Genomic DNA, 61,290 nt, shown 5'->3' on the forward strand with positions numbered 1-61,290 from the left:
AGGCCATCTCTGCCCTTCTAGTCCGTGTCGAACGTTTATCCATCTTATCGTTTAGGGTTCGTTCAATACCCTTTTTATTCAATAGTCTCCAAGCATACATGTCCTCATAAACCCATCCATTGTACATTAATGACAACACACACACACACACACACACACACACACACACACACACACACACACACTCTCACACACACACACACACACACACACACACACACACACACTCTCACACACACACACACACACTCTGCAAAACTCTCCCATTAGCTCACATATACACATGTCCCACACCCTAACACTTAATCACAACACAGGATCCTGATTGCAAAATACCTTACAACAAAACATGTACTCAAATACATGGAGACATGGGGGTTCACAGTCAAATGCTGGCAGTCTGGTTGCTGAAAATCGTTTAAACTAGTTGATATCTTGGCTGAAACATGCGCCAATATCTAAAATGGATTTTGCAGATCTAGGTTTAATTTTCAGGTATGGCTGATGGGTTTCTAGACTATCGCTTGTTAACTGTATGTACAGATTTTTTTCCCCCGCAGGGAGAGCATGAAGCTATGAAATCTTCGGAAGTTTAACTACGGTCACTATAGTAACCAGAAGTAGGCTCAGTAGCCATTGTCCATGTCTCTACAAGCACAGGGTTACATTGTTTTACAAAGATATACAGGAAGGACTATGTTCGGGCTAATTCAATGCAACGTATGTTATGTCGTGTGGAGAATATATCATGCACTGCTGAGACACTAATGTGTATTTTAAACATGCTATGAACGTGTGGCCCCGCATAATAGGTTCCATAGTAAATTGCATCTTAAATGTTCAATGGTTCAATTATCTCATTTTGTATGGATCAGTGGCTTTGAAAAATATGTATCTGTATTTGTGTGTATTTGCGTATCTGTGCATGTATAATACGTGTGTTACTGCAGGTGGGGTGGAGGGAAAATGACAGGAGGGAAGGCAACAGGTGACTGAGAAAACTTTCCGAGCAGTGTGTGTGAGTGTGTATGTGCGCTCGCGCAAATATGCAAAGGAAACAGGAGATCCCTATTTGTGAATAATTGCATCAGCAGTTAGTGGGAAAGCTGTGAACATGTGTTAAACAGCAGGTGAAGATTCGGCAGGATTAAGACAATTCTGATCATTGGTGCTGCATTGATGTGTACTCCTCTCGGTACAGATGACTGGCAAATCCCTTTACAAACCTGGACAGAATTGTGGTCAATCCTTCCTTTGCCATCAAGATATATAGTCACACCTTCGGGGTCATGGTACCAGACCTCAAAACCACCAACGTGTCCTGTTCTCTATACGGGTAGACACAATATTGGTTACTATCCATGTTACGTATGACCCAGCACAAGGACCCATAGCTGATGTAAAAGGCCACACAATAACGTTAGTGCAGAAATGGACGTTATTTGATGGGAAACACAGTAAACAATAAATTGGGATTGGTTTACCTCCTCAGCATATATTTCAAGTGTTTAATGTCATTCCAGTACACGGGTGCAAAGGAGAAAAGTACAATTGTTATTCCGGATCCGATGCAGAACAAAAAAAGACACAGTAAGATTTTTAAAAAACATAATAAAAATGAAAACATAAATGCATAAATAGTTTATTTTGTGATATTATTGGCCTTTCTCAAACATATTTCTGTACATATTGTATATGTCCTTGATGATGGAAAGACTGACATTGTGTCAGTCAAAATAATGTGTTCAGTCTAGAGTCAGTGTGCCTACTACATCATACATGTTAATTTATAACTACACTGCAAGTTCATCAACCTTATTCCATTTACTGTACACATAAAAATGCATTCAAAAATATCACTTTGTCTTGTATTCACCTTTTTATCTTTGTTCACATTTTACATTGCAACTCATTCTGTTGACTGGAATTTTTCCCGATCATTAGCCTCTCCTTGCTAGGAGTTGCACTATACACTATCCGTTTGTAAACCGAACTACCTGATCTTTAGGACTATCACTTCAGTTCCCATCCCCCTACCAGATTTGTTAAAACTATACCAAGAACTCCAGTCAACCTGCCTACCAGGATATTGGACCAGCTACAGTTAAATATAAACCAACCCTTTTGCACAGGTCTACTTTCCAAGAAGAAATTCCAAGGAGCCCTGCCCCTGCACCAGTTGTGCAGCCACACCAAATTATCTTATTTTTATTCTTAATGGGCCATTCCACAGGCAGCAATCCAGAAATTACAATTCTGTTTCTCTGCTACCTGTACGACTTCTGTACATCTGTTGTCAGAAATTAGACTGTCAGACATGTAGACTGTGTTTGAATGCCACACATTTAGTTTCCCTTCTAAAAGATAATTAGAAGACCAATGTTTACATGTAGATACACCAGTAAGCAATGTAGTATTATTTTTGTAAGAGGCATTAGTGGCTAATCCCTGATTTTGAATAGTGAAGTGGTTGAGAAATATGCTTATATACATGATTTGAGGACTGGATAAGACACACACACACACACACACACACACACACACACACACACACACAGAGTTTGTTTTGCCCCTTTTTGTTTAGTAACTGGTCTATATCAAAAGCTACATTTGAGGTAAAGCTGGTAAATATTGTTGACAGGAAATACGAGACCAGAAGAAAGGTATTGATTGATTAAAAAACATAAGAAAATCTGCGGAGGCAGAAATCCAAAGCAACCCATTGAAAATGCCAGAGGAATTCGAAAGGCAAGGCAATATGGAAAAGAGTATAAATAGTTGATGTTTTGGGCTGAGACCCTTCATCAGGGCTGGGAAGGAAAAGGGAAGGAATCAAATTATGAAAGGGGGGAATGGGAGGAAGAAGTACAAGACATCAGGAAACTAGGAGAAGAGAAGGAGTGAAGTAAACAGTTGGGAAGTTGATTCACCTCCTAACCCCTTATAGTTTCACCTATGAGCTGCATCCTTCCTCCTTTCTTTCCAGGCCTGATGAAGGGTTTTGACCTAAAACATTGATTGTTTATTTTGTCCCATAGATGTTGTCTGGCTTGCTGTGTCTCTCCAGAATTTTGTGTGTTTGATTTATGTTTGACAACTTATTCCAATCTTTCCCTTCAATGAGGTCATCTTTCACAAATCCAATGTAAAAAAAATAGAAGTAGAGCAAAAAAGAACTTACTTTCCAAGTACAGATCAGGGAAACCTCATCATAAGTATATGGTAATTTTTTTAGAAGGTGCCAGTTTTCTACTTTTCTACCAGTTAATGTTTATATAAATTATGATGCAAAACATAGGACCAAAATATTCTGGCAATGGAAAATAGTTGTTTGCTGATTACTTATTGAGATATAGTACAGAGAATGCCCCTCTGGCTCTCTGAGCTGCACCACCCAGCATCCCCTGATTTAACCCCAGCCTAATTACAGGACAATTTATAATGACCGATCAACTTACCAAAAGTATGTCTTTGAACTGCAGGAGGATACTAGAACACCCAGAGGAAATTTGTGGTTAACGAGAGAATATACAAAGTCATTACAGTGGGAATTGAACCCCGTTTGCTGGCTACCATACCACCCAGAATATTGTCAATTAGATTTTGGGTAATGAAAATGGCTGCTGTTATCAACATATCAAACCCAGGGACACGGATTCATTGGTTGCAATATTTATTGCTTTCTATTGCAAAATGTGACACAAATGATTCCCATGAACAAAAAAAAATCTCTCCTAAAAGTGATGAACATTGGTAGAGGTTTGAAGTTTTGAAAGGGACTATTCCAATTCTTTTTTGAACTCAAAGGCATCAGGAAAACGAGCAGAACACTTTTTCCATTAAATGTAGGGTTTCTCACTTGTTTTTTGTATTATCTTAGTGGTCTGTTAACTTTCAGCAGTTTTCACATGCAATGTGCATTTGATTGAGAAATAATCTGAGGAAACATGGTGGAAATCACCTGAGCTATTAACTGACCTGATGTGCTACCTGAATTGCTCAGTATTATCAGTATTTTCTCTTTTTATTTAGGAGAACATAATATTCATTCACATTCACAAGAATGAGGTTCCGGAGAACATTCCCAGGAATGAAAGAATTAACATTATGGAAAGCATTTGGTGGCTCTGGATCTGTGCTTGCTCAAGTTCAGAAGAATGATGGAGGAGCTAATTGAAACTTACCAAATATCATAGCCTAGGTAGAGTGGACGTTGAAAAATGTTTCTTTTTAGTGGGAGAAACCAGTACCAGAGGGCACATGCTCAGAATATAGGGATATCCATTTATAATGGAGATGAGGAGGAAGTTCTTTAGTCAGAAGGTGGTGAATCTTGAATTCATTGCCACAGATGACTGAGGATGGCTCAATGTGAACTCGAAATTTCAGAATCCAGGTGTGGAGAAAAGACAATGTAGAGATGGCTACCAGATTGCCACATACGGCTTTGGAGGTCTAGTCACTGAGGATTCTTTAAGTATAGGTTGTTAGATACTTGATTAGCAAAAGCATCAATGAACTCTTTGAATACAGATTTATACATGAACTGTATCAGCCTTAACTCAACTGAAATTACTTTCTTATTTCTCTAGAGTCCACTACCTATAAAATGCACAGAACTACTCGGATCAAAATTACAGAGCTGAATCCACATCTGATGTGTGCCCTGTGCGGGGGATATTTTATAGATGCCACAACAATCATAGAATGTCTACACTCATGTGAGTTTATTTTATATAAGGTTAAATCTAAGTAATACCAACTTCTCTGTCAGTTGGCCTAGCAGATGTTCGCTTCGTATTTTTTAAAATTTCTGAATCATATTTACAGCAGTTAAATTTCTTTTTTAAATTATAAAAATTCATAATTTTTACAAAGTTCCTGCTATCTTAAATAATGCATTAAATTACTGGAGGACCTCATCAGTCAGGTCATCTCAGAAACTTCATTAGGAGCTGAAATGTTGATTATGTATTCTTCTTTGTAGATACTACTTGACTGTGGAAGTCTTATTCTTCTACTTTGTCCTCTTCATCCACTTCTTATTTTCCTACTTTTTCTTTGTCTTGTAATTCTTTTTCTTCTTCATCTTCTTCTTCTTGTTCAACATGTTTTTGTTCTTGTTCTAATTGTTGTTCTTCTTTTTCTTTGTTTTCTTCTTCTTCTTCTTTTCCGTCTTAATGCTTCACCTCTACTGGGATATGGATTGCAGACAGCAGATCACCAGGGTCCTTTGTCCGGGGTTGAAGGTTTCAGTGCATGACTTAATACATCTTTCATGTGAAAATCTTTCCTTTCCCAGGGAGAGGTCTTTGGATCTTTTGTTGATGTTTCTGTAGTTCTAATTTTTATTAGTGTAATAGGGTTGATAGACCTATGACCAGTCCTCCTTTCATAGCCATGCTTTGAATTGTCAATGTCAGAGTTGTGTTTTGAGTTCCTCCAGCATTTTGTGTACTCTGGATTTCTTGTATCCGTAGAACCTCTTGTGTTTTTCATGCTCGCACAATTTGATTTTTTTTTATCTCACACAGCTAATAGACTCAAATTTGCCCACATATTCAGGTAAAGTTAATAAGTCTAAAATTACTCTCCTGCTCTGGGAAGTATGTTGCAGTATACCAGTTGAGTTTTGGTGGAGGCACATTGCCTTCACCTGCCTTCTTTAAAATCATTAGACAGCTTTGTTCATCTCTACACATACCAAAAGAAAATGGGGGAGATCTTAAATAGGATTTTTTTCATCTGTATTTACTAAGGAAACTGGCATGCAGTCAATGGAAATAAGGCAAACAATTAATGAGGTCATTGGACCTATACAGATTGAAGAGGAGGAGGTGCTTGCTATCTTGAGGCAAATCGAAGTAGATAAATACCCAGGACCTGACAGGGTATTCCCTCAGACCTTGAAGGAGACTAGTGTTGAAATTGCAGGGGTCCTGGCTGATATATTTTAAATGACAGTATCTAGGGGTGACGTGCTGGAGGATTGGAGGATAGCTTATGTTGTTCCGTTGTTTAAAAAAGGCTCTAGAAGTAATCCGGGAAATTATAGGCTGGTAAGGTTGACGTTGGTAGTAGGTAAATTATTGGAAGGAGTACTAAGAGATAGGATCTACGTATTTGGATAGTCAGGGACTTATTAGGGAGAGTCAAAACAGCTTTGTGCATGGTAGGTCATGTTTAACAAATCTATTAGAGTTTTTCAAGGAGTTTACGAGGAAAGTGGATGAAGGGAAGGCAGTGGATGTTGTATACATGGACTTCAGTAAGGCCCTTGACAAGGTCCCGCATGGGAGATTAGTTAGGAAGATTCAGTCACTAGGTATACATGGAGAGATAGTAAATTGGATTAGACATTGGCTCAATGGGAGAAGACAGAGAGTGGTAGTGGAGGATTGCTTCTCTGAGTGAAGGCCTGTGACTAATGGTGGGCCATAGGGATCAGAGCTTGGTCCATTGTTATTTGTCATCTATATCAATGATTTGGATGATAATGTGGTAAACTGGATCAGCAAATTTGCTGATGATACAAAGATTGGAGGTGTAGTGGACAGTGAGAAAGGTATTCATAAGCTTGCAGAGGGATCTGGACCAGCTGGAAAAATGGGCTGAAAAATGGCAGATGGAGTTTAATACAGACAAGAGTGAGGTATTGCACTTTGGACGGAAAAACCAAGGTAGAACATACAAGGTAAATGATAGGGCACTGAGGAGTGCAGTAGAACAGAGGGATCTACAAAATTCCCTAAAAGTAGGGTCACAGGTAGATAGGGTCGTAAAGAGTAGTTTTGGTCACCGGATTACAGGAAGGATATTAATAAGGTTGAAAGAGTGCAGAGAAGGTTTACAAGGATGTGGCTGGGACTCGAGAAACTGAGTTACAGAGAAAGGTTGAATAGGTTGGAACTTTATTCCCTGGAGTGTAGAAGAATGAGGGGTGATTTGATAGAGGTGTATAAGATTATGATGAGTATAGATAGAATGAATGCAAGCAGACTTTTTCCACTGAGGCCAAGAGAGAAAAAAACCAGAGGACATGGGTTAAGGGTGAAGGGGGGAAAATTTAAAGGGAACGTTGGGGGGGGGGGAACTTCTTCACACAGAGAGTGGTGGGAGTATGGAATGAGCTGCCAGATGAAGTGATAAATGCTTTTAACATTTAAGAAACACTTGGACAAGTACATGGATGAGAGGGGTATGGTAGGATATGGGCCAGGTGCAGGTCAGTGGGACTAGGCAGAAAAATGCTTCAGTACAGCCAAAAGGCCTGTTTGTGTGCTGTAACATTCTATGGTTCTGTATATCAGTATGCTAAAACCCTTGCAAACTTTCCCTTCTCCAACAAGGTGACAAACAATGTCTGTCAGTTTCTATCCATCTAAACAAAATGTAAAGCTGTTACTATAATTTTTTTTACCATCACTAATTAATCAAAGACATTCTTAGTCGCATATATTCATTTGAACTATTGAATTTTTACAATATCATCAAGACTAGATGTCATCGCACTTGTGTATTTTAAATTTAAACTGCAATTGGGATTTCCCAGATTTTAAAATTTCTCGGTATGCACAAGTACAGGTGCAATGAAGAACTTGCATCCTGCATGTATGATTATGATACTGATATAAACAGAAGAGATTCTGTAGATGCTGGAAATCCAGAGTAACACGCCCAAAATGCTAGAGGAAATCAGGTAAGGCAGCATCAATGAAAAGGAATAATGACTCAACTTTTCCGCCTGAGGCCCTTCAATAGGATCCATATTTTATCCCCTTCTATAGAAGCTGCCTGACCTGCTCAGTTCCAACAACGTTTTGTACATGTTACTTATGATACTGAAAAGAGTAATGCATGTTTAAGTATGTGATGGTTATAAAATTGCATTCTGAACGTAGTGTTGCCAGGTCATACCATTCCACTGTTCATTTGAACATTTATTTTTATCTTGTTATCCTATTTGTTATTTAAAATATGCCTGTAATCAAGGCCATTTTCATTATTGGAAGCAAACTCCCAGTAATCAATGGGAAATGATTTATAGATAAAATTAAAGTAAACAAGCCACAAAACTGTCTCATACTTGACAATGTGGATTCCAAGGACTTATTACTGAATTAAATTGATTGAATACTTCAAAAATACACGAGTACAGAATCATTGCGACAAGTTACATTATAAGAGAAACTCAGCTAATCTTATAATTTAGATGACTTTTGAAAATCGTTCAATCTAACTTGGGCAGTTAGTTGAAGACTTATTTGGGTTATTATTTCAGGTCCAGTTAGGTAAATCAATATCCATCATTTAATGGTGTGTGATTCAAAATCAATAACTTTATTTTCTCAATATATTATTCTTATATATATGAAATTAAATTTTGATAGATTTATTGCTGTGAGACAATATTCCAGATAATTAATATACAAGCAATTTCTCAATTATGTACTTCTGATCGATGTTAAATATCTAGTATTTCCTACTATCATTCTATTCCCTGGATATGAGTTGGGTATATTAATGTGTAAACAATTCAATTACAAATTAAATTACAGGTTTGAAATAACTTGCAAATGCCAAGTTTCCTGCATAAAGATAATGAACAATGTTAAAATTACACCACTACAAATCATTTCATGCTTCATTCTCTAGATAAAGCAACCTTGCTTTTGAATCCCTTCAGACAATCTTTATACAGGTAGTCCCTGAGCTATGAACGTCCAACTTAAAAACAACTCATACTTATGAACCAAGGAAGGAGAATGCCGTCTGCCATTTTAAGTTGAATCGGGACGCCTTCCACCATTTTAAGTCGTTGCCGTTGAAGCTGTGTTGTGTGTGTAACTTTGTATTTGGCTTAAATTTTTCTTAGCAATATTCACCCTGAAATCTCCCTCCACTTTTCCGTTCAGCTGGTGGCACAGTGAGATTAGCACGAGGCTTGAGAACAAAGGTTCCCAAGTTCGATCCAGCGACAGACCACTCCCGAGTGCACCAAGTTGATGTTGAGCTTGCAACTTGACCTCATTAAAAAAACACTTGTCACCTCCAGTTTAAATTCCCACATGGAATATTCAGGAGGATCAAATACCCAAACCCAGCACAGCCCACAATTGTCCCATTTAACCTGTCTCAGTGCAGTGGTCCTTAGGACCCAGCAGACCTCGGGACCTGCCACCCACAGTGTTTCTGTTCCATTGACGGGAAGTGATCGCGATTGAAAATAAAGTGGAAATAATAAAGCATTTGGAAAGAGGTGAAACGTCATCGGTCATTGGAAAATCATTAGGCTACAGTCAGTCAACGATCAGAACACTTTTAAAGGATAAAATGAGAATAATGGAGAATGTGAAAGGCCCTGCCCCAATGAAAGCTACAATTATTACTAAGCAACGCAGTAGTTTACTTTTTGAAATATATACATTTCTTAAGTATTTTATATGTATAGAATGTATACTAAGACAAATGTTTGACTAACTGACACTAAATAATACTGGATGTACTTATTCATGGACTTTATGAAGACTTGCTTCAAGATTCATATTCTTTCAAACCCAAATATTTCTCACCTTGCAATATTTGCAAAAGTATTGACATTCTCCATTCATTTGTATTTAGGTTCTAAGTGATCTGCATTTCATGATTTTTACAGGATCACATGATTTACAGTGTGTTGCAAAATAATATATTTTTTGGAAGTTGAAGTGAATTTGAACTATGTGATAGCAAAATCTGGCTTTTCTGTCTGTCAGATGTAGACTACCCTATCAACCTGCGCAGTGACCTTGAGGGATGTATGGATTTGAACCGCAAGGTCCCTTTGTTCATCCACACTCTTAAGTAACTGACCATTAATCCTGTACTCAGTCTTCTGGTTTGTCCTTCCAAAATGCATCACCTCACACTTGTCCGAATTGAACTCCATCTGCCATTTTTCTGTCCAACTCTACAGCCTGTCTATATCCTCTTGTAACCTTCGACAACCTACAGCTCCATCCACAACTCCTCCAATCTTCGTATCATCCACAAACTTACTCACCCATCCTTCCGCCTCTACATCCAGGTGATTTATAAAAATCACAAATAGCAGGGGTCCCAGGACAGATCCCTACGGCACTCCACTAGTCACCGACCTCCATGCAGAATACTTTCCTTCCACAACTACCCTCTGCTTTCTTCCTTTAAGTCAATTTTTTATCCAAACAGCCAAGGTTCCACTTATCCCATGCCTCATGACTTTCTGGATGAGTCTCTCATGAGGGACCTTGTCAAATGCCTTGCTAAAGTCCATGTGGACCACATCCACTGCCCTACCCTCATCAATTTCTTTTGTTACCTCTTCAAAAAACTCAATCAGGCTCGTGAGGCATGATCTTCCCTTCACAAAGCAAGGTTGACTATCCATGCGCAGACTGTACTTCTCCAAATGCTCGTAGATCCTATCAGTAAGAATCCTTTCCAGTAGTTTGCATACCACCGACGTAAGACTCACCAGTCTATAGTTCCCAGGTTTCTCCCTATTACCTTTTTTAAACAAGGGAACTACATTTGCCATTCTCCAGTCCTCCGGCACTTCCCCTGCAACCAAAGAGGATTCAAAGATCATAGCTAATGCTCCGGCGATCTCTTCTCTTAATTCCCACAACAACCTGGGGTGTATCATATCTGGCCTTGGGGATTTATCAATCTTAATGTTTTTAAGAAGATCCAGCACTTCTTCTTCCTTAATCTCCATATTGTCCAGCACACAGGCCCGCTCTTCTTCGACCTCATCCTGATCAAGATCCTTTTCACTTGTGAATACTGAAGCAAAGTATTCATTTAGGACCTCCCCAACCTCTTCCACTTCCAGGCACATGTTGCCCTCTTTATCCTTTAGCAGTCCCACCTTCATTCTCGTCATCCTCCTATTCTTCACATACGCATAGAACACCTTGGGGTTCTCCTTAATCCTACATGCCAAGGCCTTCTCATGCCCCCTTCGAGCTCTCCTAAGTCCTTTCTTTAGCTCCTTCCTGGCTACCCTATATTTCCCATAAGCCCCTCCTACTTCCTGCTTCTTATATCTAAGATATGCTTCCGTTTTCCTCTTGACGAGTTGCCTCACTTGTTTCGTCAGCCACTGTTCCCTTTTCCTACCATTTTTTCCTTGCCTCAGTGGGATAAACCTATCCTGAACCCAGCTCAAGTGGTCCCTAAACTTCTCCCACATTACTTCTGTGCTTTCCCCTTTGAACATCTGTTTCCAATTTACTGTTGCTAGTTCCTGCCTCATCCCTTCAAAGTTAGCACTTCACCAGTTAAGCACTTTACCATTTCATCTGATTTTATCCTTTTCCATAGCTATGCTGAAGCTAAGGGAGTTGCGGTCACTCTCACCAAAATGCTCCCACCAAGAGGTCTGTCACCTGACCAGGTTCATTACCCAGAACTAGATCCAGTATAGCTTCTCCTATTGTCAGCTGGTCCACATACTGTGTCAGGAATCCTTCTTGAACACACCTGACAAATTCAGCCCCATCCATCCCCCTTGCAGTCAGGAGGTGCCAGTCAATATGAGGGAAGTTGAAATCACCCATAACTACTACCCTGTATTTCCTGCACCATTCTAAAATCTGCCTGTTTATCTGCTCCTCAGTGTCCCGAGGGCTATGTAGGGGCCTATAGACTACTCCCAGCACAGTGATTGATCCCTTCCTATTTCTGACTTCCACCCACACCGACTCAGTGGACACTCCCTCTGCAGCATCCTCCCTTTCTATAGCCATGCCACTCTGACCAGTCAATCCCTGACCAGCAATGCCACTCCCCCCTTTTCTACCTCCCATCCTATTCCGTTTAAAACACCTTAACCCCGAGACCTGCATCATCCAATCCTGCCCTTCCTCCAACTTTCAGTAACGGCCACAACATCGTAGTTGCACGTAGTTGCTCTAAGTTCATCCTCCTTGTTCCTAATACTCCTAGCATTGAAATAGGCACATTTCAACCCCTTTAACTGGCTACAATTATGTTCTGTCCCCTGCCTGTCCTTCCTCATCAACTCGGAACTCTTAGCATCATGCCCTTGTCCTCCTACCTTAATCCTTGCACTCACATTCTGATTCCCACCCCCCTGCCAAACTAGTTTAAACACTCCCCAACAGCTCTATCAAACCTACCCACCAGAATATTGGTCCCATTGGGATTCAAGTGCAAACCCTCCTTTTTGTACAGGTCACACCTGCCCCAAAAGAAGTCCCAATGATACAGAAATCTGAATCCCTGCCCCCGTTCCAATCCCTCAGCCACGTATTTATCCTCCACCTCATTCTATTCCTATTTTCGCTGTCACATGGCACAGGCAGTAATCCCAAGGTTACTACTGTTGTGGTCCTGCTTTTCAACTTCTTTCCTCACTCCCTGTAGTCTTCTTTCAGGATCTCTTCCCTTTTCCTACCTATATCATTGGTACCAATATGTACCATGACCTCTGGCTGTTCACCCTCCCACCGCAGGATATCTTGGACATGATCAGAAACATCCTGGACCCTGGCACCTGGGAGGCAAACTACCATCCGGGTTTCTTTCCTGCGTCCACAGAATCACCTGTCAGACCCCCTGACTATAGAGTCCCCTATCACTACTGCCTTCCTCTTCCTTTCCCTACCCTTCTGAGCCACAGGGTCAGACTCTGTGCCAGAGGCACAGCCATTGCCGCTTCCCCTGGGTAGGCTGTTCCCCCCCCCCCCCAAAAGTACTCAAACAGGAGTACTTATTGTCAAGGGGTACAGCCACAGGGGTACTCTCTAGTACCTGACTCTTGCCCTTACCTCTCCTGACTTTGACCCATTTCTCTGTCCCCCTTGTCCCCGGAGTGACCACCTGTCGGTAACTCCTCTCTATCACCTCCTCACTCTCCCTGACCAGACGAAGGTCATCGAGCTGCATCTCCAGTTCCCTAACATGGTCCTTTAGGAGTTGCATCTCGATGTACCGGGTGCATCTGTGGCCATCCGGGATGCCAGGAGACTCCAGGACCTCCCACGTCTGACACCCACCACAGAAAACTGGCCTCACACAAATACTACCTCCTTTACCTCCTTTCAATCAACAACTGCCTCACCGCGTCCCGTTACCGCCAAAGCCCGTGGAGCCAAAGCCCTTTCACTCTGCTGCCTCTCACTCCGTTGCCCGCTGGATATGGCTGCCTTCTTTTTAAACTGTTCGCACTCAACTGGCTGATGTTACGTGCCTGCGCAGTCTGGCTTCTCTCTTCCCCCGAGAACTCAGAATGTCTTCCCGCCGGAAATCCTTAGGTGCTCTCCAGCTGCCTTCTCGTTCCGAATCCTGGATTACTCAGGATATTCCCTCTTCTCATTGTTACCATCAGGGAGGTACCAACTGAAGACACACTCAAATGTTTTAGGAACAACTTCTTTCCCTCTGCCATCAGATTTCTGAATGAACAGTGAATCCATGAATACTACCTCAGTATTATTCTTTTTTTGCTCAATTTCTGTACTATGTTTTAAATTTATGTACTGTGCAAAAGTCTTTAGCACCCTAGATTTAATATGGTTTCAGATGGTATGGCCTCCATAGACCCCTGATCTCTGGCATTACCTGAACAGAAAGAAGTAACCGAGGCAACCAAAGTTTGCAGAATAACTGTGGCAACCTACCAGAAGATTTTCTCATAAAACTGAACAATAATGTACATAGAAAAATTGATGAAAAGGGTGATCATGAAATACTGATTTCATTTAGTTGTTTTTACTGTTTACTGTTCTTTATAGTATTACTTTTAAAATATTTAGAAATTTTTTATTTCATTATTTAGGAAGTATCTTCACTGCACAGTATTTTTGACATTGCCTATGACTTTTGCACTATACTGTATGTATACTTCTTATTTTTATAGTTAAATTATTTATTTTACTGTATCGCTGCCACAAATCAACAAATTTCATGACATTTTCTAGTGATATTAAACCTGTTTCTGATTCTGATACATTTTCTATGGTAATGTTTAAAAAGCTGCATATCTTTTTTTTTGCCTAAATCCTTGCAGTTTGATCATGTTTGTAAAAATGCATATCTAACATGTATCTCTACTGTTTGTCTAAACCATTGCAGTTTGTAAAACTTGTATCGTTCGCTACTTGGAGACCAACAAATATTGCCCTATCTGTGATGTGCAGGTGCACAAAACTAGACCCCTCCTTAGCATTCGGTAAGTTCTGGTCCAAGGTGATGTGTGGATGCAGTGAAATGGATTGGCTTGTTGTCAATTTTTTTCTTATCAAAACATTTCCATCCAGGTCATTTTAAATAAGGAAAAAAAAAGTTGCGTTTTTTAATAAAGAGCAAATTAAAAATTTATTACTGAAATCGTTGGGAGTCCAACTTTGACTTTTAATATTAATGCCAACAGATGGGAGGTCACATTTTGACCTACAGTTTTTAAGGAGTCATCGTAGATGTGAGATCTAACAATGGAAGATATTCAGAACTGGGATGCATAGTAGCATGGCGGTTAGCCCCAAATACGGAGTTCAGAGTTCAACTCCGACATTGTCTGTAAGAAGATTGTATGTCCTTCCCATGACTACGTGAGTTTCCTCTAGGTGCTCTGGTCTCCTTCCACAGTCCAAAGACATGTCAATTAGAAAGTTAATTGTGAATTGTCCTGTTGTTAGGCTAAGATTAAATCAGTGTGTCTGGTTCTTTGGGCCAGAAAGGCCTGTTCCATGCCTTACTGAAAGAAAAATAAATTTCTTCCATACCCCTCTTTAATAGTTTATAATTTTCAAATTGTATTTAATTTCATGCAGTTTCAAAACTGGGTTAGTAGGCAATGGACCAACATTGTGTACCTTTACAGTTTGTATGCCAGATGTTGATGCACCTTAGAACTTGGATCTTCTCCTTACAACAACTTGTTCCTTCTTTCTTCCCCACAGGGCTGACAAAACATTACAAGATATCGTCTATAAATTAGTTCCAGGACTTTTCAAAGGTAGGAGAAGTCTGGTCAGTAGTTGCCGTTTACTTTACATATTAAACAGGCCATTAAAAACATTTTAGACTTGAACCTTTTGCGTTTATTTTGCTTATTTTGTAGATGAGATGAAGAGGCGGAGGGACTTCTATGCAGCCCATCCCTCAGCAGATGGTAAATGTTCATATGGAAATAGATGATTAATGGTTAATACTTCACTCAAAATTTGCCTACCCATTTCTTTGTATTTTTTTCCAAAATGTCGAGGTACTTATGCTATTTAGTTGCTGTGCTTGTAGTTTGAATTATTTAATGTAAAAAGAAACATATTTTGACAAAGTACTTAATCCAGCAAATATCAAGCACTCAAATAAACTACACCAACAAAAAAGAATAGTGTTCACAAAAACTCGAGAGGTAAAGCATTATCTGTGGAGGCACAAGTTATAAATTGATGTTTCCAGTTGAAAGCCTGCATGGGATTAAACTAAAAGTTAGTAAATTGGTTTCTTACTGTCACTATCAACTGCGAAAAACTTTTGTGTGCCACTTCATTATCTCAAGGTAGTACAAGCAAAATCAATAACAAAATGACACCAAAGAAGCATAGCGGTTAGCTTGAGGTGTCAAAGAGTTGGAGTTCAATTCTGGCATCCTCAGAAAGAAAGTTGTCTGTTCTTCCTCTGTGTGCTTGGGTTTCCTCGAACTGTCCAAAGACTTGCCATGTAGTAGGTTAATCGGTCATTGTAAGTTGTCCTGTAACCCCAATGGGCTTAAGTCGGTGAGTTGCTGGAGGTCAAGAAGGACCTGTTCCACCCTCTATCTCTAAATGATAAAATAAATTAATAATGAAGAACGAGGTGTTACAGTTACAGTTACTCTATTTAGGTCTTTCGACATTCAAAAGGTTTCAATGAGAGTCCCTGTCATTCTTCTAAATTCCAATGACTACAGCCAGAGAAAATTCAAACACTCCTCCTGGTATCATTCTTTTCTGAGCCCTGTCCAGTTTCTGCACATCCTTTTTAAGATAAGAGGTCCAAACTGCTTGCAATCCTATGTGAAACCTCACCAAAGCTTTAGTGTTAAATCCCTTCACTGTATTCTGTCCGCTACTTCTTTGCTCATTCTAATCTGTCTAACTCCTGCTGTCTGCTTCCTTAACTGTACCTAAGTTTGTATTGTTTATAAACTTGGTCACAAAACAATCAATTTCAACATCCAAATCATTTATGTATACTGTAAAAAGAAGCAGACCCATCACTGACCCTTGCAGAACACTAGTAATGACCAGCAGTTAACCAGAAAAAGTTCCCTTTATTCCCATACTATTTCCTGCCAATCAGCCAGTCCTCTATCCATACTGATATCTTTCATATAATACCATGGTCTTGTTAAGCAGCCTCGTTATGTGGCAACTTGTCAAAGGCCTCTGAAAATTCAAGGAAACAATATCCACTAATTCTCCTGGCCATTATTTCCTCAAAAAATTCCAACAGATTTCTGATTTGTCAGGCAAGATTTTCTCCTAGGGAAACCATGCTGACATTGGCCTTTTTGATACTGCATCTCCAAGTACCTTGAAGCCATATCCTTAATAATGGACTTCAAATTCTTTCTGGCCACTGAAGTAAGGCTAACTGTTCTATAATTTTCTTTTTCTGCCTCCTTCCATTCTTGAATAATGGAGTGACATTTGCAATTTTCCAATCCTGAGGAACTGTTCCAGAATCTAGTGATTCTTGTAAATTCAGTACTTATGGTTCCATATTCTATTCCGCTATCTCTTTCAGGTGAGTTGTAGTTCATCTGGTCCAAGCGACTTATCTACATTCAAAGCTTTCAGTTTCCCATAGATCTCCCTAGAAACACTGCTTCTCTCTCCATAGGTGATCTTTCCAGCATTTTCTGTTTTAATTATATTGAGTTCTTAATTGCTTTTAAGATTCTTTGTCTAGTGCTTCTTTAAACTCAAGTTTAAAAGTGAGGTCAGCTGATGGAAATGTGGGCATTTATATTTTTCAAGCATTAATTCAAGTATGTAACTGAGAACAATGATTTCTTCTTCTTCCCAAACAGTCGTAAATGGTTCAAATGAAGACCGTGGAGAAGTAACAGAAGAAGACAAAAGAATTATCGCAGATGATGAAATCATTAGTTTGTCCTTAGAATTTTATGACTGCAACAAGTAAGTTTATATGTGCTTCCTGACTAAACATTATTCTATTAAGCAGAATCTGCTTCTTTTCTGTCTTTGGGAATAAAATGTTCAATGTAAACTTATTATCAAAGTACATATATGTCAACATAACTGTGAGATTCATTTTCTTGTGGGCAAATTTAATAAATCCATATAGAATAGTGGGATCAATGAAAGACTGAACCAACTTGGGCATTCAATCAGTGTGCAAAAGACAACAAACTGTGGAAACACAATAGGAAAATAATAGTAAATAAATAAACTATAAATATTAGGAACGTGAGATGAAGAGTCCTTGAAAGTGATTTCATAGGTTGTGGGAAAATCTTAATGTTTGGGCAAAAGAAGTTAAGTGAAGTTATCCACTTCAGTTCAAGAACCTGATGGTTGAGGGGTAATAACTGTTTCTGAACCAGCTGGAGTGTGTCCTGAGATTCCTGTACTTCTTCCTGATGAGCAGTGAGAAGAGAGCATGGGTGTTGGGGATCCCTGATAATGGATACTGCTTTGTATCATAATTTACATGAACATAAATATACAATATTAGGGATATTATTCTGTAAAATAATAACAAAATCCATAGGAAGTTGGATATTATCGCACACTAAAATATGGAAGGTGGGAGTATGTAAAAAAGTTCCAGTTTATTGTCATTCAAATATACTAACAAAATCAGCTAAATGAAACATCTGGGGCCCAGATGCATATTTATGTAGACAGTACAATGTGACTGGCACTACTATAAACAAATAAGCAGTCATATAAATATAGGAAACAGCAACAATAAAAGATGAAAATTGACCAGTGCAGGATGAAAGTGTGTTGGTGAGTTGTGGAGTAGGCGCTAATTTAAACCTTGGCTGAGGCTGTGTGTGTGTCCTTGAGTAAGGTACTTAACCACACATTGCTCTGTGACGACACCTGTGCCAAGCTGTATGGGTCCTAGTGCCCTTCCCTTGGACGACATCGATGGCGTGGAGAGGAGAGACTTGCAGCTTGGGCAACTGCCAGTCTTCCATAAGAAAACCCTGCCCAGGCTTGTGCAAATCCTTGGTCTATCGAGACTAACGGAGGCCTACCCACAGTTTCCTTCCATCTACCCAAGTAGTAGACTGTAATCCATTTGTACAAATAATTAGTCTGTTGATTGTAGTTTTCTTTGTTGGAGGGAAAAAGGACAGATGGCCAAAAACATTGACTGTTTACCCCTCTCCACAGATGCTGCTTGGCCTGCATGTTGTGTGTTACTCTGGATTTCCAGCATCAGCAGAATCTCTTGAGTTAAGGACAGATGGAGGTGGACAGCTGTATGTTATTGTGTGAATCTGCTTCCTGACATTTCTATAGTCCTGAGTTCAATCATGAATGTTGGGGTATCAGTGTGGAGTTTGCATGTTCTCCCTGTGACTATGTATGTTTCCTTTGAGTCCTGATGAAGGCACTTGGTCCAAAGTGTCGACCTGACCTGTTGCTTTCTTCCAGAATTGAATTTCTATGGTTTTCCAGCATCTGCAGAGTCTTTTATGTTTATTCCTCTGGGTGTTCTAATTTCTCCATTTTTCTAAGATGTGTGGATTGGTAGGTTATTTGCTTCTAGTGAACTTGGGGAGGTTTTAGATGTGATTGTCTGAGAGAGAATTAGATAGTCAAACAGGTGGGGGAATGGGATTGCTCTGAGAGGACAGATCTGAAATGGCATGAGAGGAATAGTGAAAGCCATGCCTTCCTTTTAGACAACACACACAAAATGCTGATGGAACACAGTAGGCCAGGCAGTATCTATAGGAAGAAGCGCTGTCGACATTTCAGGCTGAGACCCTTTGTCAGGACTAATTGAGAAAAGAGATGGTAAGAGATTTGAAAGTAGGAGGGAGAGGGGGAAATTGGAAATGATAGGAGAAGACCTGAGGGGGTGGGGTGAAGCTGAGAGCTGGAAAGGTGATTGGTGAAAGTGATACAGAGCTGGAGAAGGGAAAGGATCATGGGATGGATGGTCTAGGGAGAAAGAGAGGGGGAGATGAGCACCAGAGGGAGATGGAGAACAGGCAAGGAGTAATTGTAAGAGGGAAAGAGAGAAAAAAAATATAATAAAAATAAACAAACAAACAAATAAATAAATAAATAAATAGGGATGAGGTAAGAAGGGGAGGAGGGGCATTAATGGAAGTTAGAGAAGTCAGTGTTCATGACATCAGGTTGGAGGCTACCCAGCCGGTATACAAGGTGTTGTTCCTCCAACCTGAGTGTGGCTTCATCTCCATAGCAGAGGAGGCCATGGACAGACATATCAGAATGGGATTGGGATGTGGAATTAAAATGTGTGGCCACTGGGAGATCCTGCTTTCTCTGCTGGACTGAGCATAGGTGTTCAGCGAAACGGACTCCCAGTCTATGTCAGGTCTCACCAATAAATAAAAGTCCACTCCGGGAGCAACGGACACAGTATACCACACCAGCCGACTCACAGGTGAAGTGTCGCGTCACCTGTCTGGGGCCCTGAATGGTGGTAAGGGAGGAAGTGTAAGGGCAGGTGTAGCACTTGTTCCGTTTACAAGGATAAGTGCCAGGAGGGAGGTCTGTGGGAAGGGATGGGGGGGGACGAGTGGACAAGGGAGTCGTGTAGGGAGCGATCCCTGTGAAAAGCAGAAAGAGGTGGGGAGGGAAAAATGAGCTAGTAGTGGGATCCCGTAACTTCCGCCTGGGAAGTTACAGAGAATTATATGTTGGACCTGGAGACTGGTGGGGTGGTAGGTGAGGGCAAGGGGAACCCTATCCCGAGTGGGGTGGTGGGCAGATGGGGTGAGGGCAGATGTGCGGGAAATGGGAGAGATGCGTTTGAGAGCAGAGTTGATGGTGTCCGCCAGAAAAAGCAGGATCTCCCAGTGGCCACACATTTTAATTCCACTTCCCATTCCCATTCTGTTATGTCTATCCATGGCCTCCTCTACTGTCAAGATGAAGCCAAACCTCATATTCTGTCTAGGTAGCCCCCTCCTGTCTTCTAACATTTTGGGTCTTCCTCTCCCCATCCCACTTCCAAATCTCTTACTATTTCTTCTCTCCATTGGTCCTGACAAAGGGTCTCGGCCGGAAACGTCGACTGTACTTCTCCCTGTAGACGCTGCCTGGCCTGCTGTGTTCCACCAGCATTTTGTGTGTGTTGTTTGAATTTCCAGCATCTGCAGATTTCCTCATGGCTGGTTTACACATAGATAAAGTTCAAAATAACTTCATAATCAAAGTATGTATAGGACACCATATGCTTTTCTTACAAGCAAACATAGTTTTTCAAAAAAAAAACAGTTAAATTAATGAAGAACCGCACAACAGACAAGGAAGACAATCTGTGAAGCAAAACAAATAATAGTAATTTTTAAAAAACAATTAAATCAATAATACTGAGAATATGAGTTGTAGAGTCCTTGCAAGTGAGTGTGTAGGTTGTGGAATCAGTTTATTATTGAGTTGAGTGAAGTTTTCCACTCTGGTTCAAGACGCTGATGGTTGAATAGTAATTACTGTTCTTGTGTCCTTCCAGTTGTAAGCGAGCATGGTATGGATGGTGGTGGTCTTCTACTTCCTTGTGGCAGCACTCACTTCTAGATGTGCTCAGTGGTGGGGAGAGCTTTTCCTGTGATGATATGGATTATATAGTATTTGCATTTTCCTTTTGTTCTTACATTAATGCAACAATTCTGTTTCTTCTCACTTGCTGTATCTTGCATTAGGTGTAATGTTTGTATAAGAACACTGTGGTTATATCACATGTAAGAACATGATTGGAGAAAGTTCTGAGCATGCACAGAAAGATCTGGAAGCATGTGTGGTTGTTGCTGTTAAATAAAAGTTCAATTCTTCCAGAATATGATTCTTCATTAGAAACCCACAGAACGTATTAATGTAAAGAACACAACATGGTGTCACAAGTCAGTCTGGAAGAATAATACGTTACCTAACACAGGAGAATCAAAGATAATCAAAAAGAGTTTGAACCGTTTAGGTGTTTTCTAAAAGTTTTGCAAGTGGAAGGACTGCAACTTTCACTGACACTTGAATTGTCTGGGAATGTAGCTGAGAACTGGAGAAAATCTAAATTTTAGAAAACCAGAAAAAAAGAAGGCTGCGCTTCTACTCTATGTAATAGGTGACAATGCAGATGGGGTATATTATCATTTTACTTTTGAAAATGGAGATGATTTAAACCTAAAATTGATAATGGACAATTTTGAAACATTTTGTATACTGAAGCATAATGTGACATATGAGTGGTACAGATTTTTTACATGCAAGCAGAGAGTTGGTGATACTATTTATCAATATGTTACTGAATTGAGACACCACAGTAAAACATGTGGGTTTGGAAACTGACAGACTCTGTCACTGAAGACAGAATTGTTTCTGGCATTCTGGATAATGGTCTGAGAGAAAGAGTGTTAAGAGAACAAGACATAGATTTGGAAAAAGCTTTTATGCTCTGCAAAGCTTCAGAAACTGTGATGTCATAGGCTAAAGAGGTTTTTATTGAGAACTACAACTAGACGCTATGAGAAAGTACAAACATATTAGAAAAAAATAATTAAACAACAATGAAACTGACAGAGAGCGAGACATCATCTGAGAGAATAAAGCTATGTGAGCCCTGTGGGTGGAACCATCAGCCAAAACAGTGTCCAGCATATGGAATAATATGCAATGACTGCAGTAAGAGTTACCATTTTTCACGCTGTTGCAGAAGTAGAAAGAAAATAAAATGAGTAAATGCAGTGCTTGAAAATGAACGTGGGGAGTTTTACATAGATGTGTTTTGTGAAAATAAACAAAGTAAGAATGACTGGACTATTTCATTGCAAGTGAACCAAAACAACATTCTGTTTAAACTGGATACTGGAGCACAAGTAAATGTTCTTGCAGAATCTGAGTTTAATGCATTAAAGCCAAAAGCAAAGTTGCATCAGACAAATATAAAAGTGACTGGGTATTCAGGTGCAGACATTCCAGTTAAAGGAACATGTGTGGCAAAAGTATCATACAAAAAATAGTGTGCACACACTTTCATTTGTGGTGGTGCCAAGTAATGTACAGTCAATACTGGGTTTATCTGCCTGTGAGAGACTGAATTTGGTGAAAAGAGAGTTAGTCTTGGATAGTGACACAGAGTCAGAATACAGTGACTTGATGAAAAAGTATGAGGACTTGTTCAAAGGGCTTGGTTGTCTTCCAGGAGAGCACACAATTAAAATTGACAACACAGTGCCACCCATAGTACATCCATGTAGAAAAGTGCCTTTTGCATTACGTCATCATCTGAAAACAGAGCTTGGCAAAATGGAATGGCTAGGAGTCTTAAAAAAAATTGATGAACCAACTGAATGGGTCAGTTCACTTGTCATTGTTGATAAGAAAAAGTCTGAGGATTTGCTTAGAGACTTGAATTGAACCATTAAAAGAGAGCATTTCAAATTGCCTGCTCATCAAGAAATTATGTCAGTTTGCTAATGCAAAGTACTTTAGTAAATTAGATGCATCCTCTGGATTCTGGCAACTTAAACTAGATGAACCAAGTTCAAAGTTGTGAACCTTTAACACTCCTTTTGCCAGATATTGTTTTCTTCGGCTTCCGTCTGGAATTACATCAGCTTCTGAAGTGTACCATAAAACCATTCACATGCCATAAATTGAAGGAGTGGATACATCCGTGGACAACATTATTGTTTGGGGATCATCTAAACAAGAGCATGACGCCAGACTCAGACAAGTCTTAGAGGCAACACACAAGGAAACCTGAAGTTGAATAAAGACAAATGTCAACTAGGAGTGACTGAACTTTGTAGTGGTATCATCAGCAATGGGGGTGTATGTCCTGATCCATTGAAGGTTTCTGCTGTTGAGAACATGCCAAGTCCACAATGTAAAAAGATTCATAGTCAATTTCCCCCAAGCCATCAGACTCCTCAATACCCAGAGCCTGGACTGATACTTTACTGCCCTATTGTCTTGTTTGTTATTTATTGTAATGCCTGCACTGTTTTGTGCACTTTATGCAGTCCTGGGTAGGTCTGTAGTCTAGTGTAGTTGTTTTTGTTTCTCTCTCTCTCTCTCTTGTTTTTTACGTAGTTCAGTCTAGTTTTTGTACCTTGTCATGTAACACCACGGTCCTGAAAAACGTTGTCTCATTTTTACTATGCACTGTACATAGCAGTTATGGTTGAAATGACAATAAAAGTGACTTGACTTGAACTACGTGGTGAAATTTATACCCAATCTTTCAGAACAGCTTACTCCATTGAGGCAGCTAACAGAAAAGAAAAACGAATGGAACTGGAATCATGAACAGGAGAAGGTACGGCAAATTCTCAAGAAAGGTGCTCACCAAAGAACCTGTGTTGATATTCAATGATGCTGAGACACCATCAAAATCTCAGGTGATGCATCTCAAGCAGGCTTAGGGGCAGTATTACTCAAAAACATGATCAGGAGTGGCTACCAGTGGCATATGCATCCCGTTCATTATCCGATCCAGAAACAAAATATGCTCAAATTGAAAACTAATTGCTCAGTGTTATGTTTGCTTGTGAGAGATTTCATCAGTTTGTGTCAGGGCAATCTGTTGATGTTGAAACTAATCATAAGCCTCTAATCGCATTGTTTCACAAACCTTTAAGCAACAGTCCTTTGCGAATTCAGTGAATGATGATCAAATTGCAAAGATATGCATTGAATTTGTCATACACATCTGGAAAATTCATGTACACAGCTGACACACTTTCCAGAGCTCTGGATCCAACAACAAAAGACAGTCACTGGGATGCTGTTGATGTTCGGGCATTTGTTGATATGATCATAGAGACTGTACCTATGCTCCCAAAAAATTGGAACTGCTGTGTCTTGAGACACAATTCTCAGTCAGATAATCCAAGTGGTGATGGATGGATAGCCAGGTAATAGGCATGACTGTACCTCAGAAGGACAAGAATATTGGAACCACAGATCAGAAATTTCTATTGTGGATGGGATATTGTACAAAGATAGCAGAATTGTGACTCCTAAAAGTCTCCGAAAAGAAATGCTTGGGAAAATTCATGAAGGCCACCTAGGTATTGAACAATGTAAGAGAAGGGCATGGGAAGTGATGTTTTGGTCCAGGATGAATCATGAAATTGCAGAATTGGTGTCTCCTTGTCAGATATTCCTTAAATACCGTCCTAGCAACCCTAAGGAGCCATTGCATCCACATCCCAGTCCTCAGAGTCCTTATCAGAAGGTAGGTATTGATCTTCTTGTCGCTGACAACAAAGATTATCCATTAACAATGGATTATTGCTCGTATCCTTAAGTGTGTTGTCTGGGCAGAACAGCAGCAGAGAATATAATTACATGCATGAAATCAGTTTTTTCCAGACATGGTGTACCTGATGAAGTTTTCACGGACAATGGGCCACAATTCAATGGTGAACACGAGACATTTTGCTCGGGAATGGGACTTTGGGGCTTTGTTCATACAACAGAGAGTCCATTTTCCCCCCCAGTCCAATGGATTGGTTGAGAAGTCGGTAGGAATTATCAAGAAACTGATGCACAAAGCAAAAGACAGAGGAGGTGATTTTTATAAAGCTTTGTCAGCCTATCACAGTACTCCACTGGAATGTGGGTTTTCACCTGCTCAGCTCTTGATGGGATGCCGTTTGAGATCCAATCTGCCAATAGGTGAGAGCAGAGAGAAGTGAACAAGTGAAAAGGTGGAAAGATGAACACAAAGCAAAGCAGAAAACATACTTTGACAGGTGTTCTCATCCGTTACCTGAACGGCACCAAGGAGATGAAGTGAGAATACAGGACAAAATGAACACATGGACACAGAAAGCGACAGTACTTGAAGAAGCACAACCCAGATCAGACATGGTCCAAACAGAAGAAGCAGTGTGGAGAAGAAATTGCAAAGACCTCAAGAAAGAGCCAACTTCAGAGTTTCAGTTAACTGATGCAGACCAGACAAAACATGGAAATAATAATGAAACACAAGAACTGTGTGAACCACTTAGAAGGTTTACATGTGTTCATAAACCCTCAGAGAGACTGATAGAGACATATTATGCATTTGCTATGGTCAAAGTTGCTAATTGTTTTTCTCTTTAAGGAAAGGAAAATGAGATAGCATGTGTAAGTACGTGATTGGAGAGAGTTCTGAGAATGCGCAGAAATGATAGGTTTGGAAGAATGGCGCTGTAGGACACGTGGTTATTGCTGTAAATAAAAGTTCAATTCTTCCAGAATATGGTTCTTTATTAGAAACTCACAGTACATATTAATATAAAGAACATAACAAACACATTTCTTCATAAGATATTGTGGCATCTTTTTGGTATTTCACCACCTGTTTGAAGAGAATTAAGGATTGGGAAGCCTTGAAACAAAAAGATCAACATGAAAAGCTGTGTTTGGGCTAAAGGCCAAGTGTTATTACAGGACAGGAGAGTGGATAGATCTTCAGAATCAGAATCAGTTTTATTATTGGAGATATATGTCATGAAATTTGTTGTTTTGTGGCAGTAGTAGAGTGTAATACATTAAATGTAGTATAAATTACATTTTCATAAGATTAGCAGTGTTGATCATAAAATGATGCTGTTGAATTCTGAGCTGTAATCAACCTAATGAGCCAGCAACACCCAATTACCCTACTAACCTTTATGACTTTGGTCTTGATGAAACCCATGCTGTCAGAATCAGAATTAGGTTTAATATCACTGTGTAATTTATTGTTTACAACTGCAATAAGTCCCCAGGTTACAAACATCCAACCTACGGACATCTCATACTTACGAACAGCCTGCCACAAAGCCTATTACATTAAAAATCTTGAGTTAAATACAATAGTTCATAATAACAAACGTACACACTACTTTGTGAAGCTCAAGAAAACATTATGCGGCTTCAGCGGTTCATTGGCTCGAGGAAGGAGAGCACTGTCCGCCATTTTAAGTCAAATCATATTGCCGTTAACACTGCTGAGTGTGTAACTTTATATTTGGCTTAAATTTTTTTCTTAATTGCTCTTGTAACCATGTCTCTAAAGTGCAAATCTGATGCAAGTGCTGGTGATGCAACAAGGAAAAGGAAAACAATCACAATTGAAAATAAAGTGGAAATAATAAAGCCGTATCATTAAGGCATCTCTTCCCATTATTAGGAAGGCCAATGCAAAGGCTTGGCTTACTATTGCCATCTTTGAAGATTGGTTCTTGAACCATTTTGTCCCTGCTGTTGAACATTATTGTTTGGCCAAGAAAATTACTTTCAAGATTCTCCTTGTGCTTGACAATGCACCCAGACATCCAAGCACTTTAGATTACCTTCACCCCAATGTAAAAGTCATATTTTTACCCCCCAACACCTCATCGCTACTTCAGCCAATGGATCAGGGAGTCGTAGCCTCCTTTTCAGGGGTTTACAGCTGATGACATCGCTGAAGCCAGGCAAGCTGTGGTTAATATTAGTAATGAACTCTCCCTTTCTCTCTTCAGTACAGTACCGTATGTAGTTACTTTTATTATGACGTATTATTATTATGTACTGTATTATGTTTTAAATGTTTTAGTGTATTTGGAAGTTTTTCTTAAGTGTTTTATATGCATAGAAAAGTAACATATATACTAAGACAAACATGTGACTGACTGACACTAAATAAGAAATTACTACAAGTTCCGACTTACCTACAAATTCAGACTTAGGAACAGACCACATTTGTAACCCAGGGACTCTCTGTACAGTGCAATACTTAATTGAGAGTTTCACAAATGCACCAATCTCTGGCTAAAGAAATGCCTCCTCATCTCAATTCTAAATGGATTTCTCTCTATTCTGATAGAGTGGTTGTAGAGGAGATGTTTCCTGTGGACGGAGATTCAAAACCGATAACACAGCTTAGGATGGAGGGGTACCCTCTTAGAATGGAGATGAAGAGGAACTTCTTTAGCCAGAGAGTGTTGCATCTGTGGAATTCATTGACACAGAAAGCTGTGGAAGCCAATTTTTTTAATGTATATTTAAGGCAGAAGTTGATAGATTCTGCATGAAGGGCCACTGGAGCAAGCTGGAGTTTGGGGCTGAGACAAAAATTGGATTAGCCGTGATGAACTGGCAAAGTAGACATAATGGGCCAGATGACCTAATTCTGCTTCTATTTCTTATGACCTAATAGTGAGGTAGTGTTCATCAGCCATTCAGAAATCTGATGGTAGTTGGGAAGAAAGTGTCCTAGAATGTTGAATGTGCGTTTTCAAGCTCTGTGCCATCTCCTAGATGATCTTCCCCCTCCTCCACGGGCATTTTGGTATTTATAGATTCAGAGAACTGGATTTGTTTCAGATCTGTTGTTTAATCTGTTCTTCCCCTAAGACGTATAATCGACGTATGTTCCAATGTCATCCCACATTCCAAAGTCTGCTATTTAACCATTGTAAGTTATTTTGTAATGTGGTTTATGTAAGAGGGAATAAGTTGCAAGCAAATAAATGAGATAATGGGATTGCTGTAAAACCTAGTATAGATTAGATTTGCTGTTTGTCACATGTACATTGAAAAATACAATGAAATGACCAAAACAGACAATGTGTTGGGGTAGCCTGTAAGTGTGGGCATGCTTCTGGATATTAACATACCCTGCTCACAAATATCTAACCCTAGATCATACATCTTTAGAATGTGGGAGGAAACCAGAGAATTTGGAGCACGTGGTCATGGGAGGAATGTACAAAATCCCTACAGACAGTAGTGGGAATTTACATCTGGTCTTAAAGCTGGTGCTGTAAAGCTACCATGTGACCTAGATTCCATCCCTCTATGTCACATGGAAATATGAAGTTATGTAAATTGATAGATGCTACCCATTCTGTAGAATTTATTCAGCAGTCCGTAGTTCCTATTTTAAAATGATCACTAAAATACACTAATATTTCTATTAAATGCATTAAGTGGTTATATTTTAACTTTTAATGTAGACATACAACATGGTAACAGATCGTTTCAGTGCAACAAACCCATTCAATTACACTGATTTAACCAATCAACTTACTAACCCATTTTCTTTAATAAGTGATGAAGAAACCTGGAAGTAACCTATCCAGTCATGGGGAGAATATACAAACTCCAGGAACTGAACCCACCCAATGTCTCTAAATAAATAAATAATCTGTGAGACAGCTAGCCACTAGATGTTCATGAATTGATGAAAGAACTAATTAATGTTGCACTGTTGGTCTTTTGCATGTCAGTTGTTTGTTAGGGGCCACAGGTGAGTCCTGAGTTGGGTATCCTGTTTACCTAAAATAGGTGAAGCATGTTTCATTGACTCTCCAGGTGTAATGATTGCACAACCACTGTTAGGCTGGCCATTCAGGAGATCACTCACATATGGCTTTTCCCACAATACTGTGCCCATAGCAACACCTTCATGCGGTGTTACTGAGTTTGCTATGTCATGGCATGACCAAGTGTCTGGATGGGCAGGCTGGGCTCATCTGCCCACTTCAAACTCCAACTTCAAACCAAGGTAAATGGGACTCATTAGCCTTGCCAGGCTGTGTCTGGGAGAATGAAAACTCTGATACTCAACTTAAAGCTTTGCAGTTGCCGCATTTGTCACATCTCACTGTGCCATCATGTAATGTTCCCCAATTGGTCCGCAAGCACTGATTCTCACTATAAACATACCAGGTGGAAAGAAAAGTCCTATAGTGATGGAGATACTCCTCCTTGATCTTTACAAGAACTAGCCATCATCATCATCATATCTATTAGTGTTTGTGTGCAGTTCCTTTTTCAATTTTTTTCTGGAGTATTTTAATGTTCTGTGAATGTCTGTAAGAAAATTAATCTCAAGGAAGTATCTGGTGATGTATATGTTGTTTGATAATTTATTTTGAACTTTGCTGTTTGAACATTTCATCATCCAAAACAGTGTTTTTGTAGTTTTGTTGAAAAACATGTTGATTGAAAATGTTCCAAATTGTTTTGCTCTAGATCAGAAAAGAAGGAGGTCCCACATACTGATGGAACAGACAAGGTGAGTTCCCTAGCAGATTTTTGCTTTATTTGTTAAATTAACAACTAGATTTGCAAAAGTGTTGCAGTACTATCAGTTTGGTTGACAAGAAAGCTTTGGCTCAGTTTTTAAATTTCAGTGATCAAAGCCTCAGATTATTAATAAAACATCTATCCAATAGTAAGTAAAATATATAGAAAAATATCAATTCATTTCTTCTTGGTAGTGACATTGAAGAAAGATTTTAATTATGTAGTTGGAAGATCAGAACTATACTTTGCTGCAGGTATTAAATTCTGAGAGGCATTCGAGTCAACTTGTCTGTGATTCACCCCCATAGTACTTTCTTATCACCATTGTCCTCTGCCTCAGCAACGTTAGTGTGATACACATCTCTTTTACCATGAGACAGGTACCACTGTTGTAGTGAGATAAGAACCTCTATTAATGTAACATAAGTACTTCTATTGCATCAGGTTGGTGACCACTATTAACATGCAACAGGGGTTTCTGTTAAATCCAAGTGCAGAATTAAGTCATTTGTCCCTTGGGTCTGCCATTTTCCCTCAATCCCCTTCTCCCCATAACCTTTGAACCCTGACTAAACCAGAACCTGTCAACTTCTGTTTTAAATATATCAATGAATTCACCTCACAGTCATCTGTGGCAATGAATTCCACAGATTTACCACACTCTGACAAAAGATATTTCTCTACATCTCTGTTTTAAATGGGCATCCTTGTATTCTCAGGTTCTGTAGTCCTAAATTCCTCCACTATAACAAGCTTTATCTCCAGATTCACTCTGTCCAGGCCATTCAACATTTTATAGATCGCAATGAGATCCTATTCCTCTAAATTCCAATGAATACGGGCTCGGAATGCTCCTCACATAGTAACCTGTTTATTCTTGAAATCATTCTCATGAACCCTCTCCTATGTCAGCGCATTCTTTCTTATATAAGGGGCTGAAAATTGCTCACAATACTCCAAGTGGGGCCTCATCAACTTCGCTTTTATGTTCTTGTTTTCTCAAAATGAATTGTCATTACATTTTGCTTCCTCAACATCAACTCAACCTGCAAGTTGAAATCTTGCATGATGGCTCCCAGTCCATTTGCACATTGCATTTTTGAATTTTCTCAGTGTAGAAAATAATCTACAGTTCTATTCTTTCTACCAAAGTGCATGATGATACATTTTCCAACACTGCATTCCATCTGACACTTCAGTGCATGTTCTCCTAATTTGTCTGACCAAATTCAGCCTCCCTGCTTCCTCAAAACTACCTGCCCCTTCATTTTTCTGTGTGTTGTCTGCAAACCTATTTCAAAAAGCACTAAATTCCATTATTCATCATTGACATTGAAACATAGAAAACCTACAGCACAATACAGGCCCTTTGGCCCCCAAAGCTGTGCCAAACATGTCCCTACCTTAGAAATTACCTGGGGTTACCCATAGCCTTCTATTTTTCTAAGCATGTACCTACCCAGGAGTCTTTTTAAAGACCCTATTGTATTTGCCTCCACCGCCATCACCAGCAGCCCATTCCATGCACTCACCATGATCTGCATAAAAACTTAACCCTGACATCTCCTCTGTACCTACCTCCAAGCACCTTAAAACTGTACCCTCTCGTGACAGCCATTTTAGGCTTGAGAAGAAAACCTCCGACTATCCACACAATCAATGCCTCTCATCATCTTGTACACCTGTATCAAGTTATTTCTCATCCTCCATCACTCCAAGGAGAAAAGGCGAAGTTCACTCAACCTGTTCTCATAAGGCATGCTCCCCAATCCAGGCAACATCCTTGTAACTCTCCTCTGCACCCTTTCGATGGTTTCCACATCCTTCCTGTAGTGAGGCGACCAGAACTGAGCACAGTACACCAAGTGGGGTCTGACCAGGGACCTATATAGCTGCAACATTACCTCTCAACTCCTAAACTCAATCCCATGATTGATTTTCATTTTTAGAATCTTTTTATTGATACATTAAGAAATAAATTAGAAAAGCTAAAAGAAGATACGAGATTGCTTTGGTAAGTAAGGTGAAAATAAATCCAAAGGGTTTCTACAGTTATATTAATAGCAAAAGGATAGTGAGGGATAAAATTGGTCCCTTAGAGAATCAGAGTGGACAGCTATGTGTGGAGCCAAAAGAGATGGGGAGATTTTGAACAATTTCTTTTCTTCGAAATTCACTAAGGAGAAGGATATTGAACTGTGTAAGGGTAGGGAAGTTATAGAAACTATGACGATTGAAGAGGAGGAAGTACTGGAGCTTTTAAGGAATATAAAAGTGGATAAATCTCCGGATCCTGACGGGATATTCCCTAGGACCTTGAGGGAAGTTAGTGTAGAAATAGCAGGGGCTCTGACAGAAATATTTCAAATGTCATTGGAAATGGGGATGGTGCTGGAGGATTGGCATATTGCTCTTGTGGTTCCATTGTTTGATAAAGGGTTCAAAGGGTAAATCTAGCAATTATAGGCCTGTCAGTTTGATGTCACTGGTGGGTAAATAAATGGAAAGTATTCTTAGAGATGGTATATATAATTATCTGGATAGACAGGGTCTGATTAGGAACAGTCAACATGGATTTGTGCGTGGAAGGTCATGTTTGACAAATCACTGAATTTTATTGAAGAGGTTACGAGGAAAGTTGACGAGGGTAAAGCAGTGGATGTTGTCTATGTGGACTTCAGTAAGGCCTTTGACAAGGCTCTGCACAGGAGCTTTTGGTGTGCTGGCCTTTATAAATCAGAGCATTGAGTATAGGAGTTGGGATGTAATTTTAAAATTGTACAAGGTATTGGTGAGGCCGGATTTGGAGTATTGTGTACAGTTCAGGTCACCGAATTATAGGAAAGATATCAACAAAATAGAGAGAGTACAGGGTCGATTTACTAGAATGTTACCTGGGTTTCAGCACCCAAGTTACAGGGAAAGGTTGAACAAGTTAGGTCTTTATTCTTTGGAGCATAGAAGGTTGAGGGGGGGACTTGATAGAGGTATTTAAAACTATGAGGGGGATACATAGAGTTGACATGGATAGGCTTTTTCCATTGAGAGTAGGGGAGATTCAAACAAGAGGATATGAGTTGAGAGTTGGGGGCAAAAGTTTAGGGGTAACACAAGGGGAATTTCTTTACTCAGAGAGTGTTTGCTATATGGAATGAGCTTCCAGTAGAAGTGGTAGAGGCAGGTTCGGTATTGTCGTTTAAAGTAAAATTGTATAGGTATATGGACAGGAAAGGAATGGAGGGTTATGGCCTGTTTCCGTGCAGTAATTGAATGGTTATATGGTTATAATCTTCTACAGCTATAAAATGATACAAAACTTCAACAAGTTGATATATATATAATTAATAAAGATGAAGAAAAAAAATCAATAAAAGGATAATATATGCTATTAAAAATATTTTTATATAGAAAAGAAGGAATAAAGAGAACCCCAACTTACTAAAAAAAAGAAACCCCACTAACTACAAGAGAAGGAAAAAGAAAAAAGAAAAAAAAAGAAAAAGAAGAAGAAAAAAACCCTTTAGTAATCAACTGTCAACCCGGAAGTTCTCTCTCCAGCACTCATTGCTTGAGCACGTACAAACTATTTTTTCTTGTCATTATTCCCTAAACAATACAGCATAATAACTACCCATACATTGTATTAGGTATTATAAATAACTGAGAAATTACTTAAAAGTACAGGCAGTCCCTGGGTTATAAATGAGTTCCATTCCGAGTCCATCTTTAAGTCGGATTTAAAGTCGGAACAGTTATATCTGGTATTATTTAGCGTCAGTTAATCCAACGTTTGTCTTAGTATATAGTACTTTTTTTACCTTTCTATGCATATAAAACATCTAAGAAATGTATGTATTTCAATAATTAAACCACTGTGTTGCTTAGAAATAATTGTAGCTTTCATCAATTTCATCAGAGCCTTTCAAATGCTCCATTAAAATTGTTCCTAACATTGACCAATTGTAGCCTAAAGCTTTTCCAATGACCAATGGTTTTTCACTTCTTTCTGATCACTTTATTACTTCCATCTTATTTTCAATCGTGATTGTGATTATTTTCGTGAACAGAAACACTGCGGATTCAGAGCTGCAACACCAGGTCCTAATGTCCACTGCACAGAAACACATTAAATAAATTCTGGGTTCCGCTGGGTCCTAAAGACCACCACACTAATACATGTTAAATAAGGTACTTGAGCATCCACAAATTTTGGTATCCGTGGGGGGGTCCAGGAACCAATCCCTTGCGGATAAGGAGGGCCGACTATATTTGGCAGAAGAGACCCATCCTCTCTCAAAATCAAATCGAAGATCAAAAGTTCTACATCTAATTTTTTCCAAACTAAGATATAGCATTACTTGAGAAATCATTGAATTAATGTAGGGACAGAGGTATCTTTCCTTTTCAATGAAATAGCCCTTCTTGCCAATAATGTAACAAATGCAATTATATGTTGGTCTGATGATGAAATACCCTGAATATGTTGCGGAACTATTCCAAATAGAACAGTCAATGTATTATGTTGTAAATTAATTTTCAGAGCTTTAGAAATTCTAGAAAATAAATACTTCCAAAAAATTTTTTATGAAGAACATGACCAGAACATATGTGACAAAGTGGCTACTTCAGTTTTACACCTATCACAGTAGTTGTCTATATTAGGAAATATTTTGGATACTCCCCTTTGTTAATCCTTTGTTAAATAATAACAGTGAACAATTTTAAATTGAATTAAACAGTAATTGGAACATATCAAAGAAGAATTGACTATTTTCAACCAATTTTCGTTAATAAAGGTCATATTGTTCTCTCTCCCAATCTTGTTTAATCTTTAGTGAGAGGTTATCTTTTTGTAGTAAAAATAAATTATAAATTCTACCAATGGAACCTCTTACAAAAGGATTCATATTCAAAATAGTATCCAACAAATCAGATTCTTGCATATATAGAAACTTAGATAAGTATTTTTGGAAAAAATGTCTAACCTGAAAATATTGCATTATGTGTATGAGAGAATAATATTTGCTAATTAACTCTTCAAAAGTCATCAATCGACCATCACAAAATAAATCTGCTAAAAAACGGATCCCTTATTTCTCCACCAGAGAAAAATGGGTTTGATTATTGAAGGTTTAAATAAAAATTTTTGATATAAAGAGTTTAAATTGTTTAAAATTTTTAAAATTGCGAAACTGAAATCAAATCTGTAAGGACTGTTTGATAACAGGATAGAGATTTAAATTTGGAATTTTAGAGAGTTGTAAAGGTAATGGAGCTCCTAATAATGAGGTTAAATGAAATTGTTTGATAGCTTTTAATTCCAAATCAATCCAAGCTGGTTTTTGGATGTTATCGAGTCAATGTATCCAAAAACATAATTGCTGAATATTAACAGCCCAATAATATAATCTTAAATTAGGAAATACAAGTCCAATATCTTTTTAAGATTTTTGTTAATTCTTGGTCTTTTATTGTTCCAAATAAAGGATAAAATAATAGAGTCAATTTGATCAAAAGATTTTTAGTTAAAAAGATAGGTATATTTTGAAAATTATATAAAAATCTGGGTAAAATTATCATTTTCATGGCATGGAATTTTTCTTTAGAGTGTAAGAGGTTGAGGGGGGACTTGATAGAGGTATTTAAAATTATGAGGGGGATAGATAGAGTTGACTTGGATAGGCTTTTTCCATTGAGAGTAGGGGAGATTCAAGCAAGAGGACATGAGTAGAGAGTTAAGGGGCAAAAGTTTAGGGGTAAAACGAGGGGGAACTTCTTTAAAAGTGGTAGCTGTGTGGAACGATCTCCCAATAGAAGTGGTAGAGGCAGGTATGATTTTGTTGCCTTTTTTAAAATTGTATAGGTATATGGACAGGAAAGGAATGGAGGGTTATGGGCTGAGTGCGGGCCAGTGGGACTAGGTGAGAGTAAGCATTCAGCACGGACTAGAAGGGCTGAGATGGCCTGTTTCCGTGCTGTAATTGTTATATGGTTATATAGATGCGACCTATTAAACCTATTAAAGTGTAAGTGGGTTCCATCTAGAAAATAATTGTTTCATAGAGTCCATTAAAGGAACTATATTAGCTTTATAAAGCTCCTTATATTTTTTAATAATTATAATACCTAAATATTTAAAAGAATTAACAATTCTAAATGGAATATTGTTACATATAAAAACAGGAGCATTTAATTGAAACAATTCACTTTTATTTAAATTTATATCCTGAAAAATTAATCCTGAGATTAGGAATAGATTCTTCAGGATTTGAAATATAAACCAAAAGATCATCTGTGTAAAGATGTACATGTAGCTCCCTGGTAATCCTCAGACTTGTTCAGCTCGCTTCCATCTAGGGGGAGCAGCCTTCGGCCCCAACAGACTGGATAATCAGCTTGTGTAGATGCTGTGTGATGTCCCCAACACGCCAAATAACAGACAGTACGCCATATGCGATTAAATGATTACACTTTATAGATCTTACTGGAACTATGTACTTAATAGAGATAAAATATAAAAGGAAAAGAAAAGCGCCAATATTGTCAAAGTCCAACCACTTCATGCACAACTGTTGGTGCTCAGTTAACAAAGACTTCTCGCTACCATTTGATCCCCTCTGACCTCCTTGACCCACTGCCTGGGACCAACAATGGTGGTTGACCAGACCCTCCACAGGAATCTGTCCTTGTCTCCTCCCCTCACTGAAACCCTGGGCCTGGGACCCCCGCTCGGGGTCGGTTCCATTGCCCAGCTTATAACATCGCGTCTTCTCCCTCTAACCCCCTCGCACTGTCTCCCCCAAAGCTTGCCTAAGACTAGCTTACAGAACCACAAGAAAGAATAACTTCTATCCCAATTGGTTAACAAATTAATGCAATTCTTTTTATCAGCAATTATAACCCAAACAAGCTGCGAGAGAAAGCGCTCTCTCACCAGTTACCATAACAAAGAAGCATTTTTACTTTTAACAAACAAGGGAAGCCATTTTGATTAACATACATAGTAACATAAAGAAGGAAGAAACCCCCTTACATATAATCCCATATAGAGAGATACCATGAATATTTTTAGCTTCGTGGAGTGTTATGGCCAAAGGTTCCAGTACAAGATTAAATAATAAAGGCCTTAACGAACATCCCTGTCTATTACCTCATGAAAGTGAAAAAATAGAGGACCTAAGATTATTAGTAATAACAGTAGCAGTAGGATTTTTATAGATCATTTGAATCCACCTGTTGAAATTATGACCAAAAGTAAATCTTTCTAATACCTTAAACAGATATGTCCACTCAACTCTATCAAATGCCTTTTCTGCATTGAGAAATAACACATTGGGGTTTCTTAGATAGTGATGAATATTTAATGTTCATCAGTCTCTGAACATAGAGAAAGAGTAAATAAAGCTTTAATAAAGCGTGTTTGATCCATAGCAATAATTTCAGTTTAATAATTTCCAAACAGTTAGTCTTTATCTTAGAGAGAATTTTTGTGTCCACATTTACTAATAAAATAGGTCTATATGATGAATATTTAGTAGGATCTTTATCTTTCTTAAGGATTTTGGAAACAGAAGTTCCATTAAAGGAAGAAAGATTCATGAAATATTGCCAAGAGATATGGAGAAAGTAATTTTTCAAATTTTTTATAAAATCCTACAGAATAACCATTAAGTCCAGGAGCTTTACTTGATTGCATTGACAACATAGCTTTCTGAATTTCATGCTCAGTAATTGGAGCATCAAGCATCTATTGATCATCAACAGTAATTTGAGGAAATTTAATCATGTAAAACATTCATTTTGGAGGAATCCACAGGAAATTGAGATTTATAAAGATCAGAATAAAAATCCTGAAAGATATTAACATCTTCATGGTTACTTACTATATGCCCATTCTCTTTATTAATCTTCAATATTTGTCTTTTAGCTCTAGCTGCCCTTAATTGGGAAGCTAAGGGTTTACTATTTTTATCTCCAATTTACTTTTCAACTTAAGCAAATATCCTTCAATAGGATAAGTTAATAATAAGTTATATTGTGATTGTAATTCCACTCTTCATTTAAACAAAACAACATTTGGAGAGGTTGCATTGATGTTTAGAAACGTTGCTTAGAAATTTTATCTAATTCCATTCTTCTCTTTCTTCAGCTTAGCTATATACAAAATAATCTGACCACATAAATAAGCTTTTAATGAATCCCAAATCACTAACTTTGAGACATTTCCTGTATTATTAAAAAGAAAAAAGCTCTTTTATCTGAGTTTCAATAAACTTAACAAATTCTGAACTTTGTAACAAATGTTCTGGAAAATGCCAAAGTGGTCTTGTAGAAGCAACTTCTTTCAGTTCAAATATTAAGTTTAAAGGAGTGTGATCAGAGATAAAAATTGCATCATATTCACATTTCTGAACATTAAATAGGAGTCGAGGGTCACATAAAATAGTCGATCCTTTATTATGAACATGAAAAAATTCTCTATCGCTAGGATGCATATGTCTCCAAGCTTCAATTAAGCCATTATCAATTAGAAAGGAATTAATAAGTGATTCAGAACAATTAGGGAGTTTATGTTTGGATGATGACTTATTCATTAGAGGATTTAAACAAGTATTAAAATCACCACCCATTAATAATATATATTCATTTAGATCAGGTAATAAAGCAAAAACAGCTTTAAAAAATGGAAGGATCATCAATATTTGGTCCATATATATTAACCAAAACCATTTTCCTGGTGTAAATTGTTCCTTTAACAGTCAAAAATCTACCATTAATATCAGCTATAATAGGTTAAAAGGAATATTGGAATCAATAAAAAAAGAAACACCTCTAATTTTACTTTGAGAATTTGCATGAAACTGAGGATCCTTCTAATATTTAAAAAAACAATTTTTATAACATAACCTAATATGCGTCTCTTGTGCAAAGGTTATATCAGGTTGGAATCGGTTAATAGCTTTAAATATTTTCTTGCACTTAACAAGATGATTCCAACCACGAACATTCTGACTTAAAACATTTAACTGTTTAAATGTCGTCATGAGACTTTGTACCTAAAAATAGTAGCTAGATGCATGTCAGGATAAGGTGGTTGAGAATGGCAGAGATGAACAACAATAATAATTTGCATATTCTCTGGAATTCCATAATGGGGATAAAAAATAAGAAAAGAAAAAAGGAAAAAGCCCACCCAAACTACAAAGCCCAGAAATAAATTTATATCGATTGATGCGAACCCCAAAGAATGCATAAAAAGCAATTATAAACTCCACCTGCCTGAATAAAAAGTAAAAATGAAAAGGGTAATCTCTATCTCCCTCTTCTGGATATACAACTCATTACAGTGGATATATAGTTCATTACAACTGAGCTAAAGAAAACAGTTATTAGACATGACCTTTAGTTTTGAAAATAGCCTTCATAATATTAAATAAGGAAAAAAAAGTCCAAAAAAAATTCTTGATTTATTTGCTCAGAAGAAAAACAATTGCCATCTTTAAATGATCAAATCTATCTTTAAAGCGTAAAGAAACCCAGATAATTACTTAAAAGTTCTTAACAAAAGCTGACGAAGCAAAACAGCAATTAGTTCATTTAAATGTTGCAAACAGAAAAACAAATTCTAGATGGTTCAGAGTTATCTACAGTCTTTTGACAGTTCTCTTTTGACTTTTGAGGTTAAAACCATCCAAACCAGACTGTTCCAGAGCTAAAAGTACATTTTAAGATAAAGACTTTCCAGGCCCATCAAATCTTCCAATTTCATCACTCCTCACGTCGCAAGGTAATCAAACAGTTGTAAATCATTCAAACTTTAGGCTTCAGACTCGTCAGGGAGAGAATTAATAAAACGTTGTGCTTCTGCTGGGTCGTCAAAAATACGAACCCCAGAATTTTTGACGAAAAGCCTTAATTTAGCTGGGTATAGGAGAGATGGGTACAGCTGTCTTTGATAAGCCATACACATAATGGCAGCAAATCCAAAACATTTCTGAACAATTTCTTGTGGAAAATCTTTGAAGAAGCAAATTTCAGAGCTTTGAAATTGAAACAGCCTTTGTTTTCTTGCAAGCTTAATAATACGGTCTTTGTCTCTGAAACGAGGAAAATGCACGAACAAAAGGTGGTTTTTACCTTGACCCAAGGATTTTAAAATGCCGACTCTATGAGCCATTTTGATCTCCGGTGGTTGTAGGCAAGCCTCCGGAAATAAAGATTGAAACATTTTAGCAAAATAATCCAGAGTGTCAGTGGATTCTGATTTCTCTTTCAGTCCAACAATTCGAATACTGTTTTGATGGGAGTGAGCCTCCAAATCCACGATCCGTTGTTGAGCCTTTTCCAAACGAGAAATTTCAGCAGCATTTTGACTAACGTCTTTAAGATCAAGGCTCAAAGAGTCACTTTTTCCCTCCAAAGGGAGAAATCTTTCTTTTAGTTGAGTTATTTCAGCAACGATATAGCTGATTTGAGACTCTAATCTATTTACCCAGGGTGGCTCCTCTGAAGTCTCGTCAGCTTTTTTAAGCTTACCGTTGCCTGCTTCAGGATTCCTTTTGGAGCTTCTGAGGTTAGACATAATTATAACTGTCGCTGTACAAGATCCGACTGAATAAAGTTGAAATTTCAAAATTTAAGTTGGGAAAGGGCGAGACTAAAGACAGAGAGAAACTGTGTCTTACGTGTTCAGTCAGGAGGCGGAGTCCAATACACTGTATGCCTTCTTAACCATAGAATCATCCTCTGCAGCAGCTTTGAGTGACATGTAATTGAAAAAGAAGAGGTTCCATCACCAATCCTTGTGGAACACTACAGCACAGTACAGGCCCTTCAGCCCTCCATGTTGTGCCAACCCATATAATCCTTAAAAAAAAACTAAACCTATACTACCCTATAACCCTCTATTTTTCTTTCATCCATCTGCCTGTCCAAGAGCCTCTTAAAATACCCCTTATGTTTTAGCCTCCACCACCATCCCTGTCAAATCATTCCAGGCACTCACAACCCTCTGCGTAAAAAACTTACCACTGATGTCTCCCCTAAACTTCCCTCCCTTAATTTTGTACATATGCCCTCTGGTGTTTGCTATTGGTGCCCTGGGAAACAGGTACTGACTATCCACCCTATCTATGCCTCTCATTATCTTGTAGACCTCTATCAAGTCCCCTCTCATTCCTTCTACACTCCAATGAGAAAAGTCCCAGCTCTGCTAACCTTGCTTCATATGACTTGTTTTCCAATCCAGGCAACATCCTGGTAAATCTCCTCTGCACCCTCTCCATAGCTTCCACATCCTTCCTATAATGCGGTGACCAGAATTGAACACAATACTCTAAGTGCGGTCTCACCAGAGATTTGTAGAGTTGCAACATGACCTCTCTACTCTTGATCTCAATCCCCCTGTTAATGCAGCCTAGCATCTCATAGGCCTTCTTAACTACCCTATCAACCTGCGCAGCGACCTTGAGGGATTTTTCATCCACACTCTTAAGTAACTGACCATTAATCCTGTACTCAGTCTTCTGGTTTGTCCTTCCAAAATGCATCACCTCACACTTAATCGGATTGTCCCTTTATTCCCACACTCTTGGCAATGAGCCATTGCATTTTCTATGCTGGTATCTTTCCTGAAATACCATGAACTGTTAATGTGTGAGGAGCTCTGGCCCTGAACTCATTGGAGTTTAGAAGACTTAGGGGGGTGGTGGGCATAGGGTGTTGGAACTGAAACTGAAAGGCCTATATGGAATGGTTGGTGAGGATATTTCCTATAGTGGTTGAGACCAAATACCACAGCCTCTGTATAGAAGGATGGCCATTTAGAACAGAGTTAAAAAGGATTTTATTTCTCAGCCACAGGGTGTTGAATCTGTGGAATTCATTGGGTATATTTAAAAGAGCTGCTAATGGGTTTTTGATTAATCGAAGGTTACAGGGAGAACGTAGGACAATGGGGTTGAGAGGAATAGTGAATCAACCCTGATGGAATAGGGAACAGTCATGATTGGCCGAGTGACCTAAATCTGCTCCAATATCTATGTCTAGAACTTCAACCAAATCACAACATGACATTACTGTTACTGTTGGGAATTACGTTGTAAACTAGTCACAATATCTTGTGTCATCAGAATCTAATTACAAATGCTGCCTCCAGAATGTATAATAAGTTCAGCTGAAGTTTGAGAGTTATAAAGAGAGAGATTCAAATAAATGGCTTTAGCTTGCAGACTAATCACATCTTTACTACAATTAGATTTGGGTAGTATGTATGATTTTTTTTCAACAAAGCATATGCATTTTTCAGCTTCAGCATATTTTGATTACTGTAGGAATAGTATATGGTCAATGGTGTTACTACTGAAGTTATGAAGCCATTAAAGTCTGACAGCTTTTGTAGTCAACTGAGTTGGCACAAGAATAGAGATCTTTATTCATTTATGCCACATGTAGTTAAAATCTAAAGTCTTGCTAAACATGCTGACCTGAGTGTCTATTGTTCTGTCTGCTCAAAGTTTCTTAGGCTGACACTCTCTTTATTTGGGCGCAATGAGGACACTGGACAAATAATGTTTCATTGATTTTTGCAACTATCAGACCAGTGAAACTTGGGGTGCCCAGGTCTGTAATATCAGGGACTCACCCATCTTGTGTTTTTGCATACTGCAGGCTAACAGTGTCCGGTATCTGCGGTGTCCCGCTGCAATGACAGTAATGCATTTGGGAAAATTTCTCCGGAATAAAATGGACATTCCCAGCAATTTTCGAGTAAGTTTATAATGGGTGGGGGAAGGAACAAATTAAATTGAAATATATTTTCCGTATCTTGTCTTTATTGAAACTATCTTCCTTGATTCTAGATTGATGTTATGTACGAAGATGAACCCCTCAAAGATTACTACACACTTATGGATATAGCTTATATTTATACATGGAGACGGGTAAATAACTCTTTTGTTGTGGGTATGGAATACTTTGGTGGTTCTTTCAGGATATATTTGAGACTCCGGGTATGTTCATATATACACATTTATGTACAGTTCATTTACTGGGTGTGTTTATAACTATTGGTGAAGTCATTTACTATCACATGCATAAGTACACAGAGGTATTTCTTCTTCTTATGCCAATCTGGGACATAAACCACTGACAGAAGCTCATCACACTTTCGTGTTGTCCAAGGTGTAGAAATTTCTTGAACCACCAGTCCCCCTTCCCATTTCCTTCTCTCACCTTGTCTCTTTGCCTGCCCAAGAGGCTCCCTCTGTTGCTCCTCCCCCTCGTTCTTTCTTCCTTGACCTCTTCTGTCAAACTCCCCCTTCTCTAGTTCTCTTTCACTAATCAATCCAGCTCTGTAATTCATGATTCCCACCCCTCCCAGTTTCACCTATCATCTTGAAATTCTTCCCATCTCCCCACTTTCTTACTCCAGCCTTTTAGTAAATGTAGAAAACCTACAGCACAATACAGGCCCTTCGGCCCACAAAGCTGTGCCGAACATATCCCTACCTTAGAACAACCTAGGCTTGACCACAGCCCTCTATTTTTCTGAGCTCCAAATACCCATTTAGGAGTTTCGCCCTCCACCACCGCCGCTGGCAGCCCATTCCACACACTCACCACTCTCAGTGTAAAAAAAACTTACCCCTGATATTTCCTTTGTACCTACTTCCAGGCACCTTAAAACTTTTCCCTCTCGTGCTTATCATTTCAGCCCTGGGGAAAGCCTCTGACTATCCACACAGTCAATGCCTCTCATCATTTTGTACCTCTATCAGGTCACCTCTCATCCTCCATCACTCTGAGGAGAAAAGGCCGAGTTCACTCAACCTATTCTCATAAGGCACGCTCCCCAATCCAGGCAACATCTTTGTAAATCTTCTCTGCACCCTTTCTATGGTTTCCACATCCTTCCTGTAGTGAGGTAACCAGAACTGAGCACAGTACTCCAAGTGGGGTCTGACCAGGGTTCTATACAGCTGCAACATTACCTCTCGGCTCTTAAACTCAATTCCACGATTGATGAAGACACATGCACCGTATGCCTTCTTAACCATAGAGTCAAATTGTATACCAGCTTTGAGTGTCCTATGGACTTGGACCCCAAGATCCCTCTGATCCTCCACACTGCCAAGAGTCTTACCATTAATACTATATTCTGCATCATATTTGACCTACCAAAATGAACCACCTCACACTTACCTGGGTTGAACTCCATCTGCCACTTCTCAGCCCAGTTTTGTATCCTATCAATGTCCTGCTTTAACCTATGACTGCCCTGTACACTATCCACAATACCCCTAACCTATCTGTCATCAGCAAACTTACTAACTCATCCCTCGACTTCCTCAAGTCATGTATAAAAATCACAAAGAGTAAGGGTCCCAGAACAGATCCCTGAGGCACTCCACTGGTCACCAACCTCCATGCAGAATATGTCCCGTCTACAACCACTCTTTGCTTTCTGTAGGCAAGCCAATTCCGGATCCACAAAGCAACATCCCCTTGGATCCCATGCCTCCTTACTTTCTCAATAAGCCTTGTCTGGGGTACCTTATCAAATGCCTTGCTGAAATCCATATCTATGGCTCTACCTTAGTCACATCCTCAAAAATTTCAATCAGGCTCGTAAGGCAAAACCTGTAATTTCTTGGGCTACCTCTACTCCCTTTCTTGAATAAGGGAACAACATCCACAACCGTCCAACCCTCCGGAATCTCTCCTGTCCTCATTGATGATGTAAGGATCATTGCCAGAGGCTCAGCAATCTCCTCCCTCACCTCCCACAGTAGCCTGGAGTACATCCCGTCCGGTCCCAGTGACTTTTCCAACTTGATGCTTTCCAAAAGCTCAGGCTCATCCTCTTTCTTAATGTCTACACGCTCAAGCTTTACAATCCACTGCAATTCAACCCTGCAATTGCCAAGGTCCTTTTCTGTAGTGAATACTAAAGTATTCATTAAGTACCTCTGCTGTCTCCTCTGGTTCCATACAAACTTCTCCATTGTCACACTTGATTGGTCCTATTTCTCTCACGTTTTATCCTCTTGCTCTTCACATTCTTTAAAATGCCTTGGGGTTTTCCTTAATTCTGCCTGCCAAGGCTTTCTCGTGGCCCCTTCTGGCTCTCCTAATTCATTCTTAAGCTCCTTCCTGCTAACCTTATAATCTTCTAGATTCATATCATTACTGAGTTTTCTCCAATTCTGATGAAGGTCTCCACCCAAAATGTTAACTGTACTTTCTTCAATAGATTCCGCCTGGCCTATTGAGTTCTTCCAGTACTTTGTGCGCATTGCTTGGATTTCCAGCATCTGCAGATTTTCACTTCTCTGGGATCTCTTATATTGGTCAGGGAGATTGGGCCTTGATTAACTTTTCCCTTGAGAAGTCAGCACCTCAGGCAGCATGGCCTTCCCTCAGCATCACATTCCATTGTTGGACAGAGTGTAACACTGCACATTTCTTCTGTCCTTTTACAACAAAAAGAACTATACAGCATTTTCATGTATAGGCAAACATTCAACACAATTGTATACTCCCTGTACAATGTAAACCCCTTTTGTAATGAGAGCTGGCTTCTATGCAGTCTCAGCTATTCAAGGCTTGGTGCTCAGGTAATTCTCGGGTGATCTGAGCGGCAGGGAAAAAAGAAAAACACACCAAGGGATATTGCAGTCCTTGGTGTATGGTCCCTATTGATAGGAGGATTGTTGTTCTTGTGTGTGAACATAGGATCTGGGCCGGTTGCCAAGCCAAAGGCCCAGGCATTGGATTGGTTTGAACTGTGCGTTCAGAATCACTAACTTTGTCACATGCTTTCACATCCTGTGTTCAATTACTTAATCTGCATAAAACATGTTGCCTATATAATTTGTACTGTGCTGATTCATGTGAATCTATTCTTTTCTCTGGTCGAATAACATGGGGGCCCACAGAACAAGTACAGGTGCAGGCCTTATCTGAATTCACCTTTTAAAGCTGAAACCTATTTGTCAACCCAACGCAGCCAAATTATCCGAACAATTATGTTACTTTGTGCCTGGTGCACCATCAATAACCCTCGGAGATGTGAGGTGAGAGATAGGCTTTTATTAGCTGGAAGAGAGCACAATCAGCAGCAAGAGACCATCTCACAACATCCTGGAGACTGAGGGAGGAGCAGTGCCTCCAATCGCCTTTATACCGGGGTCTGTGGGAGGAGCCACAGGAGCAGTCAGCAGAGGGGCGTGTCCAGACAGGTATATGTAGTTCACCACAGTGCCCTCACTGAATATTTTATAAATTCAAATGCTGTAAATCCAGGTCAACACACAAAAAATGCTGGAGGAACTCAGCAGATCAGGCAGCATCTATGGAGATGAATGAACAGTCAACATTTCAGATCAAAACCCTTTAACCAGAGTCTGATTATTTTATAGGAGTTAACATGCAAAACTTGCATATTCTGTAAAATTTAAAGTTCCTGGGTTTAGATGGGATGCTAAATATGCCACATATACAGAACAGCTGATCCTTGACAATATCCTAACTCAGCTAGTATTAACCCAAATGCTGTCCAATCAGTCTCTTCCTCTCAACAGCTCTCACTTTCCCACATATAACATCAATTGTTGACATAGCTGGATTTATTGATCCCACTAAGGTTGTTGTGAAAAGCTGATACTAAACTAAAATTCTTTAAATCCTCAAGTTTCAGTGCAACTGGATAGGCATTGTGACCACAACTTAAGTATGTGCATGCGCATGTGATACGTGTGTATGCATGTGTGTTTATAGCGGGTATTTGTGAAACTAGACCCATGATATTCTGCCAACCTTTTCACCTACTTTAAGATCATTCTAACCCTTCTCTCCTATATAGCTCCTATGGCATTTCATTTTTCTTTCAACCATGTGCCTTAGTCTCTTATATATACCTAATGTGTGTGTGTGTGTGTGTGTGTGTGTGAGTTGGTGAGTCTGTATGTGCGTTGTGGGTATTTCAATGTGTGTTGGTGGGTGTGTGTATATATTGGTATGTGTGTGTGTTTGTGTGTGTTGGGTGTGTGTGTGAGTTGGTGAGTGTACGTGTGCATTGGTGTGTGTGTGTATGTCAATAGACAATAGGTACAGGAGTAGGCCATTCGGCCCTTCGAGCCAGCACTGCCATTCACTGTGATCATGGCTGATCATCCACAATCAGTACCCCGTTCCTGCCTTCTCCCCATATCCCTTGACTCCACTATCTATAAGAGCTCTATCCAACTCTCTCTTGAAAGCATCCAGAGAATTGGCCTTCACTTCCTTCTGAGGCAGAGCATTCCACAGATCTACAACTCTCTGGGTGAACAAGTTTTTCCTCAACTCTGTTCTAAATGGCCTAACCCTTATTCTTAAACGGTGGCCTCTGGTCTGGACTCACCCATCAGCGGGAACATGCTTCCTGCCTCTGGCGTGTCCAATTCCGTAATAATCTTATATGTTTCAATCAGATCCCCTCTCAGCTTTCTAAATTCCAGTGTATACAAGCCCAGTTGCTCCAGTCTTTCAACATATGACAGTCCCACCATCCCGAGAATTTACCTCGTGAACCTACACTGCACTCCCTTAATAACAAGAATCAAATTTGGAGATCAAAACTGAACAAGATACTCCAGGTGTGGTCTCACCAGGGCCCTGTACAACTGCAGAAGGACTTCTTTACTCTTATACTCAACTCTCCTTGTTATGAAGGCCAACATGCCAATAGTTTTCTTCACTGCCTGCTGTACCTACATGCTTACTTTCAGTGATTGATGAACAAGGACACCTAGATCTCGTTGTACTTCCCCTTTTCCTAACTTGATTCCATTTAGATAGGAATCTGCCTTCCTGTTCTTGCCACCAAAGTGGATAAACTCACATTTATCCACATTAAACTGCATCTGCCATGCATCTGCCCACTCACCCACCCTGTCCAAGTCATCCTGCATTCTCCTAACATCCTCCTCATATTTCACAGCTTTGTGTCATCTGCAAATTTGCTATTGTTACTTTTAATCCCTTCAAAATCATTAATGTATATTGTAAATAGCTACAGTCCCAGCACCGAGCCTTGTGGTACCCCACTAGTCACTGTCTGCCATTCTGAAAGGGATCTGTTAATCTCTACTCTTTGTTTCCTGTCTGCCAACCAATTTTCTTCTATGTCAGTACCCTACCCCCAATACCACTTCTCTCCCCTTTCTTGATCTCTCGGTCTCCATCTCTGGAGATAGACTGTCCACTGACATCTTCTAGAGACCCACTGACTCCCATAACTACCTTGATTATACCTCTTCCCACCCTGCTAAATGCAAAAATGCCATTCCCTATTCCCAGTTCCTCCCTCTCCGCTGCACCTGCTCCCAGGATGAGGCTTTCCGTTCCAGGACTTCTCAAATATCCTCTTTCTTTAAGAATCATGGTTTCCCTTCTGCCATCATCAATGATGCCCTCACCCGCATCTCCTCCATTTCCTGCACTTCAGCCCTCACCGCATCCTCCTGTCACCACGACAGGTACTGTGTTCCCAATGTCCTCACCTATCACCCCACCAGCCTCCGGATCCAGTATATTATCCTCCGCAACTTCCGTCACCTTCAACAGGACTCCACCACTAGGGACATCTTTCCCTCTCTACCCCTCTCCGCTTTCCACAGGAATCGTTCCCTCCGCGACTGCCTGGTCCACACGTCCCTCCCCACAGATCTCCCACCTGGTACTTATCCCTGCAAGCGTAAGTGCTACACCTGTCCCTACACCTCCTCTCTTACCACCGTTCAGGGCCCCAGACAGTCCTTCCAGGTGAGGCAACACTTCACTTGTGAGTCTGTCGGGGTAATCTATTGCATCCGGTGCTCCCGGTGCGGCCTCCTCTCCGTCGGTGAGACCCGACACAGATTGGGGGACCGCTTCGTCAAGCACCTCCGCTCCGTCCGTCACAACAGACAGGATCTCCCGGTTGCCACTCATTTCAACTCTGCTTCACATTCCCATTCGGATATGACCATACATGGCCTCCTCTACTGCCATGATGAGGCTAAACTCAGGTTGGAGGAGCAACACCTCATATACCGTCTGGGTAGCCTCCAGCCCCTTAGTGTGAACATCGAATTCTCCAACTTCCAGTAATTCCCTCCCTCTCCCTTCCACCATCCCATCTCTACTCTTGTCTTCTCTTCTAGTTGATCACCTCTCATGATTCTGCCCTCCTCTGCTACCCATAGTGCTTTCCCTTAATTCCTCCTTCACCTCTCCAGCCTATCCTCTCCCTGCTTCCCCTCCCCCACCCCTTGATTTTTCCTCTGATTGGTTTTCCACCCTCCCCTCACCTTCTTTATAGGGCCCCTACCCCCTCCCTCTTCAGTCCTGACGGTCTCGACCCGAAACGTTGATTGCTCCTTTCAACAGATGCTGCCTGACCTGCTGAGTTCATCCAGCTTTTTTGTACGTCTTGATTTGACCACAGCATCTGCAGTGTACTTTGTGTTCCCAATACCATGTACCCTAATTTTGCCCACTAATCTCCTATGAGGGACCTTATCAAAGGCTTTCTGAAAATCCAGGTACACTACATCCACTGGCTCTTGCTTGACCATTTTCATAGTTACATCCTCAAAAAATTCCAGAAGATTAGTCAAGAATTTCCCCTCCGCAAATCCATGCAGACTTGGACCGATCCTGTTACTGCTATCCAAATGTACTGCTATTTCATCTTCTATAATTGACTCCAGCATCTTCCCCAGCACTGATGTCAGGTTAACTGGTCAATAATTCCCTGTTTTCTCTTTCCCTCCTTTCTTAAAAAGTGGGGTAACATTAGCTACCCTGTAATCCTCAGGAACTGATCCTGAATCTATAGAACATTGGAAAATGATTACCAATTACCAAATGATTACTCAACACCATTTTCTGCCTGATGTGAATTTACTTCAGTTCCTCCATTATCCTAGGTCCTCTGGCCACTATTACATCCAGGAGATTGTCTCTGTCTTCCCTAGTGGTCTGTGTGTGTGTGTGTTAATTTCTGTTTGTATGTATGTGTTGGTGTGTTTGTGTTTGGATTTGTATGCATTGGTGTGTGTGTGTGTGTGTGTGTGTTCCTGAGTGTGTTGCTATGTGTGTGTGTGTGTCTGACTGTGTGTTGGTGAATGCATGTATGTATGTTGTGGTGTGTGTGGGTTGGTGTATGAGTTAGTGTTGGTGTGTCTGTGTGTGTTGGTGTGTGCATGTGTGTATTGGTGAGTGTTTGTATGTGTGTGCATTGGTGTGTGTTTAGGTGTATATGTGTGTGAATGAAAGAGAGACAGCCATAAATCTGATAATCTGCAGATTCTGGTAACCCAGAGCAACACTCACAAACACTCAGGGAAAGAAAATGATAACTAGAGAGAGAAAGAGAGATGTGTATGTATGTTCACCTTGCATACATATGGTGATCATGAGAAAAACTCTCCGTTATCTGGGCATCTAATAATAATCAGTGAGGACCCAAAGGTAATCGCTATTTGGCTACTCATTGCTGGGATACTGTAAAGTAATGTGGCATGTGGGAGTGGGGTGAAGATAAGAGCTGATCTTTTCCATTAAAGCAACAATTGTTTTTTGGGAAGCTTTGGTGAACAGCCATTATTAACAGTTAAGGACACAGGCACTCTAACATAAGACTGAAGATTCAACATTGTTTCTTGTCATTCATCAGAACACAAATTGTAAAGGAGAATGAATGATTGTTACTCTGGATCCATTGCCGCATTAAAACATGATAAGAATGAAGAGCACAATAAAAAATACAATAGGTAGACAAAGAATCAGAATTAGGCTGTTTGGCCTTCTCCACCATTCCACCTTGCCTGATTGATTAACCCTCTCGACCCCAATGTCTTGGCTTCTCCCTGTAACTTTTGACACCCTTGCTAATCAGGAACCACTCCTTTAAATATCCATAATGACTTGGACTCACAGCCATTGCATGCACAAAAAAGTGATGTTAGGTACAACATATCTATACATTAGGTTGTAGGATGGCATAATTGGGAGAAATGTACATAATATACAATTGACATTGAGTTGGGGTTTCCCATTAAGTTGCTGGTCTGAATTGATGATGTCATTATGTAAAGCAACCCTGTTTAGGTTTTGGAGTTCAATAAAATGTGTTAAGGGTTTCATTAAACATAAACACCTCACTTGATTTTATTTGCAAAAACCTACAAGGTGACTGGCAGCAAATGAGAAAGTAGTGATGTTGGGTTGAGGTTTTGATCAGCTTTATGACTAGGGACAAGTATCTGTTTTTGAATCTGCTGGTCCTACTGTGGATAATGTATAGCTTCTTTTCTAATGGAAATGGGACAAACATACCATGAGCAGGTGGGTAGGATCTTTTATGATATTGCGGCCTTTTCCTGTCACCTTTCAGTAAATGTCCTTAATGCTGGGGTAGAATGATGCCAATGCACATCTGTAGAGGTTGTCAGTATCAGTGTGAATAACGAGATATATATTTATATCTTTGAGAAAGTTTTTGAGATGAGCAGACTTGCTCCAGGTATTGATTATGGGAAACAAGCAGAGAATATGTATTATATTTTATGTAATTTCCAGTATATGAATGCCAGCTTCATGTTATAATATCCTAATGAAAGGTCTCAGCCTCAAAAATATCATCTATCTACTCTTCTCCATAGATGCTGCCCGGCCTCCTGAATTCCTCCAGCATTTTGTGTGTGTCGCTTGGATTTCCAGCATCTGCAGATTTTCTTATCTTCACGTAATAATGCATGTATTTCTTGTTCTATTTATAGAATGGTCCTCTACCCCTGAAGTACAAGGTGCAACCTGCATGCAAAAGGTTAAAACTCAGTCATCCCAATGAGGATTTCGCCAACACGAGTATGAACTCAGAGAGTGACTCTGTGAGTGACAAAGGCAGCCCAGCCGCCGTTCCTTCCACATCCTCTTCGCTGCCGAGCCCCAGCACGCCTGAACTCTCCCCCAATTCACAATACCCTGCCACAGCGGCCTCGGTCATGAATGGAAACACAAACTGTCACCAGATGCTCCCATCTGTACTCAGAGGCCGCAAAGTGACTGTAAACGGCTCGACAACCCCCACCTCCTGCTGAAATCTGGAACGACCAAATTAATGTCAAGCAACGAGGAAATGAAATTCACCTAAATAATATACACTGCGCTGCCAGCATTCAGCTGACTGCTGCACCCTTTATTAAATGTATATATATTACATTTGCTGTTTAGCAATATGTTTATTGTAAGAAACATTTCTATTCCTCCATACAACTTCTGAAATGCTATTGGCCAACGTGCACCACTGGTTATGGCCGCAGATGCTGTGGATGCTTTGCCTCAACTTACAGATACAAGTACAGTCAACTCCTCTTAAATGAAACAGCATTGGCCAAGTTCACCATGCGTGCTCCTTGAAACATCAAGTGATGTGGCTTTCTCCTTTAAGGGATAGTTGTCTTAAACTCAGTCTCATTAGTTCCAAGTTATTAAAAAAGGGAGTGATATCATTTCTGTCAATCTGATGTGCTTTAATGGTATTTGTATCTGATTAAAATTGACCAGAAATATGAGAGTTGAGTGTTGGGTGATACAGCCCAGCAGCACTTCTTTGAATGAGGTGAGGGCACCTTTTTTCTCTCATACACATTGTATATAAAGCTGATGAAATATCAGAAAGTGTGCACCATAAAATATTTACATCATAATGAGATTTTCAATTTTAATGAAACCCAAATGTTTGTCTCCTAATTCTAGCTTTGCATATATTGGGAAAATATATTCAATGTTTTATTTCACACAGTTATGTCAGTTGTCTTCAACATTTATGGGTTTATATTGTATATGTAGATGTGTTCATGTGGGGAGAAAGTATAATTGAAGTATAATTCCACCGTAGTCCAGCTGTTGCATTTCCATACCTTTCTGATTCCAGGTGTCAGATAAAGAAGCAATCTGAGATAAACCCATCTTCAGCCCTGAACAGAGAAATTCTTTCACAACTCTGTCACATTTAGTTAGATCATGATATTGGAATATAATTAAGCCATTCAATCATAACATCTGCTCCATGGCTGATTTATTCCTCCTCTCAACCCAATAGTCCCCAAATGACTTGCACTGCTGTTGTGGTGATGAACATAGATTCATCACTCTTTGGCTAAGGAAATTCCTCCTCATCTCTGTTATAAAGAGGATTCCTTCACTAATCTGGAAGATAGGGATTATTTATTTTGGTGTGGGGACGGTGGTATGGTGTTGTAAGGGGGAATTCTATAGGAGATTTTCCAAGCAAATCACCAACTGCTCTTGTCCCAATTAGCTGGGTATTTTTCACCATTCATTCCTTCGTAGAGGCTCTTATAATCTCTGCAGGTTATAATCAGAATGAGGAGATTCAGGTACAGATACTACTTAATATACTGCAAATGAAATATGTGCAGAATTATAAATTCAGGTAGAAACTAATGAGATTAGAATCATACTTCCAAATTTTATAGACACGGCTTTTGTTGGCAATTCAATAAGGAATAATCTGTTACCGCTTTGCATTCAGATGCTTGGTTTTAAAGTGACTGCAGCAATCAAATCTTTATTGTAATATTAATTGATTCTAAATATGCTGGTAGCACAATTGGTGACTTTAAAAACAACCTCAGTTAGCTGGAAGAACACATGCTAGACGTTAAAGGAACTCAATGGGTCAGACAGCGTCTACATTGGTAATTAAACAGTAGATGATGTTCCAGTCAACAGGACTGTTCCACATATCCTGCCTATCTCCACCATTTTGCGTGTACTGTTCTGGATTTCCAGTATCTTCAGAATTTCTTGTGTTTGTGTTCTCACTTAACAGGATTCGACTGTACAAGTAAGCACTTTCAATGCTTACATTTTTCGTGTGTGTGTGTGTGTATGTGCGTGCGCACACATGCACATCAGCGAGTATGAAATGAAAATTCTTTCCCTCTTAAGATTTGCTACCGACCGAACAGCACAAATGAAATGAGCTTAAAATGGAATATTGTTTTAAAATTTATTTTTTGTTTTGATAATCTTATTAAATCATTTTAGAATTGTATTTAATTATAAACATTTTTCCATGTTTCAGAATAACTTTTTAATTGTAGAATGGGAAATGTTGTGAAGGCCATCCCATTAAAATAATGACAATTTCCAATTATTTTCTAGAGCAAAAAGAAAACCTTATTGAATAAAGTTTTGAAAGGAATAGAGATGGGTAACTTAACATTGCCTCATTTAGAGATTGCGCTGTATGCTGACTGTAGATGAAGTTTTCAAAAAGCACATTTTAAGAAGAGGATAATGAAGATACAGAACATGCTATTCAGTGCCAGAGGTATAATGTGAGCCGAAGTCTTCAGAGCAGCAGCCTCTCTTGGTTGCATTATCAATGTGTTACTGTCATTTTCAGATCTGAAGCACTATCGCATTGTATTTTCATCTGGCCTCCAGCAAATGCATCTGTATCTTGAGTATGCAATGGTGCACTCTAAAATGGCTGCAAAAAAATGAGTCCAGGGATCAGTGAGCTCTCGACCGAGATATTAAAATCTCTTTATTCATGCACCTTGCCTCCACAGTAGACTGCATTGTAGTGGACGTTCCTAAAAAGGGGACTGTATTTCAAGCCATAATGAGAGGCACGTGGCAAGACCACGAACCAAAAACAAAAGCGATCCAGAGTCATTTACAGAAATTCTATGAAAGTGCAATAGATTCAGAGGAAAGATCAGGCAACTGTACCGTCAAGCTCTGTGCATCATATACCTTTCCTGAGAGACTTCATGGTTACCATAATGCTGGCAATTTATCCTATACATTTCACTTTAACTGACGAACAAATTAAACAAACAAAGCCCACTTAATGTAAATATATGCTAATTAATGAGTTGTCCCCTCACAAATTTACACAGTATAGAAGGGAAAAAGTTCGGTACTGGTCAGATTCAATATTCAGTGCTGGTTTTTTATTGTGGTTTCAGAGAACATTTTTGTTACATATTAACATTCACATTGTTCATTTCAAATAGGATTCTGTACAATAAAACAAGTACTTTATAATGAAAGGTGCGATGGCAATAATGAACAATATGTAACAGCCAATGTTGCTTGGAACAAATACATTGTTTTAACATTTGTCTGTGGTCATACATGTGGCATTTAATTTGGCACTGCAATATTTCAAAGTAGATATAATTCCAATGGGATTATGGAAGTAACTAGGAAAACAAAAGAGGAAACCACGCCCCAATTAGAACCTATAGAGAAATGTTTTGAGATTCATGGTTAATAGGAATGCCAAGAAAATTCAACCTTTCACACACAGGACTCGTGTATTTTCTAGTTGATATATATAAAGAATAATGACATTCGAAACCAACATGAACAGGGAACTGTCTAAGCAGGATTTAACTACTCCAGATGCGTGGGTCCTACTTTGAAGTCAAACTTTGCTTTCCTTATGTTACAATGATGTTGACTAGTTGACCCAGATGAGATATATGTGTTCACCAAGTCATTCCAAATCCTCCAGGTGTACGTTGAATTTCCATAAATACCACAAGTTCATTGAATCGTCAGATGATCTAATTTGTACACAAATTCACAAGATTGCCATTTCTGCAAATTCTAAATTTTCCCTGTTGTATATTTCCATGAATACTGTTGAAGGGTAGAATTTATTAATTTTTTTTTCCAAATGAACCTGTGAGACAAATAGGCCTGTAAATTATAGTCAAAAATGCAAAGTAAATATTCAGAGTGCTGGAAACAACTTTGGACGTTGAGCTTAATACATATTGGGTAGTCATAGAGTTTCGTTATAGTTAGACAAGCTCAATTCCATTAAGACCTGACAACTCAACTTACCTTGGAAACAGGACCACCTGCTCCACTTGATGAAATGACTTTGTTGCTGTGCTGATTATGATATAAATTGCCAACGGCGTGTTCTATATACTGCTAGCCAATAGCAGCTGGCAGCATTAACAACATGAAACAACATGACTAAAGCCTGTATCAATTGGAAAATGTTTGAAAGAACAACCGAAACAGAAAATTCATTATAAAGTTATTATCAAAATACACATATATATTCAAAATATTCTAAGCAGAGATTTATTTTCTTACAGGCATTCAAGGAAAATAGCAAGAAACGCAAGACAATTTCCTTAAAAAAACACAGTAAACAATATGTTAATAAGTAAGCATAGCGTTATAAAAGTAATTCCATATCTAGGTACATAGATAGATAAATGGATAAATAGTTGGATAGATAGATAGAGAAATGGATGGATCAATGATTAGGTAAATAGATATGTATTTACCATGTACTGTACTGTTTTTGAGGATAAATATGTACTGTATATTTTTGACTAGAAATCAAACTATGTAAATGTACAGTATGTGGTTGTCTATTTAGAAGTGTGAGTATATATATGTAATATATTTGTTTGTCTAATGGTGACAATCAACCTATGTGGATCTGTCAGAATAGATAGGAACTGTACATGTTTACCTTTGGAACACAACCTATGTGGATGTGTGAGGATATTTACACACATACGCATACTGTACATGTTTGTCTACTTGGGAAATCAACCTGTGAAGATATAAATATACTGTATAGGTTTGTCTCTGGACATTAATCTGTGTGGATGTATGTGTGTGTGTGTGTGTATATGAGTGTGATCCTCACAAATTGACATAGGTTGCTTTGCTGAGGGAATTGATTTCCAATATTAGTAAAAATATACAGTACAAATTTACCCTCACAGTCACATAGGTTGATTTCCAGAGAAAAACCTACACAGTACATATATACCCTGACAATATACAGTACACACACACACATCCACATGGGTTGACTTCCCGAGGCAAACATATACAGTATATACACTCACACACATATATAGTGCATATAACATATATAGTACATACATATATACGTGTACACACACACACATATATGTGTGTGTACTACATATGTTTGACTCGACATAAAGCTATGTGGATGAGTGATGATATATATGTGCACAGTATATTTGTCACTGGAAATCAACCTGTGTGGATGTATGATAATATATACTTACTCTATATATTTGTCTTAGTAAATCAACTTTTTTGGATAGGTGAGGATATATATTTACTGTATACATCTGTCTCTGGAAATAAACCTAGGGGACGTGTGAGGGTATTTATGTTCACAGCACATCTGTCACTTAAAAACATATACAGTCATCTATGTTTGTCTGCTTTAGGAAATCAACCAATGTCGATGTGTGAGCATATACATTTATTGTATATATTTGACTCTGGAAACCAAGCTACGTGGATCTGGGAGTATACATACGTGCTGTATATGTTTGTCTAATGTTGGAAATCAACCTGTGTAGATGAGTGAGGATATATATGTACACAGCACATCCGTCACTTAAAAATCAACTTGCTTGAATCCATGAGGACATATATGTACTGTAGATGTGTTTCTCTGGAAAGCAACCTATGTGGATATGCGAGGATATATATAGACTAAATATGCTTGCCTCTGGAAATCAGCCTATGTGGATGTGTGAGTATATATATGTACTAAATATATATTTTTTCTGGATATAAACTATGTGGATACTTGAGGATATATATGAGCTGTATATATATTTTGTCTCTGGAAATAAAGCCATCTGGATGTGTGAGGATATATATATGTACTTCACATGTTCATCTAATGTTAGAAATCAACTTGTGTGGATGAATGAAGCTATGTACTGTACTGTACATTTTTGTGTACTGTTGGAAATCAGCCTATGTAGATGTGTGATGATACATGTGTACTGTACATGTTTGTCTCTTGAAATCAACGTAGGTGGATGTGTGAGGATATGTATGTACTATGTATGCTTCTCTAATGTTGAAAATCAGCCTATCTGGATATGTCAGGATATATATATATATGTACTGTATATGTTTGTCTATTGTTGGAAATCAACCACTTGTCACTGAAAGTCAACTTATGTCAATCTATGAGAATATATATGTGCTGTAGATGCAGAAAGCACTTATGTGGTTTTGCGAGGATATGGTATGTCCAGTATGTGTTTGGCTGATGGATTGATTTCCAGTGCATCATTTAGGATATATATCTACTGTATATGTTTACCTCTGGAAATTTATCTATGTGGATATGCAAGGATATCTATGGACTAAGTAAGTTTGCCTTTGGGAATCAACCTGTGTGGTTCATTAACCAATGTGGATATTGAAGTATTTAGATATATCTATTTCTCTCTCTCTCTCTCTCTCTCTCTCTCTTGCTCTCCCTCCCTCCCTCTCCCTCTCCCTCACCCTCTCTCTCTATCCATGTGTGTGTGTCTGTGTTCTGTATATGAGTGTCTAATGTTGGAAATTATCCTATATGAATGTGTGAGGATATGTATGACCACTATATACCCATATATATTTGTCACTGGAAATTAAACTGTGTGGATCAGTGAGGATATGTATGTACTATATTTGTGACTGGAAATCAACTAATGTGGATGTGTCAGGATATATATGAACTGAATATGCTTGCATCTGGGAATAGCCTATTTGAATTTGAGAGGATATCTATGTACCATTTATGTTTGTCTCTGGAAATAAAGCTATGTGAATGTATGAGGATATATATCTACTGTACATATTTACCTAACGTTGGAAATCAACATGTATGGTTGAGTGAGGATACCGAATATGGTTTCCTCTGGAAATTAACCTATGTGCATTCTTGAGGATATATATGTGCTGTATATGTTTGTCTAAAGTTGGAAATCGACCTATGTGTATGTGTGAGGGTATGTATGTCCAGTATATATTTACCACTGGAAATCACCCTGTGTGGATCCCTCAGGATATATATGTACTGTATATGTTTGCCTTTGGAAATCAACGTACCTGTCTGTGTGAGGATATATATGTACTATAGGTTTTTTCCTCTGGAAATAAATCTATGTGAATTTTGGAGCATATAAATGTGCTGAATATGTTCGTCTAATGATGGAAATCAACCTATGTGGATGTGTGAGGATATATATGTATTGAATATATTTTCCCCTAGAAATTAACCTATATGACTGTGCAAGGATATATATATTTACTGTATATTTCTGTCAGGAAATCAACTACTTTCGATGTGTGAAGATATATATGTTTTGAATATGTTTGATTCTGGAAATAAAGCTATGTGGATGTGTGGAGATATATATCTATGGTATATGATTATCTAACATCGGAAATCAACCTATGTGGATATGTGAGGATATATATGTATGGTATATGTTTGTCTACTGTTGGAACTCAATCTACGTGGATGTGTGATGATATACATGCACTGTATATGTTTGTCTCTGGAAATTAATCTATGTGGATATGGGAGGATATATATGGATGGAAAGTGTCTGCCTCTGGACATCAACATGTGTGGATCAGTGGGGATATATATGTGCTGTATACGTTTGTGTCTAGAAATCAACTAATGTGGATGTGTGAGCATATATATGTACTGAATATGTTTGCATCTGGGAGTAAGCCTATGTGGGTGTGAGAGGCTATGTATCTACTGTACATGCTTATTTAACTTTGAAATCAATCTGTGTGCATGAGTGAGGATATATACAGGTAGTCCCTGCGTTACAAATGTCCGACTTACAGACAACTCATACTTACAAACCGAGGAAGGAGAACACCATCAGTCGTTTTAAGTTGTTGCCCTTGACACTGTTGTGAGTGTTTAACTGTGTATTTGGCTTTAAATTTTCTTAGTAAGGTTCGTCCTGGGTGGCGCAGTGAGATCAGCGCCAGGCTGGAGAATGGAGATTTCCGTGCTGGGTTGATGTAAATCCAGTGACTCCAGTACCAGCTTGTAACTCAACATCATAAAAAAAACACCAACCTCCATTTGTCCCATTCAGCCTGTCTCAGTGCGGTGGTCGATAGGACCCAGCGGAGATCAGGACCCACAACCTGCAGTGTTTCTGTTCTGTTGATGGGAAGAGATCACGATTCAAAATAAAGTAAAAATAATAAAGCAGTGAAATAATAGAGGTGAAACGCCTTTGGTCGTTAGAAAAGTGTTAGGCTACAGTCAGTCAACAATCGGAACAATTTTAAAGGGTAACAGATAAAGTGAGAATAATGGAGAATGTGAAAGACCCTGCCCTGATGAAAGCTACAATTATTACTAAGCAAAGCAATGGTTTAATTACTGGAATACATACGTTTCTTAAGTGTTTTATATGCATAGAAAGGTAAAATATATAATATATACTAAGACAAACATTTGACTAACTGATGCTAAATAATACCAGATGTACCTGTTCGAACTTGGGTACAGATCCGATTTAAATACAGAATCTGGAATGGAACTCGTACGTAACCCGGGGACTGCCTTTATGCTCTATATATGTTTGTCTGCTGTTGGAAATCAACCTATGTAGATGTGTGATGATATACATGCACTGTATATGTTTGTCTCTGAATATCTACATATGTGGATGAGTGAGGATATATATTTACTATGTATGATCCTCTAACATTGAAAATCAGTCTAACTGGATGTGTGAAGATATATATGTACTCTGTGCATTTGTCTCTGGAAATCAACCTGTGTGGATGTGTGAGGATATATATGTACTGTATATGTTTGGATAATTTTGGAAATCAACCTATGAGGAGTTGTGAGGATATGTATGTCCACTATAGGTTTGTCATTGCATTTCAACCTGTGTGTATCCGTGAGGATATAAATCTACTATATATATTTGTCTCTGGAAATTAAACTATGTGAATATGCAAGGATATATATGAACAGAATATGTTTTGACTCTGGGAATAACCCTGTGTAAATCAGTGAGGATATATCTGTACTGCATATGCTTGACTCTGGAAATCAACCAATGTAGATATGTGAGGATATATATGTACTGTATATGTTTGTTTAATGTTGGAAATAAACCTATGTGGATGTGTGAGGATAAATATGTCCACTATATGTTTGTCACTGACAATCAACCTATGATGATATGTAAGGATGTATATTACTGAATATATTACCCTCTGCAAATAAACCTATGTGGATTCTTGAGAGTATATATGTGTTGTTTATGCCTGTCACTGGAAATCAACCTGTGTGGAACTGTGAGGATATATATTACTGTATATGTTTATCTAATGTTGGAAATCAACTTGTGTGAATGAGTGAGGATCTGTATGAACTTTATATGTTTGTCTAAGGTTGAAAATCAACCTATGTGGATGTGTGAGGATATTTAAGTCCACTATATCGATTGGCGTATTGCTCATGTGGTTCCATTGTTTAAAAAGGGTTCTAGAAGTAAGCCTAGCAATTATAGACCTGTCAGTTTGACGTCAGTGGTGGGTAAATTAATGGAAGTATTCTTAGAGATAGTATTTATAATTATCTGGATAGACAGGATTTGATTAGGAGTAGCCAGCATGGATTTGTGCGTGGAAGGTCATGTTTGACAAACCTTATTGAATATTTTGAAGAAGTTACGAGGAATGTTGACAAGGGTAAGGCAGTGGATGTAGTCTATATGGACTTCAGCAAGGCCTTTGACAAAGTTCCACAAGGAAGGTTAGTTAAGAAGGTTCAGTCATTAGGTATTAATGCTGGAGTAATAAAATGGATTCAACAGTGGTTAGATGGGAGATGCCAGAGAGTAGTGGTGGATAATTGTTTATTGGGATGGAGGCCGGTGACTAGCGGGGTGCCTCAGGGATCTGTTTTGGGCCCAGTGTTGTTTGTAATATACATAAATGATCTGGATGATGGGGTGGTAAATTGGATTAGTAAGTATGCCGATGATACTAAGGTAGGAGGTGTTGTGGATAATGAGGTGGATTTTCAAAGCTTGCAGGGAGATTTATGCCGGTTAGAAGAATGGGCTGAACGTTGGCAGATGGAGTTTAATGCTGAGAAGTG

At 39.0% G+C, this 61,290-nt stretch overlaps 1 protein-coding gene across 1 annotated transcript; it reads left to right on the top strand.

Moving 5' to 3' along the window:
• Positions 1–4,036: 4,036 nt before the first annotated feature.
• LOC132389101 (polycomb complex protein BMI-1-like) lies at positions 4,037–58,032 on the top strand. The gene is made up of 10 exons (XM_059961536.1): positions 4,037–4,201; positions 4,593–4,721; positions 14,122–14,218; positions 14,949–15,004; positions 15,110–15,160; positions 17,066–17,174; positions 29,205–29,247; positions 41,928–42,026; positions 42,119–42,199; positions 51,068–58,032. The coding sequence occupies exons 2-10, from the start codon at positions 4,610–4,612 to the stop codon at positions 51,386–51,388; spliced, it is 969 nt and encodes a 322-aa protein (XP_059817519.1). The 5' UTR covers positions 4,037–4,201; positions 4,593–4,609; the 3' UTR covers positions 51,389–58,032.
• Positions 58,033–61,290: the final 3,258 nt, after the last annotated feature.

The sequence above is a fragment of the Hypanus sabinus genome, unplaced genomic scaffold, assembly GCF_030144855.1.
Source record: "Hypanus sabinus isolate sHypSab1 unplaced genomic scaffold, sHypSab1.hap1 scaffold_470, whole genome shotgun sequence".
In the NCBI taxonomy this organism is placed as follows: domain Eukaryota; kingdom Metazoa; phylum Chordata; class Chondrichthyes; order Myliobatiformes; family Dasyatidae; genus Hypanus; species Hypanus sabinus.

Bases quoted from the DNA above. Each gene is read 5' to 3' on its own strand.
- LOC132389101 (XM_059961536.1), top strand. From the start codon at position 4,610: ATGCACAGAACTACTCGGATCAAAATTACAGAGCTGAATCCACATCTG. The intron at 42,027-42,118 runs GTAAGTTTATAA...CCTTGATTCTAG, and splicing joins ACATTCCCAGCAATTTTCGA to ATTGATGTTATGTACGAAGA. The intron at 42,200-51,067 runs GTAAATAACTCT...TTCTATTTATAG, and splicing joins ATATTTATACATGGAGACGG to AATGGTCCTCTACCCCTGAA.